The sequence below is a fragment of the Amblyomma americanum genome, chromosome 4 (assembly GCF_052857255.1).
Source record: "Amblyomma americanum isolate KBUSLIRL-KWMA chromosome 4, ASM5285725v1, whole genome shotgun sequence".
Lineage (NCBI taxonomy): Eukaryota > Metazoa > Arthropoda > Arachnida > Ixodida > Ixodidae > Amblyomma > Amblyomma americanum.
Genome location: NC_135500.1, coordinates 135446363 through 135518025, shown reverse-complemented (window position 1 = coordinate 135518025; position 71663 = coordinate 135446363). Strand labels below are relative to the sequence as shown.

At 42.8% G+C, this 71663-nt stretch overlaps 3 protein-coding genes across 7 annotated transcripts in view; 2 read left to right on the top strand and 1 right to left on the bottom strand.

The window, feature by feature from the left end:
• Nucleotides 1–11198, top strand: part of PI31 (Proteasome inhibitor 31 kDa) — an 11955-nt gene extending 757 nt beyond the window's left edge. Inside the window, exons 2-7 of one of the 2 annotated variants that reach the window (XR_013313774.1) lie at nt 100–252; nt 1946–2025; nt 4175–4345; nt 4525–4677; nt 9102–10067; nt 10173–11198. Coding sequence is in view for 1 of the 2 variants with exons in the window: in XM_077661750.1 (XP_077517876.1) it covers nt 100–252; nt 1946–2025; nt 4175–4345; nt 4525–4677; nt 9102–9185; nt 11101–11155 (696 nt within the window). In the remaining variant the exon portion in view is untranslated. The remainder of the gene's footprint in view (nt 1–99; nt 253–1945; nt 2026–4174; nt 4346–4524; nt 4678–9101; nt 10068–10172) is intronic. The other variant, XM_077661750.1, reaches the window with a different exon arrangement.
• A 1224-nt stretch (nt 11199–12422) lies between these two features.
• Nucleotides 12423–40697, bottom strand: LOC144128383 (cholinesterase-like). Of its 3 annotated transcripts, none has more exons than XM_077661747.1 (12): nt 40003–40697; nt 34611–34757; nt 33533–33680; nt 32027–32218; nt 30020–30219; nt 28116–28296; nt 27101–27291; nt 25129–25279; nt 22587–22749; nt 19683–20018; nt 17573–17641; nt 12423–16699 (listed from the first exon to the last, which is right to left on the bottom strand). In XM_077661747.1, the coding sequence occupies exons 1-12, from the start codon at nt 40495–40497 to the stop codon at nt 16615–16617; spliced, it is 2358 nt and encodes a 785-aa protein (XP_077517873.1). In that variant the 5' UTR covers nt 40498–40697; the 3' UTR covers nt 12423–16614. The 3 variants fall into 3 exon arrangements, with proteins under 3 accessions (XP_077517873.1, XP_077517874.1, XP_077517875.1); XM_077661748.1 differs by having other exon boundaries at nt 12423–16435; nt 40003–40677; XM_077661749.1 differs by lacking the exon at nt 17573–17641 and having other exon boundaries at nt 16237–16435; nt 40003–40632.
• Nucleotides 40698–44155: 3458 nt separating this feature from the next.
• Nucleotides 44156–70988, top strand: LOC144128382 (sialin-like). Of its 2 annotated transcripts, XM_077661744.1 has the most exons (10): nt 44156–44525; nt 46096–46307; nt 48052–48285; nt 52155–52338; nt 55293–55426; nt 58061–58204; nt 62940–63072; nt 64630–64785; nt 66953–67038; nt 67816–70987. In XM_077661744.1, the coding sequence occupies exons 1-10, from the start codon at nt 44477–44479 to the stop codon at nt 68026–68028; spliced, it is 1545 nt and encodes a 514-aa protein (XP_077517870.1). In that variant the 5' UTR covers nt 44156–44476; the 3' UTR covers nt 68029–70987. The 2 variants fall into 2 exon arrangements, with proteins under 2 accessions (XP_077517870.1, XP_077517871.1); XM_077661745.1 differs by lacking the exon at nt 46096–46307 and having other exon boundaries at nt 67816–70988.
• The last annotated feature ends 675 nt before the right edge of the window (nt 70989–71663 follow it).

Below are 71663 nucleotides of genomic sequence, written 5' to 3'. Positions count from 1 at the left end.
CTGTTTGGCAGAAGCTTCGCTTGTCCGTTGAGGGGAGAAGTGTGCAAGTTGTGAGCACGGAGGTGACTTAAGCTTGCCCTTTCTGGCGCCCTGTTGCAGTGGAGCAAACCACCTAAGAGCACGGAGCTCTTGCCTGCCGGTTGGAATGACAACCAGGCAGTGTACACCCTGCGCTATGCCTCCACCCAGGGCTCTGAGCGCTACGTCCTCAAGGTTATTCCGTCGGGCAGCTTTCTGCTGGTGAATGTCCTGGTAAGTGAGTGGGCTAGTGAACAGCTTGAGAGTGCTAAGGCAGTGCAGGCTGGCTAACAGTACAAATGAACAGCACAAATAAGCAGAGCCAAGTCTGAGGTCAGCATTTTGTACTGGGATGCTTCAGTAGTGGGCCATGTTATCAAGAGGTCACTGCAGGCTATTACGGGCCCACATATTGCATTGTGCACCATATATTTTCATCTTCCAACTTTGCTACCACCAATTCGCAAAAGTGGGCCAGTGCAGCCACAGGAGTAAAATACAGAATGAGGCCACGTTGTGCACCACTGAAGTGGGATCTCGAAAGCGAATAATGTAAACGTAACTAGAGCAGCACAAGAGTAGTTACTGTCAACTGTTACTGTCATATGCTTATTGAAGCGGTTAATTGTTGCCTGAAAAGGCTGCTGCTGTTTGCTGTTCATTATAGTTGCACTTTACTGTGTACTTAAGGATACTGAGGTCACAGATATTTTAGTGCAGTTGTATCATAACTTTTTTGTTTTTCATAATTAGATGTTTTGAAGACTACTTGATATTTCAGGACACTGTTGCCACGCTGACTTCATGTGTGATTTATGTTAAGGGGACAGGGCTCCAAGTGAATTGTAATTGTTAAATGCTGTCGAGTGAGGCCTTTGAGGGTATATCAAAAGGTTTTCTCTGTGCATCAGAACTTATTTCCATTTGTGAAATGCAGGAAAGCCAAGGTTTAATTCATTGGCACTCGCTAAAGCTGCTGTGTGTAATGAGAGTATGTTGACTTTTATTAGAGAGACTGGCTGTTTAGCGAAGCCAGCGTGACCAAGCTGTCCTCCAAAGTCGATCCCAAATCTCTCCCGAAAGACTTATGGTTGTAACTTGGATAATATCACCAGTTCCAGTGTGGGTACAAGAAATACAAATGGCATCATGGAGGAATGTATCTAAATAAATATGAAATGATGTGGACCTGGCCGAAACGGTGAGCACTCCAGTTTCTGGGAAAAAACTAGAACATGAAATCTTTAGTGTCCTTTTGAAGACATTCTAGACATTTTAGACATTTTTGGCAGTATTGGAAAAACCATGTTTGAAGAGGAAAAGTAACTGAAAGGCTTCAAATAGATTGAGGACAAATTGAAGTTGACCTGTACCGATAGGCTACCGCCTTCTAAGGACGGTGACTGAAAATGGACCTTTTGTGAACTGGAGAAGGTCAAAAAGTGAAATACAAGTGTTACCACTATCTTCCATTTTTGTAAGAAAACTCTAATGACATCAAGAGAGTTTTTGTGTGTGGATCCCTAAGGCCAGGTTACATCACTATTCACTCCCATACGGTGATCATGGGTTCGTTGTTCAGCCTTGATGTTATGCGTTTGAATTGACTGGTGGTGGGCAAAAATTTTTCATTATGAAATCACATTTTCTGAGCAATAAATATGTTTGCTACCAAACAGACATCAACATGTCCTGAAGAAGTGAAAGAATAAAAATTGGATGGAGTTGTCCCGAGTGCCCCCTTAAGTTCACCTGAAACTTAGTTTACATAACTGCAAACTCAACCAACATTAAAATGGAAAATTGCATTAGCATTGTTTAGCAATGCCAGGACATTTGCCTGCTGATATTTCATTACACCAGTCTTCTGTTCGTGAGGTTTACTTTGCTTATTGTTTCTGTTGTGGCTCAATCTTTTTTCTACCAGAACGTCCGCAAGGAGAGGACAGCCTCGACTAACGTCACCACAGACAAGTTCTCGACGGGCGAGTTTGAAGAATTGTCCAGGTGTGTGTAGAACAGACTCTATACTCCGTTTCATACATCACGTGCAACGCCGTGAAAGGTACGGTAGTAGTCCGGACGAAAAAATAAAGGGAGGCGTGTTACTCCGCACTTGTTCTGTGCCATAGTGATCTAAGGCACGAGAAAGGTACAACGTGACGTCAGCAGTAAGAGTCCATTTGATAAGTTCGTGACAAATGTGTCATGTAGTAAGCCTGCAGACAAAGGATTCACTATGTTTCGCTCACCACAAGAGACGCTCTACTTTTTGGTCGCGGATGCAGGCAGCGCAAACAAGTGTGTTAGCTTTGACAGCGTTGCTCATGATGTATGAAATGGAGTCCAGAGGTTGTTGCTTGCACCACTGCGAGTGCATTTGTTCTTCATAATATATCCTCCTAATGTGCCTGGCCCTAACTTCCTTACTGGGATGATTCATAGATGCCTTGTGTGCTATGCATATTGTGTGGTATGAGTGGTGTACCAGCAAGTGATTTTATGCCTTCAGAAAAATCTGCAACACAGCTGATCGGGTTGTGCATTTAGTGCCTAGGTAATATTATTGGTTCACTTGGCTCAGGAAGGTGTCCTAAAACGATTCAGCACATAAATCTGTGCAGTAGATTGGTGTATACTGTAGATTGTGCCTCCTGCCATCTTTTTTTGAAACGTATTCACATGTCTGTCAGAAATGGCTACGGTCTAACCTAGATACACCGAACTCAAAAGGGTAGTTTAATATTCTACTCATTATTTGATACATAAAAAAAATGGCAAAAGACCAGCTTATCAGTGGTGCGCTTCTTGCAGCTAGTTGCCTTTGTCTGGATTGCTGGCAGTGTTCTGCTCGCCGGGCGTTGCTACTGTTAGCCTGCTCCACTTCGAAGCTGCAGGGGATGGTGCTTTGGAACTAGCCACCACCTATCATAAGATATCTAGTCCTGTTATCAGCACACTAGAAACAGAATCACATCATCAGAATTAAGGTACTGTTGGTTTCCGCTGCGCCTTCGACATAGGAGCACAACAGGCGAGCGCTGCCTCCAAGCTTTAGTCATATCTAGTTAGGTTGGCTTCACTGCACAACAGTGGCATAGCACGGAGAATGGGTATGAGGGACATAAAGCCACCCTCAAGCATACTCTGCATTCACCTCGTCATGAGTTTTCACAGCACCAGCACTGCCAGCAGGTGCCCAAGGCTGCACAGCCAGCTCGTCTTCACACGCGAAAAGTGAACGAAGAGCACTGTTAGAAGCGCCACCTGCAGGGGCGCAGTACGCCATTTGGTATATCTGATGTTCCCCTGAGCCCGAATTCGATAAGCGTGAACAGTAGTGCTATGCTTTTTGCACGGGATTTCAAGGGTATATCCTGACCATTTGATATAAACAATATATAATTAGATTTATCTGGGTTTGGTATATCCGGGCTTGGCTGTATTGGCCAGCTTTCTTCAGACTTCACAAACAGTTGGCACCAGCACACAGATGGCTGCTAGAGAAGTTTCGGAAAAAGCAAACTACTTAGAAATGTAGAAAGGCGATAAAAAGGTGTACTGTGTCTAATTGCAAGTGTGTGGTGTTGTTGCGATTCGATGAAGACATGCATTACTTAATTAGTACCTGGTTTTAGGGGACTTGTGCACTTGCATTTGTCAGTCATGAAAATCTTCTTGTAAAGTGTGCAGGAGTCTCATTCAGGCCCCATTGGGGCCTTGAGATCTTCTCGAGATCCTGAAGGTAAGTTGCAGACAAGCCTGGTTGATCTGAAATGAAAAGATGGGATCGGTGTTACTTATCCTAACCAGCTCGATAATGTTTTGTACTGGATTAATTAGTGATGAAGGTGTCGACAAATGTGCTTGCAACGCAGCACTTGTCATCATCATCAGCTTGATTTCTTCCATTGGTAGATACATAGATTATTTCGCTCACTTGTACGCCCACCCTGCTTGGACTTAGTGTCCACAGTATTTCATAAATAAAAAAAAAAAAATAGTAGCTTCTCCCAGTCCTGTCCAATTCTCCCTGTCCCATGCTAGCCACAAGCACACTATCCCAGTAGACATTCCCCTCATTAGTACTTACGTCCGAGGACGCTTGCATAGTGCCTGTTGCAGCTTCCTTGAGACCTTTTTTGTGTTTGGGCAGGGCATACAAGAACCTGGACGACCTGGTGTCCAAGCTGAGCCAGGAGGTGGTCTCTGCTCTGGAGACAATAGACAGTTCCAGCCAGGCCTCGGCATCGCGAGAGGCCTCGCGCAATGTGTCCCAGGAGAACAATCCCCTGCACATCCCTAGCAGGCAGCCCGGCATCGAGTGGTAAGCTCGGCACTCTCTTCTCTTCGCAGTTTATTTAGGGCACATCTTCTGGCCACTGTGTTAACCTTCTGTTCTCTGTGTTCACTACTGTTATGATTGTGGGTTGATCTATATGGCCCCTGATATGAAGTGTCAGGTGAAGTTACAGGTGGAATTCATAAACATTGTTCCTTTTCCAGGACTCCACAGCAAGAGATTCCACGGCTGGGCCAGCGAGACCTGGATCCATTCTACCATGGGCCACCTGGCGGTGGTGGCATGATCATGGACCCCCGGCAGCTGCCACGCCCGCACCACTCGGACCCCGGTGTGGGCATCCCTGGCATCCCCAGGTGAGCTCACACACTGCCTGTGAGCATCCGACACTTGCTGTTGTACAGTCATGGACAAGCTGAGACGAATTGATGGAATGGCGCTGTGCAGCTGTAAAAACAGGGGCTGATAATGTGATAAGCTTTGGCATGTGGGTGCAGAGAAGCACATCCGGATGAGCATCATGGCTGTTAGGTAAACCAAGGGGCGTCTTTGTTGCATTTTGTTGTGCCATTCCCTAGGATCCATTCCTGACCACTTCCTACTATTGCAATATTTTTTGATAAGTGTTGCTTCCATTGCTTAAAGTTTCACAATGTGACTTTGCAACCATCATCTCTGCTGGGTCAATCCACTCAAAATGAGGTGAAGGCAGTACCCTCATGTAGCTTTTTATCTCATTGTGAGTCCTTGTGGTTATGTGGAGTGAACTTGGAGCTTTTTCTGAGGGTGTGCTTGAGCTAGGATTGACTCATTTGTTGCAGGCTATTTAGCAGGCTTCATTTCGAAATTGGGGTGTTTTTCTTTTTATCATAGCTAGTCAATGCAGGGAATGTTTCACGAAAAACTGAGCTTGGCAGGATGTCATTCAACATAGGTATGTAAAGATTTTTTCATATGTATTAAAGCACTTTCCTGCCCGCGGGAAAAGTGGTGCTGTTTGGGTGGTGTCACTAATATATTTTTTCTTTAACAAAACTTGCTTGATACAGGAGTGATTAGTATCAATTTGTAAAGGAGGAAATTCTCTTCGCATTGGTATAAGTTTTAATCAGCAGGTTTATTGAGTATCTGATAAAAAAAATTATCCGGAAAAAATTTGTATTCACAAAGAGAAAAAGCACAGAAACATCAGTTTCTTCACAAAAAAAAAAAAACAAAAAAAAACAGGATATACGTTTTTTACAACAGGGACTGATGCAACACTGCAGCAAATTTCAGATTTCCGTGTTATTCGCTGAGGTAGGCAAGGACACAGTAATCTACCAACTATCATGCCACCGCGCAAACAGTCCCTTGTTGCCGGGAAACAGAGGTTTTCCGCACATGTCTCACAGAAAACATTTGTCTTTTGTTCGACCTTTATTTATTCATAGCACAATTTGCAGTTTTGGTATTTTTCCATTTTTGGGGCATGTGCTGCAGCCCTTGAGGTTTCTCATCTCTTCCGGAGTGACCTCTCGCCAAGATCCATCTTTTTCGCTGTAGGACGGTTTCTTCAGAATATGCATCCACGCATACTTGTTCGTGTTCCTGCATATATCACTGTTGATTTCCGCGGTGAAAAATAGGAGGAAGAAATGACGGCTCTGAATAAGTGTAGTGCGGCACTCCGGCGCGCAGCGGCGAGGTCGACGCCTGGCTGTCTTCTAGCCGAAAACACGACTCTCTGTGCTGCTAGCAGCAAGCAATCTCACCCAAAAGACGTTGACAACCTGCAGATAAGAGTTGTGACCTTCACAACACTCTGATCTCTTCCAATCAGTGCAGCAAAAGCAGAACATTTCAGAGGAGAAAGTGAAACCTACCGGGGCACGGCTGTTGGCGTTCCGGGTCGGTTTTACACAGTTTCACTGTCCGTGCTAAAGTCTGATGAACCAAAGTCGCCTTTTCAGTCATCACTGCTGCTATTCTCATGCAAAAACGAGCTCTCAGATGCACCAATTTCCGTGGAAACGCGACGTTTTCGTGCAGCTGCGGGGCGCGACGTCGACGCCATGATTTAACCAACGAGTACCAGTCATGTGACTCCGATGGGGTTGAAAAACAGTCGCGCAACAAAAAAAAAACGACGCAAAGCAAAACTGAAAGAAAGGTTCTTTTTTTACCCACTGGATGGCAGTAGCTGTCTAGGAGCACTTCCAAAGCGAGAAAATACGAATTTGAAACCATCGATAGCGAGCTGTCGATGGGAATAGGCGCGGGCTGGAAGGTGTTAATTAAAGGTGTGGAAATAATGAAATTTTCGAATACGAATCGAATATGAAAAAAATTGGAAGTGACAATTAAACTCCTTCCTAAGGTTGTGGCAGGATAGCGTTAATGCGTTAATCTCGACATTGCATCCATAGATCCCCTGGGAGTGCGCATACCACTCCTGGCAAAGTAGTCCAGTGGTTAAGTGATGTGCCACTGCCCCGAGGTGCAGGTGCTGTCATTGCTGGGGCTTTTGCGACCCAGGTTGCTCTTCCTGAGCAACCTCTTGCAATTAATCGTTAATTTAACTGCCACCTTCCACACTGGTCAGTTTGCTGAAAAGCCGATGGGCAGGTTGTTACGATGCTACAAGGGCTTGTGACCTAAGTAGCCCATCCAGGTTGCTTCTCCAGAGATATCTTTTCATTATGAAATAAGATTTTAGACAAAGATAAATAGGCAAATGTTGTAATCTATGTTGTAATCTTTTGTCTTTTACACTATGGGATGTGGTCTTTTCAACTGCAATAAACAAATCTAGACTGACTCAGCACCATACAAAAAAAAAACATGACATGCACAGACATATATAGTGCTTGATTAGACAGCATAACAATATGCAAGCTATAATATGGTCACACATAATGAGTTTACAAGATGAAATCCATGAATTGACACGTCTGACAACCAAAGATAATATGATGGGTAGTAACACCTCACAAATTCAGAGTTCAAAGGACCAAAAGAAATGCCCAAATTATCCGAAGGTCAGGCTGTAAAATTTCTCTCTCCCCCTCTCTTGAAAAAAAAAAAAACTGCCAAAAATGGGGAAAATGCAGTCAAGCGTTGTAAGGAGGCTTCATCCTACAAACTTGGAAAAGCCTGTGACGAGTGGGCTGTATTGGCATGTTCGAAGAACAGTGCAGACTTGAGGGAATGGAACCAAGCAAATTTTGGCTGTTTTGACGAGTTTCGATGATAAACAGTGGAGGTAACTGTTTGTGCCACTCAGTGCAGCTTCTAAAATCTGCTTATAGATCTTCCGCGGTGGCTCAGTGGCTTTGGTGTTCGGCTGTTGATCCCAAGGTCGCAGATTTTGGTCCCGGCCACGGCAGCCATATTTTAATGGAGGCAAAATACAAGAAATCTGGTGTGCTATACAGTGTTAGCACACATTACAAAACCACACAGGTGGTCAGAGTTATTCCGGAGCCCTCACTGCGGCGTCCTTATAACCCGTGTGCCACTTCGGTGCTTTAACCCTTTAACCACCAAATTAATTCCCACAAAACTCGCCAAAAATTGCGAAAATATTTTGCTCATATTTGGCAGAAATGACTGTTGTCAGCCTTAAAACACAAGCTAAGGCGCAGAGTGAGTTTCATAGACTACTTCCCTCTAGCTTAGAAAAATACAGCCCGCACGATTTTCTACTGTGGCTAGTCATTGGTGGTGAGAGCACTGCAGCATTGGGCTGGATGAATGTCATTCATCATTGGCGGTATTGGTACAACCTCCCGTGAAGAGAACAGCTCGGAGGTTGGTGGTTAAAGGGTTAAACCCCACAGTTTACAATTCTTAAAGCCTACTTTTAAAAGGACACCGAGGACAAAATGAAGTCGTTGAAGTTGGCATGAATTGATAGATGTACTAAAGCAACAAACATGCTACTTTCACTTGAAAGCTTTTACAAGCTAGAAAAGGCCAATAAATGATGTAGGCACTGATATCACCTGCACAATTTGCAAATAAGCATTGTGCATTGGTTTTTTTGGATGTGGGTCCCAGAGGCTAGACTACTCCGCTACTCACTCCAAAACAGCGATTGTGCAGTTCTTTTCGGTATAGACATATCAAGTTTGAATTGAATGGTGGGAAAAAATTTAAACAATTCTCTCGGCAATAAATCTGCTTTTTGCTGCAAGACAAACATCAACATTCCTTCCCAGAAAGAGCCAGAGAATTGAGTTTTACTAATGACAAAATGGAATGGGGTTTTTCTTTGGCATTTTTTAAGCCTGACATGGTGCTTTCATTGTTGCCTACTATGCTCAACATTAAAAAAAATGCTTACATGCTTTGAATGTGAAATCATTGTCTCGTCGTGAGCTCTGGTGTGAGGTTCATTACAGATTCCCTCATTTCTAGTTGACACACCTACTGTAAGGAAACACATACACTAGGGTCACCTTTATTTGTTCAGAAGCAACACGGTTCTATGGCCTATGGGTTGCATGCTCACCTCGCAGTCTGAAGGTCCTTGGTTCAATTCCCCTCACCTTCAGAAGGGACTTTATTCTTTCTTCTTTGCTGTAGACGTCACTATCTCGCAGATTCCAGACTCTTGACATCATGCGAGAGCATAGCGACAGCACTGAGGATTTTTGTGCCATAGACGGCGAAGGATGCCGGCTTTTGTGCTAATGCTTCTGCATTAAAAAAACTTGAAGCTACTCATACCTCGGTGACCTGTTTTCCACGCCACTTGTTGAGCATACCAAGCACTTGTGTCTTGATTTGTACTCAGGGGATCCATTCCACCTGGGGCCAGGTTCGACCCCTTTGGGCCACCACGCCCAAATGTGCCAGGCCCAGCCATGCGGTTCAGTGTGTGAGTGTTGTTACAGCTTTTCCTTCTGCTGCCCTTTGTTCTTGAACAGTATCTGCTTTAGCATTTCCATGCTGTTGTGCTGCAATGGGAACCCATGAGGTTCAGTGTCATGAGAATGGACGCCAAGTATTTGGCAGCAGTAGCAAGGTGCAGCTTGCTTTACGGCGATGGCTGCATGGAAAACTCTCCAGCACAATTGGCTTTTGAGTAGTATTTTGTACCCAAAAACCTCCCTCATTAATCTCCTGGCTAATGAGATTGTTGTTCATATTCTATACCAGGACCTAGATATATCCAGGTAATGTACACACTTTTCAAATGCCACACAATTGCATAGCATGGCAAGTTTGTGTTTTTTTTTATTTCATGGTTCAAGGAAAACGCTTGTAGTGAATGTTGTCTTTAGTGTTTTTTTGAGTATTCATAATCTGCCGCTTGTCTTCCTGCTGCAATGATGGCCCTTCCAGGACACCATCTGGGCATTTCTGATTGACTGCATGCAGCTTGTGCGAGCTGTAGAGCTGGAGTGCAGTTGATACTAGAGAACAGGCAGGCTAATGACACTTGGGCCCCTTTATGGCTCATGTTGTGTTACCTGTACGATATGCTGGCTCTACATCCGACGTGCGCTTGATGCTATCGTCCCTGCTGCAAGGCCTTAGTGGTCGGAAATATGTTGTTTTTTTTGTCTCTTCAGGGGAATCAAGACTCATATGTAATAGTTTCTGCATAACTACTATTGTTGTTTTTTATCATTGTCTTTTTCATGTACTACTGCTTAGTGCATACTTCTTGCATATTGCTCTCTGCTATGCACTGATGAGATTCTACTGACTGTTCCTACAGTTGTTTATTTATCTGCTGGATTTAGGCAAACACCATGTAACAGTTGTTTATTTATCTGCTGGATTTAGGCAAACACCATGTAATGGTGTTTGCCTAAATCCAGCAGATAAATAAACAATTAACTGTAAGAACAGTCAGTAGAATCTCATCTCTGTGTGTAAAATGCCATATTTACTTGCTAATGAACCCACTTTTTTTTCCAGAAGAGTTGACATCAGTTTGCGGGGAGGATTCATTACACAGGGAGAAATGTTACGGCAGATTTTTCTTGCTAGTCAGAATTCCATATCATACGTCCGCCTGTCCATCATCAACAAAAGCACGCGGTTAGCCACGTTCGTGTCGCCGGTGTTTAGCATCGTTTGCTTCTAAGGGTGTGTGCTGTATCACGGCGGCGATCCAACAATTTTGCGATAGTTGACGGCGCTCTGAAATCGCAGCGAAATAAAGCAAACATGCTGAACACTGGCCCTGACGGCCAGGTGCGCGTTTTTAAAGCGATAAAAAAATTCGGGGCACGGTTACGAGTGTGTAACGCAAATGTTTAAGTGTGTCAACTGTGGTGCGAGAGGGGTTAGGCATTTTCGCTTCCGATCTCGAGCTTGCCAAATTTCTTGGGAAAAGGTCCTGCTCCTACATAGCATTTCTGTGTAGAGGTTGTTTTTGAGCATTCTAGTTTAAACTGCTGTGCTTCTCTCCATTGTTGGAGCTCTTGCCGACTTTCTAAGCATGCACAGGTACAGCAGGGTGCACAGAGTCTTGGTGCTCCGCCAAGTTTTCCGGGCACGCCAAGCTGGAGGAGCTCTAGTCAGAAGATAATCATGCCATGATGTTAATAGAGCGCAGCATCTTGGCACACTGCCAAGGCCTGCACTGCGTTTAAAACGTTTAGAAAACGACAAACTTGAGGAGTGGATTCATTAAACAAGTAAATACAGTATCTGGTCTATTGGAAAAGTGAATTAGACTGCCAAGGCTAACAGGAGTAATGCACGACGCTGCTCTTAGTTTGTTGTTCGTAAGCATGCTACTAATGCACAACTGTGCTTCTCTTCGTTCTCCTCAACAGCCCAAATCCGGACCACCTCCCACCACCGCCGGATTATGACGACATGTTCAGCTGAGCCAACTATAATTGTTTTCTATAAACAATTTTATGACTCTGGACTTGCCCTTGCTTATTATACAGCAAAGTGAACTGACACTAGATATAAAACACCCTAATTCCACATTGTTTCTGGTCGGCCTTGAAGCTCAAGGTCATGCTGGAATGAATCTCCACTTCAGCGAGAATATGAGGAAGACTGAGTCGTGAAGGCTTAAAGTAGCCTACTAGGAAAGCACGGACTTTGTATATTTCTGATCAGAAGTGGACAAAAACAGGATTTGGGTAGACCTTTGTTACACAGTATGGCATCAGCACCCCTTGTGGGCTCCCGTATAGGTTGCTTTGTATGGCCAATTCATCCCCAGATATTTACATGGTCACTGCACATTGCAAAGCTATTTTTATTTTTGCATACGTCACTCAGAAACTTCAAGGCAGAAAACAGTGTAAGATGTGTTTTTATTTCAAGGTACATAATCAGTGAATGTGGTCACAATCATTCAAGCTTCATGCATGTAAAAGATTGGGAAATAGACATATGGTGTGCATAAAAATTAAAATTGGACAATGTAAACACCGACACAAAACGCTTGCACATGGACGGAATTGCAGCAGTTGCCACGTAAAACAGTGGCAGATGCAAATCACACTACTAGATGAATTCCTTTTGAAAAGGTATGATTCAACAAGTCTATTTGCCTGTATATATTTACATACAGTTATAAGGTGCACAATGTGTGGCAGTGCGAAAAATAGTGGATATCAAATAGCTGCTCTGTGTGCATAAAATTTTACATCACCGGTACATCAGAAATATTCACATTCCTTACACCACGTGGTTGCAGTTCTCATAGTTCAAAACTCGCTCTTCCCAGAAAGTCCTGTTGGCCAGCAGGATACTCGTTGGTGAAAAATGCACCTTTTGTGAAAAGCCACATTTAAGATGCTAGTGCACAAGCCTTTCCTTTCTTTCATATCAAAGTGGAGTACAAAATTTGATTTCGAGCATTTCGTGCATTTTTCACAAACTTGGCACAGTAGAAGTATAAAGCTAACAGCAAAGATACAAACTCATTCAGTGAAAACAACGAAAAGCTGTGCCTGCAGCAGAACAACCACCATTTGAGTTCTGCTCTGCAGTGAGCATTGCAGACATACATGCAACATGATGTAAAAGTAGGTTTCCTAGTGAAATGGATTCAAGCAAACAGACTTGTATTGACCAATGGTGCTCTTGATGACATCCTGGGTTCCAAATGAACCAAAGACGTAGCCTTTTCCACACACACACACTTCAGACACACTGAAAGAAAAAAGGGCTCTTGCAAGGCCACTGAAGATGTGTAACATGCATGCTAACAAGCTTCAATTAAGGCAGCAGAACACCATAGTACCCTTGTATATGTGCTTTCGCTGGTTTGGACGGAATGTAGTCGTGCCTCTTACAGAAGAATGTGGAACAAATTTACAGGCACAGTCTTGATATTTTGCTACGGGTCATGAAACTTCTGCATAATATTACAGGACAGCTCAATTCAGTGCTTACAATTTGAGAGTGCAGACTTCTTTTAAGAAGAGGAATTGGCACCATTCCAAATGCAGGTAGCCTCAGAGATTGCCAACTCCATATGGGGCACAATGCATGTGAAGCATTAGGAAAGCACAGAACTTTCACCTTTCCAGAATAAAAAAATAGATGAACAAGCTGTGCTGCTCAATCTTATTCCAAGGACTCAAATTGTATCAAAGAACCCTAGTGCAGGTCACTGAGCTGGCTTGGCATTGCACTAATATATTTTGAGAGGTGTTAGCTCTATCCACTCAGCATTGCTTAACACAATCACAATACAAACACTGAGCTACCACAGACAAAAGTGTTTGCTGAAGTGTAAAACAGTGGGGCCCACTTGTAAAAAATTGCACAACCAGCAAAGATATGTTCAGTGAATGTTGAGCACATTCAGTAGTTCGATGCAACAAAATTTTTTATGGTGAAGTTCCGTTTTTAGCCTTTGTACATAACCTCCTTAGAACTTGCAACAAATAAAAACATTGCTCTGCTCACTGGTCAGAGTGCGAAGCAGTGTGGCCAGCAATTGGCGTAAGTATTAATTTAAAATTGCGCAGAGTATGTGATCACCCGGTTAAAAACGGCAGGCAGCAAAATACTTCCGCACATAGAGCCTGCAATGCAACAAACTCTATCAATGAACTACTTTCATGCGCAGGCAGCCTTTTTGTTTTGTTTTTTAGCCTCTGCTTGTTTGTCAACAACACACATGCAGAGTCCTATGGAAAACACCAACAGAAAAGGCCAAGTGGAGCGATTTTTACAGGCACAGTAAAAATAAAATGGTTTTTGGGGAAACGAAATGGTGCAGTATCTGTCTCGTATATCCTTGGAACACCTGAACAGCGCCGTAAGGGAAGGGATAAAGGAGGGACTGAGAAAAGAGAGGAAGAAAGACGTGCCCTAGTGGACGGCTCCAGAATAATTTGGACCACCTGAGGATCTTTAACCCGCACTAAAGTCACACAGCACACAGGCACCTTTTGCCTTTCGCCTCCATGGTCGGGTTCAAACCCGGGTACTCCGGATCAGTAGCCGAGCGCCCTAACCGCTAAGCCACCATGGCGGGTGCACTGTAAAATCCTAGATAAGTTTCTCCATAGCTGATATATTTGTGGAGGCTTGATAGTTTCTTCTCACCTCACAAATGGCACAAATGCCGGTAGGAACAGAAACTCTCATTTCATGTACAGTGGTACTCGGTACGAATTCAATGTATCCAATGCTCAGTTAAATAATGCACAATATTTGCTCTGATAAACTTCACAGTTTGGCTAATCAATGTGAGCATGATACATTATCTGCATTCTCTATGTGTAGGTTTCACATTAGTTCATCACCATGTAAAATTGAAGTTGCAGGTTTAAAGGTGACGGCACGAGTGAAAGTCCGATACTAAAAGTTGAAAACTTCCTTTAGGTTTTCATCACCATGTAAACTTCAAGATGTAGGTTTAAAGGTGAAGGCACGAGTGAAAGTCTGATACTAAAAATTGAAAACGTCCTTTTCGGTTTCAGGCTGGTCGATTGAAAGTTTGTTGACCTTGTGCATTTACCTTGTGTTAACACGGGAACATAGTGAAAAACAGTTGCCTCTGGCAATTGGCAGTGCTTGAACACTAGGAAAGAGTATGGGCATCCTGCATTTTCAGATGAAGCCAAGCATTATCACAATAGTGCTTTTGACAAGAGCTGCATCCATTAAAGCTGTAAAAAATGCAGGGGCTAAATGTGGCTGCAGGAAAGTTGCATGGTAATAAAAAGCTTGCTCGAAACCTTCACAATTTAAAGTGGAAAAAAAAATGCGAATGGTAAAATGGTTTTGTAAAAATACTGACTTACCACTGCCACCAAAATAACCAGCTCTGGCTTCTGTCTTCATTATGTCTAAGCACTTGCACATGCTATTTGAGTTACAGAATGTTTACTTAATGCCACACTGAGAACTCAATTCACTTGCTCCTCTATCATCAAAACATGCCACACATGATGTTTGTGAATACTTTGGGCTGAAAAAAAGGTGAGTGAAATGGGCCTAACTTGGCTTTGTGACTTGGTGCTTGGAGATCGGGGCGAGAGAAGCAGCAGCATATCTCTGGCCACCCTGAAGCAGGATACAGCTAAAGGACGATAAGATCCTTGTAGTGCAGCCCACTTTTCATTCTAGGTGGCAACCTTCAAAGTTTCTTTTTTTTTTAATAATTTAACGTCACTGTTGGTTTGGTTTTATGGGTTTAACATCCCAAAGCGACCCTGGCTATGTGTCACTGTTGGTGACATGCATCTGGCTTTTAGTGTAATGCTCCACTGTGAGTGACCAAGGAGCAGCAAAAGACAAGCTGCCAATTCGTAATTGGCATTTGTCAGCAGTGTGATGCATGCTTTCGTTACAGATGCTGTACTAGCTGTTGTTCCTGCCAGCTCATGACCTTAAACGCACATGCCGATACTACCAAATACAATGGGCTCATTAAAGGGGCTCTGAAACACCTTCGAGGCGAGCACATCAACTCGCTCAATCACTACACTGTGTTGTCATGAAAATCTGAGCCAAATAATACATTTCTACATGCAGCAGAAGACCCACAATCAAGCCCTTCCCAGTGACTTTTTCACGCTCCCACCCTCCTCCGTCGCTCGTATCTGCGTACACAAGTTGACAGGTGGCTATTGGTTAGATTCGATCATAGGTAGGGCAGCTATTGTAGCCGCGGCCAATAATGCGCAGGCGGGTGAGGAGGATCCGCTCCCGGAGGTGAAGCCGGCGGTCCTCCGCCGGCCTTCCAGTGCGCAAAAAGTGACGAGAGGAGAGGGAAAGCCGCGAAGATGCTGAAATCCAAATTTTGACTACAGATAACCCAGCTTCAACAAAGTGCATTAGAAAATTTCTTGCTAGACAATATTCATGAAGCGGCGTGCTTTAACATCCCTTGCATACCTCGACTTTATTAGTATTGATGAGCTGAGGACACGGGTCCATTCTTCCCAAGACGAGGCTCTCTAAAAACACATTCCAGGAAAATTTGGCAGGACACCGGAGTGCTTTTGGGCAGCTCCTAGGGTGAGTGTACGTAGGTCTCGACATGAGAATAACGCCACCTGTTTGCCATGATTTTGTGGGCTGCTCTCTCCTTGACTGAGCAATGGGCACCGACAATGCCACCACTTGTCAATCTACCATTCAGAGTCAAGACAGCTGAAGACAATGTCAGAGTAGACACCACTGGAGCGTTGTTTGGGTGCTTGCTAATGACAAGCAGCCAGGCAGGAACTTAAAAAAACAAAAAACAGGATGGTTATGACTATGTAACGCGAGATTCAGCAATAGCTGTTTAGGCGTTTAGTCTTGTGACCACTGGATAGTGCTCTGCACTGGCAGGTGGCTGTTCCAAACAGAGCCACCCGTAGGCTTGTGCGACCCAGGTTGACCGGCGCCAACGGCGACGAGAAAGCCAGGGACGGGCGGCTAACAGCTATCGCTGTAAAAAACATTGCGGCAAGGGGAGGGCGGAGCAAACCCACAAGCTACCTCCGACCAGGGCCGGATGGAGCGTTGTGACACTTTCACAGGCAATGTTTGGGATGCGTTAAACCACTGCTCACAATGTTCTGGTGAACTGTGCCGCATATGTGGCCATGGCAGCTCTCTCTCTTGTGCTGTCGTTCACGTTCATGTCAGAGGTTCCTTCTGACAACAGTTCTTGACTGGGTTGGCAGCTTCGCTTGGCTGTGTTCAGACGAAAGCGGCAGTCAGCTGTGGCGAGGCTCTTACCCATGGGCAAGCGGCCAAAGACTCGCGCCATCCCGATGCGATTCGCCCAGTGCACCCTAACCCACCTGCCACTGCCAGTGGACACAAGAGTTCGAAAATAAGAACGTGAATGTGCTACCCTCTGCGGGCGGCTCTCACACACTGGTGTTCTTGAGAGACTTTAACTCCCCTTGATCTTCGGACGAAGCATATTTGTTTTTGAACTCCATTCTTCTTATGCTGCAAAAGGTGTGAAACAAGTCTCGAAACGCTAGGCCCCGCCACACATTCCTCTTCTGGCATGCAACTAAACAAAATTGCTATTACCAATCGAGTATGTCCATTTTGCTGATTTTTAATGAGGTTTAAATCATACGTTTGTACTGCAACAAATCATACTGAACTAAAAAGGCGTCATTTATTATTCGTGTCCTCCACAGCCTGATGGTATTTCAAGGAGACACACTTACAAGCCCTAAATTCAAAAACAATTCTGTGGTTACTTAGCCAAGGTCAGAAGTGCATGCACATTAGCATGCAAGTTACTGCAAACAATTTCAACGTGACATTACTTAAAATGGTTGAGTCAGCCAACAAGTTAACCTTAAGAAGGCTGCCAGATTAAAACTTTGTTGGTAAAGCAGAATTTTTTTGGTTATTTATAATGATGAAGCAGATTCAATAACTTTTTCGTATCGGCCTAGAGCCAGGTTTCTAGCATATTCTAAATACTATCCTCTCCACTGAAGCAGTATGACTGCACTACACCTTGCAGCAGTATTACTTTTATCTGCATGCAAATAGTCTAAAATGAAAATGATTCAAAATCTTTCAGGCAAGCTTCAAGTTTAACTACCAGCGACAGGAAAAGCATGCTAACAAATATAGGACCAGTGGGAAACCTGCACGCACAATGCACATGCATGGCAGGCATACAAACACAGAGCTAATACTGTTGAATGCAGAGCAATACATGTTACCCGCAAACACCACAAAGACATGTACGGGACCAACCGCATCCCCATGCATGAAGATCTGATGGTTTTCTCAAAAATGCAGTGGCATACACCATGTTGTGGCACGTGCTCAACGAGAACATGTGGTGGGACTCACCTGGAGGTGCTCTCCGTCAGGGAATGCATTGAAGCATGCGGAATATCATCTTCATCGACCAGATGACGGCTGTTTCAAGAGTAATGGCACAGTGGGGTAAAGCTTTTGCCTGTCTGTCTACTCCACTCTTTGTCCCCATAAAAGCATGCATTTGCACACAAATGTAAAACTCAGAGCGACATCATTAAAAATGCCAGGCCGACCTTGCCATCATGACACCTTGAGGAGATATTCTTTGTTGTATTGTGTTATGCAGGCCAAATCTAATCAGTAAACAAAATTTGAAAATTTGTTGTGCCAAGATTCCGACTACTGCAATAGACCATTCTGCGCACAGATTTCAAAAATTCTGCATGTGCACTTCAAGCCACCATTACGCAGCCACGTTCAGAAGCAACTGAACATAGATAAAAATAAATAGCACCGCTTACATGAGCAAAGAATTTGTGACAGTTATACACAATTTTAGGCTCTTGTTGCATAGAGCAAACAGTGCAAACCTGGAGCATGGAGAGCAGACAACGATGGCCAAAACCACTTGCAGGCGCTTCTGTTTTCTTTTCTCGGTTTACCATTACACGATTCACTTTTCTAGGAGAAAGGGCATAGCTTCCACTGCCCAATAGAGATCATAAAAAGTTCTGAAATGGTGCACTGTCACACCATTTTGTAGCTGAGATCCATTCTTGCGTAGAATGCATATAGAAGTGCAATTATACTGTCTATATTGTCAATGTCCTGCTTGGACACCAACAAGGTTCTGCAGCATGTACTAAACAAAAAAAATGTTTTATAAAGAATCCAATGCTTGGGTTGTAGTGTTCTAGTGTCCAAGAGAACTACAAAGCACTCTATGGCCAGCACATGGCAGTCATTCCCAGTGAACAACATTCACTGCACTTAATGACATTTTTTTTTTTGCAAGCTGCTAATGCATTTTAAACCGTCATTTGTCATTTTGCTACACAGAAAAATATGAGCACAATACTAATGGAACATGAGTGTCATGGCTTCGGACGCATTCATATTGCCTGCCCGAACATAGCTCAGAAGGCAGAAAGAGCGTTCACACCAAAGTAGTAGCACAGTGGTGCAATGCAGTAAGCCTGATGGCAGTAAAACACTGGTAGCTTGTGCACAGACAGTGCACTCTACGGACACGAAATTAAGCATGATTATGATTAGGCAGCGATTATGAGCATGACCTCTCCACAACAGGGTGAGAACTTTAGATAGTCTACGCATTATGAGCAAACAGCATTGAAGAAACAAACAAGAACACACACACACACGAATAGGACACAGAGCTCGCCGCTTGTTTTCATGTTTCTTGTTCAACCTTGTCTGCTTCCTCACATTTTGCCCACAACCTTCCTCCCTTATCTGAAGTGATTTGGAGTGTGTGTGTGTGTGTGTGTGAGAGAGAGAGAGAGAGAAAAAAGAGTGAAAAAAAAACCCGTATGCATTGGGTGTCTCATATGCTAGGCACTAAGAACACAGGTGATAAGCGGCGTGCATTGACAGCAGATCGTTACGGTCAATAATGGCAAGGTGTGTGTTTGCGTTTATACATAGCACCAGCAACACCACGACATCACTTCGTGCAGTCACATGATAGATGCCATGGGTACTGGTGCCGCATGCCTACTTGCTGCTGGGCTGTCACATTTTGCCAAGTATGGCAGATCGACATCGCAGCTTGTTCAAAGTGATCATTGCACAAGCTCATGTGTTCAAATTACCTACTACTTCCTCTCATAGAAATACGGTACGTGCAATTTTGATCGGACTGACGCTCCAGTTAGAACGAACCTGAAGTTTGGGCTGGCTGAGCTGAAATTAATGAGACTGCATTCAACGTATAAAAAAGAAGGGTACTCAAAACTCTTGTTAATGCTGAACCACAAATGATCAAGAACTCCTCTAGACATGGAAGGCACATACACATGCAGCGAAGAGCACTGCTACAGCAGGACAGACAGAGCGAAGCAATTCATGGCAGTGCACAATCTGGCAGTAGACCGCATGCTGGGGCTGGCCACGTGCAGTGGGGGGAGGGGGCACCAAACGGCCGGTGGCAAGATGGGTGGCTCCTCAGGCCTGGGCGTACCTGGCAGCCTTGCAGTAGCAGCAACATGCCGCCACAGCGACTAAGAGGAAGAGGCAGGCGATGGCCGTGACACCCCAGAGGGAGGCAGTGACGAGGCGGTTCTCCCGCAGCAGGGGCTCCTCCCAGGGCGGCCATGTGGGAGGGGGACGCAGGGCCAGCTCGGGCAGGTAGGCGTTCCAGAACTGGCTCTCCTTCTGGCGGTAGTCGCGCAGCAGAAAGCTGGAGGAGTTGAGAGCCTCATAGTATGTGCCATTGATGCACAGGTACTGCAGTAGACCCTTCAGGGCTGGGTCCCAGCGGATGCTGCCAAACAAGGAGCTGCCCCCCGTGGGGTCTCTGCGGAGTAGAGGGAGGGGAGTGAAAGTGACTCAGTCGATACACTCACTACTGAGTGCATTCATTTCACCTCCTCACGCTGTGAGTGTGCTTGAGTGAATTTGAGTGGATCTGAGCATGAGTAAGCCACCTTTCATGATGCTGTGGAATGCATGGGGTGCATGGAAGACACAGATGACAGAGGAAAAAAACAGTGCCGACTTGGCATTCACTCAAAACTAACGCCGTATTTTACACAGTCAGTAAAGTTGTCATGAAGTCATCGAAGGAGGCAAGGTGATCATAAAAGAGAGAAGCAAAAAAATTTAGGGCCACTTAATTACATTACACGTTGAGAATGCGACGGCATCCAAGTCTGAAGTCCGCTCCACCTGCTCCTCCTCCTCAACAACTGCTGCTCGTTACATGCCTGAGCCAATACTCCACCTTCAATGGCATACTTCCATGGTCACCCTCTCCGCTTGTGGGGATTTTCCCATACAGTATACACAAGTGGCGTTAACTCTGGCTTCATTACAACCCGATATGCAGAGCTGTCTAGAAACATCTGCAACCAAGCCCACCTGCCAACTCACGCCAAGCCTGCCAGTGCACCTGCCAACCCAGCCATGTCACATGGGCTCATGATGTCACGCTCCCTCTTGACTAATCAGTGAATTTTATTACAGACAACAGATGCTGCTGGGCACTGCTGGGTTTTTCTCCGATGAGGCTTTTAATGTGATCACATTAAAAGAAAAAGCTTTATAAGAAACTTGTGCTTTAAGAAAGCCAGAAAAACAATACAAACCAGCTGTAAGTTAATTATGTGTTCTGATGCCCATTTTGCCGTCACTAGTCAGAGCTATCTGCACATGGCCTATGTGCCACCAAAATGGCCTGCGCTTCAATACTCACCGTCCAGTTGCCGGGTGGACAAAGTGACCCCAGGTGGCACATTCTTGGGAGCACCTGCTCCCCTACTCATGTGATTCCCGAGCCTCAAGAAAAAATAGCAGCATTCCTTTGGGCAGCAAATGAACATGGATGTTTTTGGCTGTGACTTGCTATGATGTCACTCAAGCTACTGAGAGCCGCTCGTACAGCTATCAATTAAATTGTGGAAATGCAGCAAGCTATGGAAAGGGAAATGAGAGGGTAACATCGAGAGACAGAAAGGGAGTTCAGATGGGTCAGGGAGCAAACACAAGTCAAGGATGTACCAGACGAAATAAAAAGAAGGAAATGGACACGGGCGGGCATGTAATGCAAAGGAAAAATAGTAGACGGTCCCTCAGGATAACACATTAGATTCTGAGAGATGACAACCGTAGCAGGGGGCAGCAGAGAGGCAAGTGGAAGTGGGCAGATGAGATTAGGAAGCTTGTTGGGACAGAATGGGTGCAACTGGCAAAGGACAGTGTCAACTGGAGAGACCTTTGTTCTGCAGTGGATGTAGCTGCGCTGCTGCAGATGATCATTACGACAGCAGCTATAAGTGTACCACTCAGTGGAAGAGTGCTGCAGCAAGAACACGACGAAACCAGAAACTTGCTGGATCCACACACTAGCTCACACAAGCAATTGCACTCGTGTGAAAAACTTTCTGCAACCATTTATTAAACCTGAAAGTATGAATGGACTTTCCGCAGTGACATTCCCTCCTCAAGGTAAATGTTGTGGACAAAAACATAAATCTGCTCTCAAAATGCACTTGGTGCTGAGCAGTTGCTTACACATGAATTTGTGTAGAGTGCATCAACATGTCTCCGATGCAGCTGCTCGCGTGACAAAGTATTCCAGGTTCACTTTAATTTGAACTTCGCGTAAGTTGCAAAAAAAAAATGTTGGTCCCCTTCAAGTTCGTTGGTTTGGTTGGTTTATGGGGGTTTAACGTCCCAAAGCAACTCAGGCTATGAGGGACACCGTAGTGAAGGGCTCCGGAAATTTCGACCACCTGGGGTTCTTTAACGTGCACTGACATCGCACAGCACACGGGCCTCTAGAACTTCGCCTCCATCCTTCAGGTTCGAATTACCCAAGCTTGACTGCTGTGACCAATTACACTGTGCACTGAAACCACATCAAGTTGATTCATTCTGCGTTGCCCTGCCATCAGCCAGCTGTCATGGTTATATTAATTAGCAGTGTGGCTGCCCCAGATAGGCAGATATCCCGGCTTCAAGCACTCGACCAAAACGAATTTTTCTTCAACTACCAAATTTCTGAGAAAGCTGTGCAACTTGCACAGTTGTATGCGTGCAGTTGTATGGGCGTTCTCAGGCAAAAGCTAATAAGTAATTGCTCCCTTGTTACGAAACCTAGTAAGCTAACATTAATGCTATGCTCTTATCTGCTAGCTTCACTTGAACTTTCTATTACTAAATGTGCATTACATCAAGTCTTTACGCTGCTGGCCTCTGGTTTGACATGCGTCCTAGGTTGCTCCTTAGAACAACTTTTACTGCCCCAAAAATGAAACGATTTTGGGCTAAGTTGAACCAGCGCCTCAAAACCAGCAGGCCAGAGCCTCCAAGCATTTCATGCTTAACAAAGTGCATGCTTCACAGGTGCCCTGTGATGACTCACCCTGTCTTGGCAAAGTTCGCCCAAGCCTGCATGAAAAGCTGGCTCATGTTGCGGTCTCCTTCGCTCCACTGTACGTTGTTCAGCTCCAGATTCTCGGGATAGAACTTGGGGTCCATGAAAGGTGCGCCAGACACCATTAGGTCCACCATACTGTGTGGTATTGCTGCAAGACATGGTGACATCAGATTGACATCAGCTGCAACACTCAGAAAACATGAAAAAGCTGCCACGCAACTGTTCATTACAAATGTTATGCTGCAGCATAGTATGTTACAACATGGTAAGGTATGAGAGATGCCGTAGTAGAGGGCTTCACGAGTGATTTTGACCACCTGAGGCTCTTTAAAACATGCATTCATACAGCAGGGCACTATGGTGAAAATGAAAAATGAAAATTGGTTTTGAGGAAAGGAAAGCACGCAGTAACTGTCTCACATATCTCCATGGACACCCAAACTGCACTGTAAGGGAAAGGATAAAGGAGGGAGCTGGAGGTCTCGGGAATAACCACAATAAACACCTGGCGATCTAATGTGCACCGACATCCCACAGCACAGGGGTGCCTTTTGCGTTCTTGCATTTTATTGTCACAGAAGCGTATCTGCTGTGGCTGGGATTCAATACTGCGACATTTGGCTCAGCAGCTGAAGCCACAGCCATGGTGTGCAGATGTTGCTACTGCACAGCATGCGCTTTCTTCTTTCATAGCAAGTCCGCATCCAGCAAGTCAGACACTTGTCCTCAATGTCACACATATTCCATCATAAAACCAGATCAGGTTTTCTTAATTACCAATTGCCAAGGAACAGGGCTTCTTTTTTACGAGGAGTTAGTGCAGAAATGCTGCAGAAGTCTCACTTGTCAAAGTGCCCTGTTCTCAAGGCATGGTAGTTAAGGTTTGACCTCAAATACCCTATTAAAACTTTTCACATTTGTTAAAAATTATGCACAACAACCAAAAGCATTAATGCAGTCAAAGCACACAACTGGCAAGGGCACTAACGAGTCCACAGATGATGCTGGTCTAATACAATAAGCTCCTTGAAACAAATTTCGTCATGTCAAATGCCACATCGCCATGAAATAAGTGGTTAGAACTTACATAACACCAGGTTCATATGACAACCAGTCCAGACATCCGAAACTAAAAAAAAAAAAAAGCTCGGTGCAGTTTGTAGCAAAATCTGGCCCGTTACCATGTTGCAAATGCATAGAGCAGGTAGAAGGATTGTTTGCCATTCATTAAGAGCTGAACTGTCCACCTGACTCTTAAGCCACCTAGTAGAAGGTAGCCAAGTTTCACCAAACTTTTGCTGAATTTCATTTCTCCTGTTAGTGCCACACACAGCACGGAACCCTTTACTAAACTGGACTCATCAGGCATTCAGTTAAAGGAGCCTCATGCAAAAATACCAGAAAATCAAGCTTTGTCCATGTGCAAGGTAATAAAAAAAAAAAACAAAGCCCATAGCTTCTGATAAGAAACAATAAAAAAGCCCCCCATTTTATTCCATACATTTTTGCCACATGAACTAAGATTATACAAAGCCCTTATCTGTCATGTGATTATGCTAGTCATCCGGAACCCTTACAAGCAGTGCAAAGTCAACAAAGTTGAAGCCGTGCAAAGGAAAGCCAATCAATTTATGCATTAACTATTGGCATAACTACGAAATCTCATTGTCATCAATGATTTCTTCATTAAACATAACTTCGCTCGCTGAACACTGGTACAGTGAACCTCTCAAATTTCTCCGTGGCATTATTCATTCATCCTGTCGCCTCTCCAAATAGCGAATATGTAACCACTGTTAAACACTCAACTAGGAGACGTTGCGAGCTTAACACCTCAACTTTTTATGCACTGCACAAGCACTTTCATACACAGTTTTTCCCTCAAACTATAGAACGTTAACATTCACTTATCAGGTACTAGCTGCTTGCTCCCTTCTGGTAAATGAATTTCTCTCTGTGCTTGCAGATTGTTAAAACTGATTTTGCTTCGTTTTGTTTATGCTGCAGAACTATTACTTGTCCAGTTTCTTAGTGTTGTATTCAATTACTATATTTATTTGTTTTCTGTTTCCTCATTCCTACTACAGCCCCATTGGGGCTGCAGTATGTGAAAATAAAATAAAAAATGCAGTGTTACTTTGCAGTCTACAGTTTGCGCCCTTGACTTGCAAATTGTTTGCATAAGCATGTATGCTACATATTGTTGTTACCTGGTGTTAAATTGTAAGCCTACACTGCACTGCCACCAATGAATAACTTGGAACCAACAAGCATACAAACACAGATACAACACATGAGATCTACACGCGTTTTTTGTCCCAAATCTCTCATCTTCGTTCACCCCCACATGTGACACAAATCCATTTTCCGCCATTTTCTAGTTGCACCACAATGACATTTCACTGCTGGCATTTCACGGCACTATGACCGCGAGCAGACACTGAGTGCACATCACTTCAATCATCAAGTCTTAAGCAGGGTGGCAACGAGACATGAAAACAAAACAGAAACAGAATTCAACACTCACCATCCCAGTCAAAGGTGTGCCTGCCGTAAGTGGGCTCAGAATAGCTCTCAAGTGTGTAGTTGACCACATAGGCATACACACGGAAGCCCTTCTCCAGCAAAAGCTTCGTAATCTTGTCATGAGGGGCCACAAAGTAAGAGTCAGAGAGCATCTGTAAGTGCCAGTGCGAAAACACTTAGTGACACTGCTGCCCAAGGGCTTCTGATTATACATTATTGCACTACTGCATTATGATGCATTATTGCACTGCAGCTATAATACATTTATTACAATCTTGCAGCAATCATAACATCTGATACCTGGCATACAGTGTCACCAGCACTGTAAGTAAAAGGAAGCTGTGTTTGAAGCCAGTCTATGCAGCTTTTAAAGGGACAGTGAAGATAAATTGAAGTTGGCCTGTATTGATAGAGTAGAAACATTTAATTACAAAGAGACCGCTCTCACAGAAATAACGTGCTTTTACAAGCTAGAAAACACCACAAAACAAAACATAGTAAGAGCTCATCAAATCGGATTTCGAGGGACTGGAAAAAATGTTCAAATTATTCAAGTTCGAATTATCAAATGCCCTCGCCCCTAAAAGAGTAACAAGAACCACGTGCATCGCAGTAAATTTATTTGATGAAGGATTCAGCAATGGGTGCCTTCTTCCGAGATAAAAATGGCGCAGCAGTGACAATTTTCCACTTTTCCATTAATGCTTACTGCATGCATACTCTCGGGAGCGTTTAAGCAAAACTGCTCCCGCATTCTTAATGATTTGACGTGGTGGAGCTCCATCGCTACCTTGTCACACCTATCATAAGTGACACCGTCGTGTATAAGCAGGCTTCACGACATAAACAGCGAACGGCATGTGTCGAGCACGCAGTTTCGGCGCACTAGAAGAACACAACCACGCAGATGGAAGCCAAGGAAATGGTGCCAAAGCAGCAAGAAAAAAAAAAGGGGAGGAGCTACACACCAGCGGGGGGAACGAAGCTCAGAATAGAGAAACCGAAGCTAAACGGTCAAACTATACTGAAAGACAGGGCCATCCATTTTTCGTCACACCTGTTGTCTCACGCATGTCGGAGGTGCGCGAGTGGCTCTGCAGCATGGAACGCGTTTTGAGTTAGGTTATTTCAACGACATCTTGTCACACCAGTCATATGTGGCAAGGCATCCTTTCAGGAGCCCGTTCGAATTGATCGATGCAAGACCCGTAGCGTCCAAATTAGCAAGTGTCCAACGCCGTAGACTTCCATGGGCGTTGGCCAGGACTGAGTGGGCAGTTCGAATTATCCGGATTTCAGGATTAACGGGAGTCAAATCAATGAACATTTACTGTACAGGTTTTGCCATCACTGGCCACTTTCACAACTAAAATGCGTGCATTGACTCCCATTTCGTGGCATGGATCTCAGAGGCTGCACTACATCGCCATCCACTTCAAAGCAGTGGCAACCTTTACTTGTCATAAGTTTGACTCGACTGGCGAGAAGACTTTTAAATATAATTTTCCTGCCACTAAAAGCGTCTTTTTGCAGCAAGACAAATGTCAACATACTCAGAAAGTGCCTGAGGAAGCCAGGCGCCAGGCCGGGAGTGGCTTGTACTTATTTTTACCGGTGGGTGTCTGGCGGTGGGCTTCGAACCAACCACCTCCCACAGCCGAAGCGGACTCTTAGACCACTTACACCCTGTATACACAGTGAGTTAAATGGAGCCCAAATATATATAATGACATCAAATTTTAAAATTACAATCATATCTTTAATGCGTCAAAAGTGTTTCAATGGATCCCGAATGTTCTCTTCTCTTCAATATTTTTTCTTTCTCTCTTATGACAACAAGCATGCAATCTTGCCAAGCATTCTTTGGCTACAATGTTTGCTGCGGCTGAAGAACATGTTACCAGCAGCTCATTTTCAATTGATTGCTTTCTTTCTGCTCATGACTAATCTCCAAAGAGAAACAGAGAACTCACGTCTACATATCCCCTCATCAGGAGGGTCTGATTGTCCTGGTCGCTCCACGGAGTGTACATGAAGGACAAGGCACTGATGACAGCTTCTTCATTAAGTGTGTAGTTGAACTGGCGGGCGTAGCGCTTCAGGTACATTCTGAACATATCAGGTGTAATCCTGTAGTAGCGGTTCTTGAGCTCTTTGTCTCGTTCTGAAAAATAGTAAGATGCTGTAAGGAAATCCTCCAGCAACACATGAATGCTCTTATCATCCCATGCTGGTACAGGTCAGGTAAGTTGAAATGCAAAATACAGAAGTGAACACGGGCACAAAGCTTCAAACGTTAACATCCACCAGTGATGGGACTCGTGGCAAACAAGTGACAATGTACAAGGTATGCTGTCAATCAGCTATGTCACCTTAGATATTGATTTGCTCTAATACTATACAAAGAGAAACTAGTAGGGACAAAAAAATATAAAGGTGAACTTTCAATGTCAAGCTACTTAGTGCTGTGTTATGAATTTCATTAACTATACTACTGTTTACGATCAAAATTTTCACCAAATGGTGCACACTAGCAGTGAATTAAAATAGTTAAACTGCTGCAAAAATTTTAAGGCAAAGAGACGAAAACATGCACAAGGCAATGAAGGCCTTCCAAGTCAACAGAAGTGAACAGCAAGCACGCTTAGGCATCCCTCAATTAACTTGCCCGAAATAAATTGCCGCACATAGCTCAAGAATACCATTGCAGAAGCTGCAGAAGGGTTTTTCATGTGGTAAATTAAAGTTGTTAGACAATGCTCATTATGTTTTCTTTTGCCATCCTTACCTTGCAAATTGCTCTATGTATCCAGATGAAATAGTTTGGATGCATGCACCAAAACCATGGACAGCTACTTTTTGCTAAGCAACAACAAATTTTAAATAACAGCTTAAAGAATGATTCATCAGCATGTGCACTGCAGACAACACAAATGCATGGGTTGAGGAATGATAATTTTGTGCTTCATTTTATCGCACATCACTCACTGACTATGTAGGATGCTTCATCACGAGTTACACCAGTCATGTATGCAACTCTGCTCCGGAAGAGGTGGGCCTCCTCTGGTGCAAGGTCTCGGAAGTAGTCTTCCGGAGATATGGGTACAATGCTTTCACGACGTGTGTGTCGATCCAGAACAGGCCCCCAGGGCAGACGCCCCACAGTTGGCTGTGTGGAGGAACACAAGAAATTCTCACAACCTACGCTTAGGTTCAGCACTGGGATGCTTTTTACATGCTGCGATAAGGTAATATAATGCTAGTACATTGCTATACATGCTTGTTTAAAGCACTTAAGCAGTACACTTGCAACGCTGCCACTGTACCCCGGGCTGGAAGTGCTTTTTCAAGCCACGAGATGTAAGCCATGATCCATAAAAAAAGTTTGCGCATAACCGAATGTTATTTTCAGCTTAAGGAGACTCATAAATAATGCCAGCATAGCCCACAGTGCACTGTTCACACACTCTAATCAAGTATGTGAACAACTGTGCTAGTGTCAGGCTACCAACAGCAATATATAGAGAACAGCTGTCTGGCTCTGAAAAATGCACCACTGACTAAGTGAATACGTATCCATCATAACCTTGCTCTGCACTTTTAAACCTTTGACTTCTCATCGTTCATGATATGGTCTATAGTTGGATACAACTCAAGAACGTAGCGGCTTTTCCCCGTCAAAGGACCCCCTTCCAGCCAGTGGCGTCGGCCGATTCTCATGACCCTGATAGCATGGCGATGCAGTGAGGAGCGCCACAGTGGAGAGAGGTGTCTACCCCCGACCAAAGAGGGAAGGGATTACCCCCTTTCATCTACCACTCCCTGCTTTCTCACGCTAGCAGGGTCATTAGAATCGGCCGACGCCATTGGCTGGACGCCATTGGACTATAGTATTTTGTAACTGAACAAGTGAAATGTGAGTTGAAAGTTCTGGCTTATTGGAACAGTCGCCCTTGACTGAGTTCGACATATAGTTGCAGAGACAAGTAATCGTTTTCATAAAATAGCCTACAATGCACTAGTAAAACTGCTCTTAATGAACAACAGTGAAAAGCACCTTTTGTACATGCAATGTGCCTAATCAAATAACATCTTTTCTTTGAACTCCTGAAAATACTATGAGCTTTACTTGTTATAAAGCCATTTAGTTCATTTTTCGAAATATTGGTACGCTTAAATTAACTATGTCAATGATAAAAAAAGATAGGCCTCAATAAAATCACATATGACTTGAGTTAGCAACGTGGAACAATAACTGTGTTGCATTATATAGGCTCCTTCCATCAATACTAAAAAGAGGACGATAAGCAGAATTAAATGTAATAACATGTGAGAAACCTCATGATTTTACTGCCTTCATAAAAAGGAAGCTTGGCAAAGCAGCTAATCCACCTTGTATGGCCGTTTCCAGCCATCATATACACCTCAATTGTGAACAGCTTGCCTCACACACAACAAAAGACATTTTCAACCTGGCATTAAGCACACATCTATGGTGACAGTAGTTGTCACCATTAAAGATGCTTGAAAGAAAAGGAACAGAAAATGAGTATCTCTTTGGAACGGCATTTTTCATGTTTGTATGGCTAGTGCAGGTGTAACTGTTCTCATCTGTCACTACTAAGGATACACACTGCTCATACATCCACCCATTCTTGCAAGCTCTTCACATTCAGAACAATTGGACCCAATAATTACTTCATCACACAGTAAATTCAAACATTGCATACCACCCAGATATGCTACCACACCTTAGGAAAACCTCGTGCCTGACAAACAGTCAGCTAATGTCAGCAGCGTAAAAACACTATCAACCACGAGAGCAAGAGGCCCACAGGGCGACATCCTGCGCTACGTTCCCAGGAATCACAGCAGCTCGCAAGTGTGCCCACCTCGACGGTGGCCAGAGTGAACTCCGTGCTGCTGTTTCCCTTGCTGCGCAGGCAGTCCATGAGGCGCCAGGTGCTGTCGCCAAAGCAGCCCACCATCTCCCCGTACAGCCAGCTCATGTTACGCATGCGCACAGGGTCCTGGTCCAGGGCCCACTCGGCCACAGGAGACCCGCCGGCAGCGATCACCCGCTGGAAGGCCACTGCACACACATTCATTGCCACCGAACTCAGTCAGCAGTGCCACCATGCTTACAAAGGCATACAGGCATGAAATTTCTAATAAAGGATAAGATTTATTTTCTCAGGACATAGGGATGCCTCCACAATCATCATCATCAGCCTAATTACACGCCCACTGCAGAACAATGGCCTCTTTCATATCTGTCTAATTAACCCAGTCCAGTTCCAGCTGCAGCCACCTTATCATAGCAAACCTTCCTGACATCAACCGCCTACTCAACTCCCTGCCACCTCATGCTATGTTGGCCTTCCCTTACCATTCACTCCGTTACTCAAAGGGACATGGCTATCGCCTCTTCGCATTACATGCCCCATCCATGTCCATGCCTTCCTGCAAATTTCAGTTGCAGGCATTGAGTGGAATGTAGGTTACTGTGGTTTTCGATATTTCCTCTAAAAAGGTTTGGCGTTTCCATCTGACAGAAACCTACATTGAAGAATATGCTGTCTAATCAGGACAAAAGTTGTGACATCTCCATATCTGTCTGTACAATCGGTGATGACATGGAATCTGAGAGGCTTGTGCTGATGAACTATCAGAAGTTTCTGAGCCCACGTGCTACAGCAGGTAGAATGTGACGTCACACAGAGCCGCACATTGGTACCAACAGAAACAAAAACTAGGTAAACATATGAAAGCTGCTTGTGATTAATTTAGTCATGCTGTACTCTTACTTTCTGCATTCATTTTCATGGTTATTACGCCTGTAGTTACTTTGCAATGCAAAAACACTGATATGCAAAAAAAATACCAGTAAAGAATGCAGCTCAAGAACCCTACCAATCTCCTAAGAATTTACATGACAGCGGTAAATCAGCAAAAGATTCTATTCAGCACTTAATACTGAAGGATCAAAATTGGCATGTGACAATTTTCTTGCAGGACTCTTGCAGCAACCCTTGTGACAATGACATCACCGCTAAAATGCTACCAAAAACATCACTGCATGTGCTATTTAAGACAACTGAAACCTTGCAATATATAATATACACAACAAACATGTTACAGCATTGATTGATGAGAACGGCTATATGAACCAGGAGCAATGTCTGAAATAACTGCTACAGGCAATAATGCTGTTAAGGCCTGCACGAACAGAGCTGCAAAACAAAGATGCCATGACTTTTTGGTGCACACGTGGCCTAAAACTTTACACAAACGATGCACAAATCTCCTCCAAAACCTCTGCACAGATAAATAAGAGAAACATGTTCCTTGCATAACTACTGTCATGTACACAGTTTCTGACACTACAAAAGAGACTTCACACTACTGGCTCATACAATGAACTTGTGATTATTTAATTTCCAGTCCAATTTTATCAATGAGACCACTGAAATATAATGCTAAACTTTTAAATGCTAACGAAAATTACATCACTCAGCCAAGAACAAGTCAAATCTAATCAGAGAACTTTGTAAGCTGGACTGGGCAGAAGAAACAGGACACTCACTGCTATCACTTCCTTTTTCCACCCTTTACTATGGCACATTTTCATGCAAAAACCATTTGGTAAGTCATAGATACAAATTCTTCCTGTTCGCTAACTGCATGTTTCCTTTTTGTACAAAAACTTGCCTTGGGGGCAATCATAGACAGTGCACAAAACAGCAACAGTGCTACTATGTATATCTTGCAATTCAGCCTTCATGTGCCACCAGCACCTGAGAACTTTCAGGGCTGATTAAATTAAGAGCCTCATTAGATCAAGACTGACTAGATTAGATTAGAGGAATGATTAGTGCCTGCTGCCAGCAGTCACTCACAGTTGCGCCTTTTCATCTGGTGGACCAAGTGGAGGCCAGCACTGGCTGCTCCAGCACCCGGGCCGAACAGGGTGATCTTCTCTGGATCACCAGAGAAGCCTGTGATGTAGTCTCGAACCCACTGGATAGCAGCTGCTTGATCCAGCAAACCGTAGTTGCCCGGCGAAGCATCGTCTCCAGTTGCAAGGAAGCCTGCACATGAATGCACCTGGCTGAATCTTCACCCTCTGCCCTTGACCACGTCTCATCACTTTGAACGAATGAGCGTAAACGAGTGAGGTATGCAGCCTACTCACTCACAATAACGTGGACCAAAATGTTGTTGCTCAAAGCATACAAGCAGCTCACAAAACTGCAACCGGAAAAGAACCTTTCCATACAGAGAAACAATAAAATCATAAGAGCATCACTGTGACACAGCTTGCTGCATGTACACACCTAGGCACGGATTTTTTTGCCCCCCTTGCCAAGGAGGCACACATCATGAAAACAGTTCTGATCTGGTAGCAAGTCTGTTTCTACAAGCACGAGGTAGTCCTGAGTAGCAAAAGCACTGAGCACAGCTAGCACGTTCAAAGCATGAGCAGTGAAAGTGGTCGCACAATTGTCTTAGCAGTAAGAGCCTTTATCAAGACAAGTATATGATGAGGTGGCGAGTTGTTATCATGAGCGAGGCTAGCATTATGATTTCATTCACTTCTTTGTGCTCCTTCATTGCAAGTTCAAGCAAAGCAACACCCTCACTATCACCGAGATAGGCCACTTGGAGCACCCGATGATAAGGATGGAGTAGGCCTGTTATACAGGCCCTGAACTACATTGAATGCCTTCATGCTGCTGCTTACAAGAAGGGAGGTAAAAGGAACCAATGTATGAGAACAAAAATTATAGTCAACCAACCAGATGTGTAAGCAGCCCTTCGAAAATAGTTGCTGGGAAAGTAGCTCATTATTCTGGGTTTTCACCTCTCCATGTAACTTTAAATCGGTAATTATCTTTGAAGACATGCCTGGCTGCTGAAATTGATGGCCACAGCTAAATATAAAAGGGAAGAGCTTTATAAACTGAAATTCGAGTGACCATAAGTGCCAAACATTTCATATTTGTTCTCAATGTAAACAAAGTGACAGATACATGATTTATGGTTCACATAACACTGAAATAAAAAAACAAGAAATGTATTTGCATTTTTCTCATTTGACCACTGCGCAATTGCCTTCACCATCCACAACACTGATTTTACTGCAAAGTTCCGCTGAAAAGTATGTTGACTGTCTATCACTCCATTTGCATGGGAAGCACCTGTCTCTAGTTCATTAGCTGACAGCTTAATAAACAAGGTGTTCAGCTAATAAAAGCCAGTCACTATTGTGAAGACAGCAAAAGTCCTTCATGTAACCTGAGAATAAGCACAACTCTACCTAGCCTCACCATAAAAGCAAGCCTCTTTTTAGCCATCACATTGGTTAAGTCCCCTTCCATGTCATGAAAATCACCAGGGCTCACCCAGAGCACCGAGGCGGTAGTTGAAGGTAACCACAATCACTTCTTGTGAGGCAGCCAGCATGTGACCAGGAAACAAATTGCCAGAACCATGGTCAAACTCGCCACCGTGGATGTGAATCATGACTGCAAAACGTCTATTATCGTCCACCTGAAAAAAAGATGGCATGTGTGATGAATAAACATGCTAGCATACCTAACATGCTTGAAGGAATGCGAGTACACCACCTTACAGCCTAACAGCTACCGAGTTCACTGAAGATGTCTCAAGCAAGCTGAATGAATAGAATTAATATCTAGTTCAAAGGATGTATACAAAAAGATTTCAACAAATTTGCATTCCAAAGTTTTTTGCACAAGAATTACTCTTGCCATCAATCAAGCTAAAGGATACATAAAGTGCTTTCACCAGATAGGGCCAATTGCTATGATATCAAATTTACTTGTGGCAACAAGTCTCAAGTAATTTGATGGCCACCTGGCACATTATATAGGTAGCATGCCGACAAAGCTGCAGACTGATGATTACAAGTCTCTCACTTCGCATGCTGTCAGTGCTTCCATAAACAGTATCAATGCAAGCCAGCAAATTCAAACAGGCTACATCACACCATTAACTGACCACTCCAACTCACTGTATAAATATTTGACTACCAAGCCTCATGCATAATACATGCCGCCCATTTGAAGTTAAATTCACGTGAACATATAGTATATGCTACCAGCACCAAAACTTTCCCTGAGAGAGAAGCCAGGAAAAACAATTTCCACACATCCTGTAAAAGCAGCCATATTTTTTTTTCCTGTCACTATGAAATCTGAAAAAAAAAAAAAAAAATTCTAATTCATGACCTAGAATTTCGACTAGTGCTAAAACTTCAATTTTACTCATCACTACAACAAATCAATGACTGCAAAAGAAAAGACATTCTCAAATATGATGCAGTAATAGGAAGCAGTCCAAGAGTCGGAGTTAAAGAGAAAAGCCAGAGCTAGAATCGATGCAGCGATACGACTCGCACCAGTCTTTTGCTCAAGCTTCAAACTCCAAATGCAGTAGTTACATGGAAAGTTTACTTACATTAGGCGTGTAAATGTTTAGGTAGAGGCAGTCCTCGCTTGTAGAAGGCACACCCATGTGCTGGCCCTTGTAATCTATGTGTTGGATGCACGAGTCCCTGAAGTTGAGCGCTTGCACATTTCCCAAAGGACCATGAGCTTGGGGTTCCTGATGGTGAAACACATCTTTTTTTTGTTGAAGCAATAGTAAGGTGAGTTCAGCAATTAGCTAGTATTGCATCATTCTAATCTTAACAGCACTCGGTCCTGTATTTTCCTCTCAAATCATTCTTGCTCACGTCTTGCACATCTTAAGCTTAGAACAATTTTTTTCTAATCCTACAGGATATGTGTCACATAAAATGAGGGGTGACAACAGGTGGAGCACATATCACTGGAGAGGTTTGTGTTGTTCACTGTTCACTTTTTCAGTCAGTCTTATTTCACTTATCAGTACAGATGCATGGTTTTATCACTTCCTGATCCACATATGGGTCCACTTACATATTTTATTTAATGTAACTGATATGTTCTTAAAAGAATGTGATCACACATGGTGTTCAAGACTGTTTGAGATTATGTATGAAACGTATCTGAAAAGTTCTGCGTTACGGCTAAATACAGTGTAGATGGCAGGAGTGATCTAACCGGCAGCTGCTGCCTCGGCACACCTTTGCTGTCAATGCTGAATTGCCGAGCTCCTTTAGTGAACACAGGCTCATCAAATAAAGAATGCGTTTTTCTATGTGCCTGCTTGCTAGGCTGCTGTCATCATCTCGTGATGGTCATATACAGATTCAGAATGTGTACAATGCAATGCAGTACACAAAAAAGAAGAGAAAAAATTTAGGGGCAATCAATGGGATTGATGGGAAGGAAACGCGATGGCATTTTTTATTTCACTCGTCAATCTATTCTAAACATATTCCAATTCTGATTTTATTCCAATTCCGACCACACAACTACAAAAAATGTGTCACAGTGACAGACCGCGGCAAGTCCTCATACAACTACCGGTGCAGTGGCGCAGTGGTCAAGCGATGCACCAATGCACCGGCAAGTGGCAGTTTCAAACACAGTCACCGATGGGGCTTGTGAGACTCAGGTTGCTCTTCCTGAGCAATGCGAGAGGGAATAGCTCCCACCAGCCTCACTTCTACACAGACAGTTCTTTGGAAGGTTGCCTATTTTGCACGTAGGCCTGTTGGTGTCAGAGTCATTTTCTTTGTCATTTTTGTTTTTGCTGAGTCATTATTAATCTGCGTCTTGCTACTCTCCCCTACAAGTGGAGAGGGGAGGATGGGGGCTGTTTGACAGCTGGAGAAACAAAAATCCCCCTTCACACAGACGCCGCTGCCGGACAGTTTTCGCCTTCATGGCCCACCTAATGCTATCAATTAAAAACCTTTAATTGTGACTAATACAAGCTATAATGATGAGCTGAATGCCAAAGTGGGAATCAAGAAAGGTTAGCTTTTTAGACTGAGCTACCTTGCAGTGAGCCTCACACAACCTGCAAACTGCAATAATTCTCTTGCCAGAAGCTTGCAGAATGTGCACATATCAACGATACTGCACTGCATGCAAACAAACATAAGCATATTTCTTCAGCCAACACAGCCTGCACTATATTTAAACAAACAAGAAAAACGTTCCCTGTTACATTTTTCCTTCTAAGAAGGCAAGAAAAAAAAAGACCTTAAAAACTCGAGTTCAATTTAAGAATGCCAATGCCTTCCTAGTAGTTCCAGTCATGGCATCTTACAGATGGGCAAAACGTATGCAATATGCAGCAGTGTCTTTTGAGGGGTCTGCACATTACAAAGAACTTCAATAAAGGAACTGCCTCAAAGAAATAAAACAACAAAGTTTGTGAGAGAAATGGAGAAAATGCCCTTAGCATAAAGCAAATGATGAGTACAAAGGGGCTTTCAAGACTGCTGGCTTCCAGGTCAGTGCAATATTTTTTTAATCTTCTAAAGCATTCGACCGTGTTCCTCACCAGAGGCACCTATGAAAACACATTTTGATATTCACCCTGATGTTCACACAAGGATAAAGGTCTTGTTCTCATTTAGAATTCAGGTCACCTCAGTAAAAAACTATTTCTGATGTTCATGTCACATCTGGTGTACGTCAAGATAGTATGCTAAGTCCCTTGCTCTTTCTAATCAACAGTAATGATCTACTTAGGTGCGCAACATCTTGAGTTCGATTATTTGCAAACAGCTGTATAAAGAACTGTAAGATTACTAATTAGGCTGACCAACTATTTCTTCACTCAGACCTGGACACAGTAAACTCAAGGTGTTTATCCTGGTTAATGATATTATTACACACCTCTGAAACAGAACTTATATCATTTACTCGAAACCAATCTCGCATTCCAACCACTTATATTAATAACAGCACTGTTGAACTTACGACTACATATAAGTACCTTGGGGTGCACTTTCACTCTGACCTAACATGGCATCACCATATTAATATTACCCTAGCGTCTGCTAACCGTGCACTCGGTTTTCTCAAATGCAACCCAAAGCATATGCCCATGCACATTAAAAAACTCGCCTACGCCACTCTAATCTGGCCTAACCCCGAATACGCCGTAGCCATCTGGGACCCTGAAAAAGTCTACCTCATCATTAACATTGAATCCTTGCAGAGCTGTGCTGTTCGATTCACCTTCTCAGAGTACTCATGCTTTAGTAGTGTCAAAGCTCTGAACAAATGTGCCCATTGAAAAATTTATCACATGATCATAAATGTGCTTGTTTAAAACATTTACATACTTAATCACCATCCATCATTTCAAGATAATTTTTTCAGCCACCGATGTCATCCTTCCACAACTTGATCATTCTTTTAATGTTAAAAGCGTAACCTGCCAATCATCTCTTTATGCCAACTCATTCACTCCCCGCAGTATGAATGAATGGAGCAGCCTGCTGCCAGAGATTGCCACACAAATGGAGAGAAAAAAATTTCGAAAGCTCCTCCCTTGCAACATAAATATGTAATGAAGTCGGTCAATGCTCTTTGACTTAGTTTCTGCATCTAGACTTGATCCTTTTTTTGTCTTTATATTCTATGGTAACTACCCATACCAAACATTGTCAGTTTAAAGTATTTCAAATACAGAATTACTTGCATAAGGCTTTCATTGAAAAATTAGATTCCACTATTTTGTTTGTCCAAATACAATTTTTTCCTATAATCCCATGCAATGGACCCTTCAAAATTTTGTACACATTTCTTGCCATGAATAGTAAGTTCATGGTGCAAGTAAATACAGTATTTAGTAATGACACTAAAGGTGGCATCTGTGTGAATAATCTGATTTTGACAGCCATATCATGCAGAAGAAGAAAGGTCAGGTAATCAGTATGAGGTGCAACAGTTACTGTGCCTCCCTTTTCTCACAAAACATTATTTTTTTCCAGGCTTGATTAGCATAAAAACAATAAATATATTGACTGAGTGATCTGTAATGAAGCTGCTAAACTGTGCAACAATTGCTGTGCCTTCCTTTTCTCAGAAAACATTTTTTAATTTTTTTCTAGGCTTGATTACCTAAAAACCATGACTGAGTGATCTTTAATGAAGCTGCTAAACTGTGCAAATCAAACCTGCTGATTTATTACATAAAAAAAAAACCTCCCATAGTATAGTAATCTGGAATTGTCCGGAAAACTGACTCAGGGTTGTTTCAACACTTGCAGTTTTCTCGCTCAACAAAGCACCTGTTTAGATGAAATTCCACATTTCACATACTTGAAAGACATCAACCTAGACTCACCTCACAGTGATGCTAGTGGCTGTCAACACAACATTTACCAAGACAAAAACGTTCAGAACCATTGATTAACACCTCTATTACCAGTAACAGCCAACCCATAAGATGAATACTGCTCAAATGCCAGCAGATAGTGAAAAAGACACATCATTCAAGTCAAATAGTTGAACAGGTGAGCTGCTCCAAGAGCTCAATTTCTACAGTGAAAATGTCGCTTTAGAGCGTGCTTTTGCAAACAGGAATTGTCATGTTCGCCTGTTTACTTGTAGAAATGATCCCAAGCTCAATAAAATCTTGCACACACAATGAACACACTTATCTTCATCACGCCGTGTGATCAGACACTGCAAACCTTGATGGAATGAACTTTATAAAGCAACCACAATGCATGCCTTGCAAACTATCTAAATATGCTTTCAGCAGTGAAATAAACAAAACTTGTGAAAGTCTTTTTAGACAGGTGGCAGCATAGGAGGTTACAGTGGAGGAGGCAACAGACTGGAGCTGTTGTGAAGGGTGAATACTGCATATTTAGTAAATATGATACTTTCCGCAGCTGTCCCTGGCCATGAAGAAGACAATATGCACAAGAACTAATAAGCCACACTTTATACCCATTGAAGGGATGCAAAAATATGGCCTATATCCATGCATGGTAAAGAGTCCATATCCATCATGGTTTAGTTTAATTGGTAACAAATGTCAGGTGCGTGCGAACATGTCGTTATGCAAACCCAACAGCCACTACATGCAGGGCAGCCCTCTGTTTTTAAGGACTGCCTTTTTAGTCTATAATTTCTATGCCTGAAATTAGACGATAACAGTTGTCACTCTGCAGCTTTGACATGGCACAGGACAGATGATAGACTGAAAGCACCAGTGCTCTGTTTTTCTCGCAGGATCAGATTGCTGTTGCAAGGGTTGCAAAAGCTTTCATTTTGCTGGTTTCAAAGTATGTGTCACCAGCTTTGTGTCGCCCTTGTGTAAAACCTGAGTGAGAAGTTCATATCAGAACAGGAAATGACGCATAAAGGAATGCTCCGGGAAACTTGGAAGATGGACTGGAAAGTCACGAAACTTCGTTGCCACCCATTATAAGAACAAAAGCGAGAGTCGCATCTTATCAAAGGTCGCGGTCGGTCATCGTTCTTTCTCATGCCTTTAGCAAGCCCATTACGCGTAAACTGCACGCCCGTTCTTTCTGCAATTCGATGCTCAAGAACGCGCATTACGCGCGCTCGCCAACACACGAAGAATGTGCCGTTTTGTTCAGTTAGGTATTTTCTCTTGTCTTTTTTATTTTCATTCCTTTTAATAATTCACATGGGACGCGGCACACCCCACGATGTCGACCACTTCCCAAAGACTGGTCCGATCGAATCCCGAACTGAAGCAACACACGCGATCGCATGGAACATGTGGGCACTGATAGAAGTGGCGCACACGCGCGGTAACGCGATCGCCTCGATGCAACCCCGGAAGCCGGACGAAGTCATCGTCACGACAAACGCCAAAGCCGTCCGCAAAACACGCTCGCAACGATGGACGATGGCAACGTACGAGATGTTTGTTCGATCGCCAGTGGCGCGCGCCGCGCGGACATCGTGCATTGACTCACCCTAAACCTGTTGTGTCCGAGCGGCGGCTGGGCGTAGGGGATACCCAGGTAGGCCACAGCGCTGGAAGGGTACTGCAGCCTATCGTTGGTGTGGTCGATGCCGCCCTGCGACACTGGCCGCTGGTCACTGCGTGTAAACTCGGGGAGATCGCAGAGGTAGATGATCCTCCCTGTAAACACACCGGCCGGAGTCTTGGCCGTTTTGTATATGGTCGGTGCCGTGGTCGGTCGAATGGAGCAGCGTCCATCGCTGTACTTATGAAATTGGTCCGTGCGCTCGTAAAATCCGGACAGCCCGATGTCCGCACGGTACAATGTGGGTCCCGGAGGGGCTCGGTTCCGCGGCAGGTAGTCGGGCGTCGCCGAATCAGGGTACCTTCCAGCTGGGTTGTTCCGCCACTGCTGCCCATGGCTCGCCGACCACGGCCCGACCACGGACAGCAGGAAAAGCGCTACGGACTGAGCGGCGGCACCACCACAGCTGCCGCGCCGCATCGTACGGTCTCAGTAGAGTGTGCCCAGCCGATTCATAACCGCGCGCCTGCTGCTAAGGTGGCATACCAATGCTGACACACAGGAAGGGCCGCCGCGCCCGCGACAACGTGAACCACGCCTTAGCGTACGCTAGAGTTTTTGAACTTTGAGCCAGCCCGTCGGCCCTCTTGGGACGGTAAACAACTTTTAGTTCACTACCTGCCCGACGAACGGCACAGTCGTCGACAGCGCTGAAGCAGAGGGCGGTCGGTGGCGACAGTGGCGCAGCCAGCGCGGCGGCGCCGAGGCGCGGCTGTGGTAGCTGTGGTGGCTGCGTCAGTATGCGCGGCAGGCCTCGTCGCCCGAGTAATGAACGTCGACGGCGGCATAATGGATGCGTTTTTGGACTTAGTACCACTCAGTGATGCGACTGCCAGCTCTCTCTACACTAGCCTGAAGGCAGTGTTCAGTGCTGCGGAAATTCCGTACGACAAAAATTTGATTGGTTTTGCGGCCGACGGAGCGAACGTGATGATGGGTGCACATCATTCCGTCGCGTCGCTGCTACAGGCAGAAATTCCAGGCCTCTTCATTATGAAGTGCGTTTGTCATTCGTTCCATCTGTGCGCCTCGTATGCATGTAAAACACTTCCGAGAGGAGTTGAGGATCTGGCACGCGATGTTTTCAACCACTTTTTGTCGCCGAAGCAGACATCTGCCTTCCAGGAATTCCAGAAGCTTACAGAGGTGAATCCACACAAGCTGTTGCACCCAAGCCAAACAAGGTGGCTGTCTCTACAAGTTGTTGTGACACGCTTACTTTTTCAAAAAAGCCGCCACTGACGACCGCCTGCTTGCTGCAGAAGCCATTCTGGAAAAACTGATTGACCCGTCAACGAAACTCTACCTCGAGTTCCTTGAGTATGGCCTGCCTTTTTTCACTAACCTAAATAAGGAAATGCAGTCGGAAGAAGCCAGAATCCACTTGCTCCATGAAAAAGTTTCGGCCAAGCTGAAATGCATACTTGAATGCTACATCAAGCGGGACTACTTGGAGGCCACAGCGTTGTCCGATGTGCGGTACAAAGACCCAGCCAAGTTCCTGCCATTGGAAGAAATTTACCTCGGAGCAAAGCCAACTGCCGCACTAGCCGGTAACACCCACGGCTTAAACGATAATCAGGTTCACAACTTTCGGCTGCGGTGTTTAGAGTTTTTATTGAGGCAGCTCCTCAGATCTACCTACGGTTCCCCCTAAAAAGTGAACAGATGAAAAACCTTCGAGTCATAGACCCGAAAGTTGTCCTGGGAAAGACAGTGCCATCAATCGCGTCGCTTGCGGTCTCCTCCTCTGATAGTGAATGAACTGGACAGGGAATGGCGACTTTTCCGCAACATGGAGCTGAGCGACTACGCTGACTTGACTGCGAGCCAATTCTGGCACAAAGTGTCTCAAATGAAAAAAGGAGACGGTTCACAATAGTACCCCCTGCTGTCAAGTTTTATGAAGAACCTTTTGTGCCTGCCACACTCCAGCGCCGCTGTCGAACGCGTGTTTTCGCAAGTCAACTTGCTGAAAACAAAGCAGCTAGAGAAACAGATTGTCAACAGAAGCGTTGTGCAGTTTGCTGCACGCAAAAAGAGCCTTGATGGACAGCTGCTGATATAAGTTCAAGATCGCTTCTTCTAATTTGAAGAGTATGAACAAAGATATATGTACGATGATAAAGACTTTAAGATTGTGTGCGCGTCTAATATTCCTTGTTTGTGTGCCATATTATAATAGTTCTAGAGAGTTAAGAAAGATATATCTTAAAGCGTCAGCATCGACACTGCACGAGCGTTTACGTGATTTCTGAATACAGTATCATTTGCATCGTGCATGTTTTTATGTTATTGAAGAAAGTGCTTCGATCTGTGCAGCTTTTTTTTTTTAAATAATGTTATGAAGACGAAGAAGAGTGCAGTGGCGCGGGACGGAGTGCTCGCGCTAGGCCCTGAGCCATGAAATATCTTCATTCTGTCATCATGTCGTGCTTTCCTTGGCTTGCCACCACGTAACATTTGGTGGAGGTGCTGGGTACTCATCGTCATCCTAGTCCCCGGAGCATCGCCGCCTTCTGCTCGCCTTCGTCGTCGGCCGAGGGGACCTGGGCTCCGCCGCCCGGCCCAACCCCAGCTCGAACTGATCAGAACCGACCAGCCTCTTTCCCCCACCCCGTCCCCAGCCCCGAACACAAGACACGACGACCAGGACCTGACGTACGATGACCCGACTACGACCCGAACCAAGACGGCACCCCCGCCCAGGCTGTGCGGCGATCCCTCAACCCTTGACCTTCGGCTGTGGGTGACCGACCGCTGGACCTGAAGCTCCGGGGGCAACCGTCCACCAGATCATCTCCTTCATCTTGGTGGCAAGCCTTTCATCTCTATCCTTCCTGATCATCCTCATCGTCACATCACCATTCGTAATTCAAGCAATCGATCGGGACGGTCGCTCTGAGGACCGGGGTCATGTTATGAAGACGAAGAGTGCAGTGGCGCTGGACGGAGTGCTCGCGCTAGGCCCTGAGCCATTAAATCATATCTTCATTCTGTCATCATGTCGTGCTTTCCTTGGCTTGCCACCACGTAACAATAAAATCATTCTCCACGTTTGCTTGACCGCTTCGTTTCAACGTGCTGCTCAATTCCAAAACAACATATGTATTCTCAGTTTTAAGGAACCATTTTCTGATTTTGTAGTTACCAACTCTACGTCTGAATCACTGCTGTATAACTAGCAAGACTACATTTTTGAGGATGTTAAGTTCTCGTGATGTCATAATTCTTAGTCGCTCCAACTACTGTTTGACGATCTTTGATTGAAACTTTGATAAATAAAGTACTGGGCGGTGAGGCACGCCATTTCACCGCTTCTGAGTGTTCTGTTTGAGGCGAGAAGGGGACTTTCACTAAGTCAAACGTGTTCGTCTTTCTGTCTGCATTTTAAAAAGACTGTTAATGTTGTCTGAACAAAATACTTTGATGCGTTAAGGGGGCTTAGCAGGCAATGCCAGCTCTTTCAACTTGGGATCAACTCCATTCTTTTTACAAAGAGCTGCAAGGGTTCTTTGCGCGTAAAGATGAGCCTGCTGAAGGAGCAGCTCAAAAGGCGGTGCGATGAAACAGGAGTCGTCTGCTCGAATTTTACTTCACATACAGGGGGAGTCAGGAGAGCGTCGTTGCTTTATCTGGTGGTGCCATCTGTGGACCCTCTATGCATGGTAACTCTACAAAAATTAAGAAAAAAGCTACACTTGCGGCTAACACACATTTATTTATCTCTGATAAAATGTACAAGACATGGAATAAAGCGTGAACTGCGTTGAGACTTTGTTAAAGCTGTAATCGCCACATTAACAAGTAAAGAACTAAAAGCTAGGGATTTTTCTTCAATCTAGAGATATTTGGGGGTTCATTTTAGGGATAACAAAACAGATAAGGTTTAAGGATAGTGAAGGGAAAGTAGATTTTAAGCGGGTAGAAGTAACCAAGCGAAGGTGATTAAAGCAAGACAGGAGTAAGATTTCACAAGTCATGGCTAGGTGGCTTGAGCCACCGCCCGATTTAAAGGGTTCAGCCGTATTCATCCATCCATCGATGTACTAGATTGCTAGGCCGCGCGTCGATTGCGCGCGTGCTTGCACCCGCGCTTGCGCCAGCTCCGAGTCTCGAGCGCTGCCAACTGCTCACAGGATTGGCGCAATTCTTCACGTGACGTTGGCGTTAGGCGTTAGCAAGACTAAAGAGAAAGGAAGCGCGCACACCGCGCCTCTTCAGCAATGCTCTAGCTGCTCGCTGGATCACGGAACAACTTAACGCGCGCGCCGCAGGATACGCGCGATAACGTAGCACTCCGCGAGGAGCAGAAATCCGCACAAAGGCGAACAAAAGTTGTGGAGAAGTGTGACTGTCGTCATTGATCGCAGTTCTACGGTGTAAATGCCTGTTAGGTATGGAAACGACAAGAGGAAATTCGGCTCCAGCGACCGAACATCGCAAAAGTAAGGTTACGCTTCCTGCTTGCGCTCGTGCTCACAGCCTGTTTTAAATTCAGTTTTATAATTGTAGCAAAAGCTGGAAGAACAGCAGATTATTGTGCAAATTCGGTTCGTATTTAGTGTAGGTTTTAGCAATGCACTTAATTTCACTTACCTTTCAGCGTGGGCGAAGCAAAAGTTGTCTTAAAAAGTGGTGAAGAGAACGCATGCATGCGAATTTTGCTGTCATTTAAAAACGCCACACGAAGCGCACGATCACATTTTATTTTCAGTAAAATGGAAACGTGGCTAGTTGAGAAGCGTTGGCCATGACTCAAACAGCGCGAAAAGGCGACAAAATTTAGTCTTTTTTCGCGCAACTTTTCGAATTGTGGTAATTTGCAGTCACAATTTAATTATCCTGCGTTTATATATATATATATATATATATATATATATATATATATATATATATATATATATATATATATATATATATATATATATATATATATATATATATATATATACATGTGTGTGTCTGTTTCCAGGATGCATGATAAGATGGCGATGAAATTAAATTTTCTGTGGTGTGATATATATGGCAAGAGCAAAATCTGTCAAGCAGGAAAAATCAATCATGAATGCCTTTCATAACATCATTGAAATAAAGAAGTGCATGTTGTGATTTTGATATATTCTCATTCTTTTTTAAATTATGCACACATCTTTATTTGAAATCACCGTTGTTGTTGCAACCTAGAGACGGGCACAGCAAATTGTGTACTGCAGGTGCATTTTAAGCTGTCTTAAGCAACAGACAAAGAAAAATGTGTGGGGGGACTTTAACTGAGGAGGCATACCTTCTGTATGTCATATATAAACATCAAGAGCTCACGCGTCTCGTGAGATTCCGTTTCGTTCTAGAAGTTGGCAGTGGATTGCAAGATTGGTGTCTGAAATTTATGTAGGCCTATTGTTGGTCTAGTGTTCTTTTTTTTTACAAGCTTATAAACATAAACACACTACATTAACATTCCTCGCCCTTTCATTGCATATATGCCTTATCTCTGAGGTGCATCTAGGAGCATGATGCCACATTCCATATCTGTCAAACATTAATCTCTGACAGTTCCAAACCAGGTGTTTGCAGGCGGGATAATTTGCAGGAAACAAATTTATTCTGCAAGATTTCTGGACCTAACCAACCAGCCCGATTTCTACATCGGGAGTTCTGTGAAGATTATGATCTGGTGCTCTTTACTAGCTCCTATTTGTCTTTTGCTCGTGCCTTGCATGCCTTAATTCTTGAGAGTGCATTGTAATTGTACATATGTAAAGGCAATTATTGTGATTGATTATTCATTGATATTGTTTTAATTAATCAGGTGTACAGTGATTTGTTCATCATGTATAAAAGTTAAGGTTTAAGGAGCTCATATAATGAATCGACGGTTTGCAAGCAAATGAAACTTTAGTTTCATTTTAGGTAGAAGAGCATAGGCTCATGTTTATGCAGCAGTTAGTATCTTAATCTTGTGAATGCTTTTCACTTCTGCATTTGATATGTATACTAGTGTTTCTTTGAATGCAGCATGTCGGCTTCAAGTCCGCTACCTTATGAGCTTCATGATGTCCCTGGGCCTCTTTCTGGTGTACTCAATGAGAGTGAATCTGAGTGTAACCATCATTGCAATGGTGAACACAACAGCTGTCAATGGCAACTCAAGTACAGTAAATCGAAGCTCCAGCTGCCCTGCTTCCTACTCAAACACCTCAGCAGCAAGCGGAGGGGATGAGTCAGATGTATGTACTCTTTGGAGCATTATTCTTTTATACCGGCCCCCACTTGGCGTCTTTCATATATCTCTCCCAGCAGGCCTACTTTTTGTTTCGTGAGTTTTTTTTTTTTTCAGCCCATAGAGCACAGGCCACATATTGTGTCTATATATTTGGGCTGTCCTTCATACCTTTCATACTTCTTAGCCTGGATGAGGTTTTTCCACTTCGGTTTAAAAGGACGGAAGACGTAGCATGTAGGTGATGCTTCTTATTCAGTTCCTTCATTTTATAATAGCCTGTATGTCATCAACAAGCTCACTTCTGATGGCATGTATAAATAATCACGTTAGCATTACACCATTGTTTTTTCATACCTTGAGAAGGCAAATTGAAAGCTAAAAATAGCTGTTCTGTATAGGCACCTTATTGCTACAGCATTGTAATATCAAGGCCCTGCGCCAGTCTTGCTGTTTGTACTGTTTTCATCCAACTGTATATGAATAGTGAGTCCAGAGTGCTAGACAGCCTTTTAGGGATTTCAGTTGTGCAGAGTTCATCAGAAGCTTTGGTAAAAGAAATAGGAGATTGACTAAATAACATACTTTATGGCTCAGCAGCTGTTTAGAACTTGTTGCATTTTTTCAGAACAGCTGTTCGTGCCAAGAAGAATGTGAAGGTAATTACGGGAAGCTGATTTGAGTATTCAAATGTTCACAAGCTGAGTTTTGGTCCTTTTCTTGAAGGAACCTTATGACCTTGTTTTTTTTGTGTGCTATTTAACATATTATTATTATTATTATTGTTATTATTATTATTTATGAAATACTGCAGACACTAAGTCCAAGCAGGGTGGGCGTACAAGTGAGCGAAATAAGAAAGAAATAACACTGGAAAATAGACAGAAATAGCACTAATTGGTTAGACCTCATGGGGCAATGGTTGGTTTCTTTGATTCCAATCTATTATAGTTCGTGGGAAAAATGAAAACTTGTAGGTGTCTGTTTTGGCGAATATAGGGGTTAGAAAACTAGGGTGGTAATGTCGAGTTTGTCTGGCAGATAACGGCTTTAAGTATAATGAGGGGTCCAGACCAAATTTGTTCTCTAATAAAAGCGCAAGAAACTCTAACCTGATCTTTTTTCTTCGGAGTTCAAGTCGTTCAATTTGGTTAATTTCCATCAAAGTGGTGGGGGAGTCAGTCTTTGCATATTTATTAAAGATGAATCTAACAGCCTTTCTCTGTATTCGTTCCAAATAGCACTTTATTACTGTAGTATTGGGAATCGCTCTCTTACGAATCTGAGGTAAAGAATCCAAAAAGTGGTCGCATTCAGTCATATAAACAAGGTTTCCAACTGTGGTGTTTCAATTGTTTCCAGCATCAAGATCTTAAATGACCTTTTCTTTTAGAGTCACTTGTGAATCAAGTAGTTTTTTCCAGCATATGATACAGGAATTGTGAAAAATAATGAAGGCACCTTACCTCCCAAGGAAATTTGTAAGCTGCTTGTAGGCAGAACAGTGCTAAATATAATTCTCTTAGTGTTGTATGCAGCAGTATCTGAACTGCTCCTGCATGCTAGCACATTTTCTTGCCTGAATGTACGCAGGACGGAGAGTTCTTCTGGGACCCAGTGATACAGGGTTATGTGATTTGTAAGCTGCTTGTAGGTAGAACAGTGATAAATATAATTTTCTTAGTGTTGCATGCAGCAGTATCTGAATTGCTCCTGCATGCTAGCACATTTTCTTGCCTGAATGTATGCAGGACGGAGAGTTCTTCTGGGACCCAGTGATGCAGGGTTACGTGCTAAATGCTTTCTTCTACGGGTACATCATAACACAAATCCCAGCTGGATGGCTCGCAGAGGTCATCAATCCTGCGTGGATCTTTGCAGCTGGCATCGGTGTCACCTCGCTTCTCACTCTCACCACTGCAGTGGTGGCTAGAGCAAACTTCATCGCATTCCTGGTGCTGCGGGTTTTCGAAGGCATCTCTGAGGTAACTAACTTCATTAGAAATTGAAGCTATATGGTGGCATGATTTTCGAATTTTCTAAAAGCACTCCAAAACTAAAAAAAATGAAGAAACAATTGTTACTTGCCCCCACTTGGGCTCCTAGTATAGAAGTTTGTTATTTTAATATCTGTCACATTTTGTCAAGGATATTGATATATGGATGACTGCAAGAGCTTTTTGTATTAATGTATTATGCCTATGGCTGTGCTGCTATCATTTGAGAAAGTCATATGTCCTGTTGCCATAAAACACCAAGAGCTTCTTCCACAAATCAACTTGCAAGACAGTAAGCTTGAAGAGAAGTACCAGCAGGTATTAGATTTAAGGACGAGTACAGGAATGTACTTTAAGGGCAAGTAGGAATCAGCCCTGGAAAATAGCAAGAGATTTTAAAGAGAGGGAGTGCTGTCCACTAGTAAGGGACTTTACAACCTAGCAGAATTAATGGAAAATGTTATTTGCTTGCAGCCTCAAGATAGCTAATGTGCAAAGAAGCATGCACCATGAAAGAGAAGCATTCTTTGATCTGGCTTTTGATCACCAGCATCTTTATAAACTGAGGACTTTGCTTTTTAATTTTTTTTTCACAGACCGCAGAAAACTACTGTGATGAAGGGACATTGATGAAACTAGTCATATGCAAGCTGCAGTGTTCCTGTGGCATGTGACGTGCAGTTGCTGTATCTTTATATCGAGGCCGATAGCATTCTTAGCGAGGCAAGTAGCTGCAGAGTGCAGCAGATAGGTTATCTGATAATGAAAGAATACGCACTTGTGGCTTTCTGAGCATGGTCCTTCCTGGTACTTGTGCTATCACATGATTTAGCACACCTCCTGGTGTCTTTGGCATCATTAGAGCGTGCAGGTCAGGCTGTGTGCAACATCAGGGATGGCTGCAGGTGTAGCGTGGGGAAACCAGCGGGAAGGACCACAGCATGAGGATCGAGGAGGTGTGGGACAGGCGAGAAAAGGGAGTGGCGTGCTGGGTCTCCGCAATTCTGCTATCTCCGTAGTGGGGATCTCTGTTGCTCACTGTGGGAAAAAATAATATATATTAATTGTTGCTTTAGATGACAAGATATTCTACATATATGAAATTCTTACTGCAACTACACTGACAATTTCAGCATTGGAAGTTAGTTATAATTTTACTTTTCTCTTTTAATGCACAAGGAAGAAAAAGTAACTTGAAACAATTATATTTTTTAGCCTAATATTAACCGCATTTTCTGAACACTGGTGCAGTGCATATTGGCATACACGAACTGTCTGTGGACAACAAGATCTGTGCAGTTGTCATGCAGTGTATCATTATAAGGATTCCAGAATCAGTCTGTTATCTTTCTTTTTCTTGTGGCCTGTATGCATTTTAGATAGGAGGTGTCAAGGAACAATAGCTACTGTTTCCTGGTTTGGATACATGTACTGATAAGGGACAGTGCTTCATTGTTGAACATATCTCAATCAGATCTGCTATCCCTTGACCAAAAATTATGTAGACACAGCTTCATTTATGTTAATCACAGTAATGATCCTTAATGGAGGATGTGATTTTATGTAATAAAATAATATAGATCTTTTTTTTTTGCATATTGTGGTCTTACTCATCACGTCGCATGCCGTATGTCTAAATGAATATTGATTGTCTGCTCTGTTTTGTTTTTTTTTTTTTGCTTTGTATGCAGTGGTTGATCAGCTTGTGAGAGTAAAATTTTGCTTGCCAGCCGTATTGGATAATGGTATACAGTAGCATTTAAGGACCAGACACCAATGAAAACATTACTTTTACTGCAGTAGTAGATTACAGGAATGCAAAATTTATTTTCTGGCAGCTGACAGATTTTTTTTTATGCTTGACATCTTTAGCTAATGAAACTAAAGGTTAGAGCAGTATGGTTCGCACCCTTTTTGTAGGCAGTGTACAGTGGTAACTATCCGAGGCTTAACGTAACATACCATTGGCTTGTCATCCATAATGCTAGAAAAATAAAAGTACATGATTTAGTATTTGTCTTGCCTAGTTGCAATTCTCACCTATATTCTATCTGGGAATTTCTAGTCACCTTTCACCTGGTTTAATTCCTCTGTCTACCTTGATCCTAACTAGGATGATATTCATGAAGAGCAGCATTGCTTTTCTCTGCATCATTGCATCGTTGGTTATCTGCTGCATCAATAAGCTTAAGTTAGTGTCTGCTCTGAAATTAATTGTGATAGCTGCTTAAGTCAAGAGCCACAGTGAAGTGACCGTTTCATACAAGCACTGCTCTATACAGCAAATGGAATTCCATGATAGAACTTGGACATTATCACTTAATTCAGCTGTTCATCACGTGACCAAGCTTCAGCAACCTTCAACAATGGCCAATGTGGCATGCATAGTGCATTCATTATCTATCTCAGAGATAGAATGAGTGGGATCAGATATGTGAGACAGTGGGTTTCACGATTCTCCCACCCAAGGATAAAGCTTTGTATGGTAGGTGGCCTTTATATTTTCGTAGACTATGATTGCTTGGTGCTGTCTGAACGCTGCAGAAATGGAGGTAGGCTGGCTGTTCCATTTTGTTGCCTAAAAAAATCCAACCAGAGGCAAGAGCCAGCAAGGGAGCAGTTAGGTGCATGAAGAGAGCAGTTGCAGAATGGCTGCACTGTTCTTGTTGCAATTATTCATTTCCTGCATTATTGCAATATGGCAGGGGGAACATTTCTGATGCAGAGGAAAAGAATGCACATGCGCCAAAGCCATAGTGTCAGCTTCACGCTTTACTCAGATGCTTGCTGTACATATGCTTTACTTGTGACATTGCTCAAAAATTCTATGATAACTGGAATGTTTGGGCAGCTGTCCTATGCAGCTGTTCATGTCTTTTGTATCCCTAGCTGCAGCTGCAAAAGCATGGGCACTGTCATGCTCATATCTTTGTGCGACAGTGAGTAATGGGAGAGAGGGGGAGATACCAGAGAGCAGCTGGTAACCTCCGATTCCAAGATAAGCTTGTCTGTTAGTTATGAGCTAGGAATTTAATAATAATAACAGTCTATATTTAAGCCAAAAGTATACTTCTTGGACCATTCAGGCTTTCCTGATATTCCATAATTGACTCTTCCTGTTCTGTTCAGTCTTTTCTTTTATTTGGTACACATTGCATACCTATTTCTATAACTGGTTATGGTACCTGTTTGTTATATTCAGTGCTGCTGTAAAAGGTAAATGGGCAATATTTCTGAATTTATCCATTAGGGCTGTTTCCTTGCATCCATTTTTGCTATACAGAATTGATGTGGCAGACATAGGGGCTTATTTGTGCTGCTTATACTTAATTTTAGGGATACTACAGGTGTACCTTTCTCTTCTCATAAAACAAAAACTTAGGACAGATGAATTTCTCCATTAGAAATTGTCAGCTCGCATAATTTCTTATCCTGCTATCTTGATTGTGGCAATATTTGCTAAAAAAAAGTCAATATCCTTTCCTGTTAATTACCTAGCATCTGTCATTTCTAACAATTGTAAGCCAGCATGAAAGTTAATCACCTGTCATTTCCAATAACTGGAAGCCAGCATGAAAATTAATTATCTGTCATTCAATGCTACTTTGCATGCATGTTTTCTACTGTAAATATGGCCTATTCCCACTTTTTTCTTCTTTACATCCTTTTCTTGCACTCTTAGTGATTCAAGGCCCTCTGTACAACCTTTGTATGTGCATTTGTGTTTATTTAATTTGGTGCTGTTATGTTCACCTCTGGGCACTTTTCCTCTTGAGCGCTTTAGCATGGTCATGCTTGTGACCTTTCTTGTGGACACAGAGATAAACATTTCTCAGTGCAAGGGATGGTGCATGCAGGGTGTGACATTTCCAGCAACGTATGCCATTGTGGCCCGGTGGGCGCCAGTGCAAGAACGCAGCTTCCTTCTCGCCATTAGCACCTTGGGCAGCGTCATGGGTACCGTCGTAACACTACCTGTTTCGGCACTCTTATGCCAGTATGGTTTTGCTGGTGGTTGGCCCTCGGTGTTCTACATCACAGGTGTGTACATCACACAGTGCCCCGTGGTTGCTTTGACTGTGATAAAAACTGGACTTTTCACAAGTAAAAGGCTGCCAGTTTTGAAAAAGCAGGGCCAGTTGTTTTTCTCAGAGAACGCTCACAAACTACTCATACTGGTGTGCCTGTCTATATAAACCTTTCCGTTCTTTGCGTGCACAAATCAAAACATCTGCACTTCAGGTCATTACAAACACGTGCAGAATGCTAAAATTAATACTTTCTTTGTGCTTGTGCCATGTGCACCTAACAGTCCAGTGAGAAACATGTCAATGAGTGGGGAGAACTTGTTCGTCTATGCGAATTTTCAGATTGGAGCAGTGGTTACATTTCACACTTGTTAAATTTCCTCGCATGGGTATTTGAAGGTATGTTGTATATTCCATTTCATGGTATTTATCTGATAGATGGGACCACATTTTGTGTTGCTGCTTATTCATTTGGTACCTTCTGTGGCACCTAGTTTAGTTCCTATTTTAGTCAGTAGCCTTTGCGAACAGTTTTTGTTGGCATTATATCCTTTTTGTAGTCAGTGCTTACTGATACAAAGAGAAATTCTGTGAACGGCAGTCTATTTGAGTGCCCCTCAATGGTGCATCTGGGTTTAATGCGGCTTGTCTTACTTTTTGCGAGAATTTCTGAATAATAAGACACCTGGGAAAATGGTCATAATAGATAATAATAAATGTTTATAAATAGATGTATATGTACACATTATAGCTGTGTATGATTAAATTAGTAAAAAGTTAACACTCAGTTCTCACTTTTTGTGAGAAATTCTGAGTATAATAAGATACCTAGGAAAATGTTGAGAAATAGAAGCTTCTGCATTTAGCATTTGAACCTGACTCTTGACTGTATATGTATAGATTATAGCTATGTATGGTTACGTTTGTAAAAGTTAACATTCGATTCTCACCTTCATGTACTGAATCCATGCAATTGAAAGGATACTTCCAAAGGAAGTCATGGGAGCAGTTCTTAGATGCTTGTTAATACTTGTGTTATTGCAAAAACAAATGCCATTAGCAAGCCAGCAGTATTATTTTGCATGCCTCGATCATTACGACCATTTGTTATCATTTTCATCTGACCTTTCCCTAGTAAACCAAAAAGAAAACGTGCTAGTTATGATGACATTAAGATAGCGAATGCAAACAGTTAGAACAGCGTTTAACATGGCTGATTGCTACAAGTACGAGCAATACGAAAGGGAATGATCACAGTCAGGAACCAGATTAATTTTTTCTTCTGTGCCAAACTTGACAAGACATCAAAAAATTGTGTGTCTTCAGGAAAACTGCTTAAAAAGCAGAAGGCATAGCTTTCTTTCATACTAAGGCCAGGAATATCGTTGAGTGCATGCTGTTATGTGCCCATCGTCATATTGCTTTAACCTGTATGCTTCTAAAAAAAATGCAAAGGACTGAGCAGAAAGACACGGATGGACACAATGCCATATGTGTGTGCGACTGTCTGCCCCATTTTTTCGTGCTGTTTCTGCTTTTGAACTCAAATGGCGACAGCCTAAATAAAGACTATTGACAGCTGGCATGCATTGATGGATCCGGTTCAGTGGGTCGCTAGCATCTTATCACTGTGGCACAGTTGACAAAAATGCAGCATGGGAGCGGCAGCGGCCTCTTAGAGCTCTGCATATAGACAGATTATCTTTTCACACGTGGAGGAGCAGGCACAATGGAATCGGTGCTGTCTGGAGCATGCATTCATGGCCTGTCATCATAACCAGAAGGTTATCTCAAGTAAACATGAACCACACCTTGTGGCCAGACTGTCCCTTAGTAGAACAAGGTTCTTTGCAAGCAAAGAGGATAAAATGTCAGTTTTCTGCACGTTTTTTTTTTTTTTCGGAATTTTCAATTTAGATACTGAAAGATACATGGGGGTGGATTTCAGCAAGCAAGAGAAGAATGTTCACAGCACACAAATGTAAAAGAGATTATTGAAACATGAGAAATAAGTCATGTTTTGGAGGGCAGGTACTGTTTTAACAGTGATAATGAGTGAAAATTTGTCAGAACAATGCTGGTACAAGCAGGTGTTTACTGAGTGCAGAACGGGGAGACTGTTGTTGTTGTTTGTCTCACAACATGGCGCATACCCACAAGGGGGATTGGCCACAACCAGGCGGTGACTATTTGCATTGCAGATTGCATGCGGCAAGCATAAGTAGACCTAAAAAATTGGGCAACTCGGTTTCCGTGACAGAGGTGGTTGCAGGTGGTTAAGGGGTCTAACAAGCTTAAATTTAGGCAATGGAGGGAGTGCAAGAAAAAAGGAAGGAAAAAGAAAAAATGTAGGAATTGCAAAAAGGAATTACCCAAATACGAGAGCATATGATGGTATGGGCAGTATGAAAGCTTATGATGGTAGGCGGTTTGTTTCTAGAAGAAAATTTTGAACAGCAGAGCCCACGAAACAGTGTAATGAAAAAAAAAAGGTGTGCTTGCATTTATTTCTTATAGTGTGTGTCTGTACTGCTGAAGCTTAACGACCTTTCAGTTTCAGAGAGCAGGGTCAGTTTAATGTACAAACACTGCTCATAATGACATTGGCGTGCAGTGTGACTAAGGAAAGTGCATGAATAGAAACTTTTCTCATACTGTGTTGCAGTGACACAGCACTGCAGTATGAGCACCATACTACATTAAGGCATTTCTCCATTATGTATTCTTAATTATGTACTGAAAAACGCAGAGGGAACTGTATTTTTCCGCATAACCACAATGAACAATGCTTTTCTTTTCTTTAACTTTGTTCTGCTAGCAGTGATGTAGTTGCAAAAGCAGAGACTGTGGTGCTTAAGCGCATAACAAGTCATCCAAATGAAAAATTGTTTTAGTGTATCAGAAGGCTTCAGAGAAAATCTTCGGCTGTATACTGCAAATTCGCGCATGTGTTGACTTGCATCCCAGGTCTCCTTGGCTGTGCATGGTTTGTCATCTGGATACTTGTGGCGTCTGACATGCCAGAAAAGCACCACTTCATATCACAGGAGGAGAAGAAGTACATTGCTGAATCACGTGATGCCAAGTTTGCAGCGCGCAAAGTAAGTCCTCTTTGTGCATTGCTCTTTGGTCTTAGTTTGGGTTCTAGTAATAGGTTGTCGTGCTGCACTGTGTTCTGAAAAAAAAAAAGGAGTAGCCATTTAAAGCTCTGGATGATGTTCTTATTCCCCTTGCACGCTCACTGCAAGCTGTGTGAATTGCTGCAGCCATGGATAGATTTGCACTCCTCTGAAATTAGGTTAAAAGGAAAGGGAAGAAATGTGGAAAGCAGAATTGAAGAAGAGAAGTACAGCTATATAAGCATCCGTAGTGCAGAGTACAGCAGCTTTATGAAGTGTGTTTCTCATTTGAAAAATATTGCACCCAGACACAGGCTGCATCACACTGCATTGCCTTGATATTGCTAGCCTCGTGGCTGGAGAGGCTGATGAATAGAAGGTTGTATTTAAACATGTGTTTGCTGACGTACCATTCGTTTCTGTTGTCAATGTGCCACAAGTCCTATTATGGGTGCATGCCTGCTTTTTGTTACCCATTAGATAACGTATTACATGTACCAGAATGCAGGATTTTTTGATGGGACCTAGCATCGTTGCAGTGTGCAAGCGACAACCGTGGCTCATTGAATTGCTTACTGTAGGTTCTGTGGGAAAGATGTAGGTTTGGGAGGATGCGTTACTTGCCTTTGTCATTCATATGCCCGGCCACATGTCATAACTGTATGAACTTGATGTCTATTGTCTCTTACATAATTCTGTATGCTGCAATATATGTGCTAGAGTTACTTATGGCAATCATTATTTTCCTGCATTATTGCAATATGGCAGGTGGAACATTTCTGATGCAGAGGGTTGTATTGAAGGTTGTATTGAAACATGTGTTTGCTGACGTACCATTCGTTTCTGTTGTTAATGTGCCACAAGTCCTATTATGGGTGCATGCCTGCTTTTTGTTACCCATTAGATAACGTATTACATGTACCAGAATGCAGGATTTTTTTTATGGGACGTAGCATCGTTGCAGCGTGCAAGCGACAACCGTGGCTCATTGAAATGGTTACTGTAGGTTCTGTGGGAAAGATGTAGGTTTGGGAGGATGCGTTACTTGCCTTTGTCATTCATATGCCTTGCCACATGTCATAGCTGTATGAACTTGATGTCTATTGTCTCTTACATAATTCTGTATGCTGCAATATATGTTCTAGAGTTACTTATGACAATCATTATTTTCGTGGCTGATTTTCTCTCAAGTGACTGATAGCTCTCAGCAGATGTTTTATTTCCCATTCATCGTGAGGGCAGTGTGCTGCTATTACCTGCACCACATTCGCGGAGCTGAGCGCTCTTGATGAAATAAACTCAATTTTTGGCCATTATAGTTCTTATGACCAACTTTGCTGGTAAAATACAGTAGAATCGTAATGATGCGATCACAGTTGACACGAATTTCGCGATGATGCAAATTAGTAAAATTCCTTGGCCTTAGTGCATCAGTGTACAATGAGCAAATTTTCGGATCTTCCGAACAATCTCTCACGACACTATGGATCATGCAAATGTGCAAGCCGCGACCATACCCTACCATGCAGCAGTGCAGGCCATAAATAAATTTCGTCAGCCGTAAGAAGATCTGCTGCATGAACGTGTTTCCCCTGACACTGCATGCAGAATTTGTTCATTTTGGATGATACAAATATTTTATGCAACCCGGCGACATTAGTATCATTGAGATTTTACTGTAATGCGCTAGCTAGGACAATATAAGCAAAACTCTGCTGAAGTGCTTACAAGTTGCATTCTTAAACTGCATTTTTCCTTGGCTTGTGCTGAGCTAAGCGTTCATTTTTAAGTATACAGTGATTGTTCTCTGCTTCAATGCAGCACATTTGTGAGAAGTGCATTATTGTGATAGAAATCCCCTGAAAGAAAGCAAATAAAGTACAATTTCATTCAAATGTGTCAAAATATATTCTATGCTAGACCACATGCCATAAATTGCGCACAAAACTGTAATTTGCTGATGCTGTTGGTGTAGCTGTACTGGACAGCAGCTATTTTTGCAGGAGTTTACCTCTTGACACGGAGGGCTAGGAGCACTGTGCAGATGTGATTTCATGCAAGTTGATCATTTAGCCACACACTTATTACTTTCCGAACTTTCATTTTTTTTTTCTGAAAACACAAAGACAGGGATAGCATGTGTTCTGAATGCCTCTATGCTTGGCATTTGTGTAGAACTGAATTTTGAGGTGCACACATTGATCTTGCCTTTTTGAAGTAGCACAAGGACCATTGCTGTAGTGATTTTAAATTGTCATAGAAACGTATTTGCCAATGTTTTGTGGCACCAGAAGGTTAAGAAATAGTGGCAGTTTTGCAAGTGCATTTGTTTCACCCCACATTCCACAGAAAAAAAATGAAAGGCCTGCACTATGTAGTTTCAGTCAGTAGAAAATGTCTGTATACTAAGGAGGTTCCAGATTCTGTTTTGTAAGTGCCCATGTGTGCAGAGTGTGATTGACTTGGGGTAAACATATGCATATGTCATGTGTTCTACTTAGCTTTGTAAAAAAAGAATGCTTTTTCTCCTGCGAGAACACACGTGAAAGAAACTTTTTGGCCTTCAGGTTTATCATGTTTTTCTTCTTTATTTGTGTGCATTTGTGCACTTTCCAGTCAGTGCCATGGGCGAGCATATTGACATCACGAGCTGTCTGGATCATTGCCTTTATCAAGTTTTGTGGAGCATGGAGCTTCTATACCCTACTCACAGAACTGCCAAGCTATCTAGCTGACGTGCTGCATTTTGACATTCAGAAGGTATGTAGCCATCTTATGTTACTCGCCATGAATATAATGGATCGCTGGAAATCCAAGTCCTGTGCACGTGATAGAACCATGGCATTAAGTTAGCATTTGAGTTGCAGGGATGTGGATATCATATAGTGAGTGTTCTGCTATGCCAGGTGTTTCATGCAAGACTAAGTAATTTTTAAAAATAAGTTTTTTAAAGTAAATATATGGCTTTTTCAGCATAGTTTATTACATGTGTTGGCGGATGCCAGAAAACCGGTGAATCAGCTTTAGTAATCTGGTTAACTAATTTTAATAATTAACTTTTTGACTATTAAAGTTAGGCATCTAGTTGCAATTAGAGACTTGTAGCCGGTCAATAGTAATAATAATAATAATAATTGGTTTTGGGGGAAAGGAAATGGCGCAGTATCTGTCTCATATATCTTGGACACCTGAACCGCACCCCACCGCCGGGTGCCGTAAGGGAAGGGATAAGGGAGGGAGTGAAAGAAGAAAGGAAGAAAGAGGTGCCGTAGTGGAGGGCTCCGGAATAATTTGACATCGCACAGCACACGGGCGCCTTAGCGTTTTTCCTCCATAAAAACGCAGCCGCCGCGGTCGGGTTCGAACCCGGGAACTCCGTATCAGTTGTCGAGTGCCCTAACCACTGAGCCACCGCGGCGGGTAATTAGTAATAGCCATATCAGTTTTTAGAATTTTGAAAACACGATTATATCCTTAGCGCTGTGGCTCGACAAAATTTGGCTTTTTAAACCAGTTTTGTGTACTTGAAAGGTTGCTTTCCCTGCATGCTTTCCGAAAGCGCATTTATTTCGGCACAATGTAGCCAAAATTTGTTGGTCCACAGCGCTGAAGATTATCGCGCTTTTAAATTTCTAAAAACTGATATGGCTATTACTAACAACAGACTACAAATCTCTAACTGCAGCCAGTTGCCTAGCTTTGATAGTTAAAAAGTTAATTATCAGAAATTAGTTAACCAACTTACTTCTTGAGACGATTCACTGGTTTTTCTGGTGTCTGCAATAACACTGGTAATACTCTGCCACAAAAGCCGTATTTTTACCCTGCAAAACCCTATTTTTGAAAATTGCTTAGTCTTCCCTGAAACACTTGGTATGTGCCCTGCTCCTCTTCAGACAATGACGGACACATTTAGTATTTTCAAAGACATGCCATCATAAAATGTCAGTGCTCATAATGTTTTGCATTATGCGTCTATCTTCGTATTATCAGTTACGGGGAGATTTTCGCTATGCGTCAAGTCTTCCTAGCCCCAAGCAGGTAAAAATAAGAATCTTTCATTATCAAATGCTTTCTTGTTGCAATTCCCTGCATGCCTCACTCAGAACTATCTGAGCCATTTGAGATGCATGAACCCTAAGTCTTTTGCTGCAGGGAGGCCTTGTTGACTTCATTCTCGGGCAACTTCATCAGGAAAGGCTACAGAATGTTACCCTTGTTACCTTCAGCATTTTATGGGCTAGAAAAAGTAATTAAGTAAAAAACAGCCATCATTTATAATGGGCCTGCATGAAAATATAGCCCAGGTGTTAACTTTTTGGCCATTTGTTGGCCACTTTTGGAACATTCAGAGATGTATTCCACACCATATGCCAGAGTTGCTTGTTTTTAATGCCCCGACAAATGGGAACGTGCCACCTCCGTGAAGAAGGCGTTATAGTAAACTACCTGCCCTTTATGCGTAAAAAAAATACAAAAGCCTTGTTGGTTATAGAACTGGAGCAATACTGACATTTGAGCTAATTGGTACAGCATCTTGGGGAAAAACGGCACAAAAAGATGACGGACATAGAAAGAACAGACTTCAGGCACATGCAGGGCTAGGGGATGTGCAGTGAATCTTATTATCTGATACGTCACTTCTGAAAAGCAGTGGTCTACAAAATTCGACTCTCCTGTGGTAGTACATGTATCGTGCGAACTGGCTGGTGCTTAAATGTACGGTTGCAGGAGCTTAACCTATCTTTGAAGAAACCGCCGTCTTCAAATCTAGCGAAGCACTGTTGTGAATGCCGTGGGTGTGAGCCTTTTCTTTATCGAACCACAGTTTTGTTTCAGCATCCTAATCAGTTAGCAAGGGATGTGTCAGAGTTGTCATATCTGGACGGGGCTCATTGATTTCTTCTCTTTTGTTGTTTTATACTTATTCTGCATTTTGTGAATAAAGGATCAGTTGCGAGTCAGTGTTTGTGGTATCTGTTCTTTCTACATCTGTCATCTTTTAGTAATGTTTTTCTACAAGATTACAGAACACATTTGTCAGCAGAATAAATTTTTAAACAAAAGCCTTCATCCTGGTAGTTATTTCAGCTCAGCCCCATTTGAGTTTTATCCGCTCAGTGCTGTAGTATCTTACAACACATTCAGACTCTGGGCACTAGTACTGTTAAATGAAGTCTTCAAGAATACAGTTTGGCTTGTTATTCGGTATGCAAGAAAGAGCTATAAATGCATCAAACTTTTCTTGTCGAAGCTATGCCATCTCGTCTTGTTAAAATTAGGTAGCGAGTTCCACGCAGCGGTCTTTGTTAGAGACGCAGTGGCTTCTTATCTGCATATGTTGCTGTGATGGTTTTTTAAATGGCCTTTGTTAGCAGTAACAAGGTAACCATGTGTGCTAGTTGGTGTACTTCAGACATAACTTCACCAGCGAAAGTATGAGACACCAGGAGAAGAAGAACACAGGACAACGCTGGTCCTGCTGGTCCTTTGCTCCCAGCGTTGTCCTGTTTTGTTCTTCTTTTGGTGTCTCATACTTTCGCTGGTGAAGTTATGTCTGTTAGTAGTAAGATTTGAAAACAAAACCTTGTTGATAATATTGCCTGTTTGTTCTCTCTCTCTGTCTCACATTGCTCAAATTGTTCTTGAATCTTTAAAAAGAACATACTTATTAGTTGAACCCCAAAGACGAGTCTTCCACAGGGTCATTGCAGCTATTTACTCGCATAGTGAGCGCACTTTGTTTTCCTATACTTCATGCACTATGGCTCACCTTTTTTTTTTCAAGAAAAAAAGAACACTCTTCAGTATGGCTCCCAAGCTCGAGAACGTAGTCAACAACCTTTATCTTAAACCCAATCATATAACTCGTGTAATGGCCCATAATGCTATCTAAAGAGAGCACAATTAGAGTTCCCTCCAGCACAACTCACAGCATCCAGCCACAATGAGTTGCTACATTCTTTGGTATGGCGGTACAGAGAACCTTTAATGACCAAGCATAGTTTCTATTGCTTCTCAGATTCCGTACAGACATTCTTATTGGTTCCTTTTCACCTAAGGGTGAGGTATGTAGGTACAGTAATATAGTCTTTACACTCAACAAATAGCTCTTACACTGTGTGCCAAAATACTGTATGCGTTCATTACTTGAGGGAAGAAAAAAAGTGCACTTTTTGGCTGCCACAACAGGGGGTGCATTCATTATGCAAGCACTTTCATTACATGAGTAAATATAGTAATACAGGTTTTTCAAGGGAAATAGGTGGCACCTATGTAAGTCAGATTTATTATAGGCATGTGACACCTTAATCTACTTTTGCAGCTCCCTTGAAAAGGTTGGTGATTGGCTTTCCCCCCTTTTTTTTTCACTCATCTGATGTGACAAGGCAAACTGTAGCACCTGACATTGCATATGGTAACTATATAGGCTTTGCAAGATCGAACGCTAGGGTTGGCGCCATCAGCCTTCACTGTTGGCATGTCCAGCCACCAGTTATAATTTCCTAGATAAAACACCCAGTCTCATCTCTTTTTTTTTACTTATCAGAAGCACCGTACTGAATTTTTAAGTGAGTGCAGCACCTGCTATCAGATATAATTTTAAATCTATTTTTGCTTGATGAGAAAGCTATAGGAGCTAGCTAGCTTAAAATTTTTTCACTGCAAGTTGGTTAGCAGTGCAAACTGCACAGAAATAGTGTTTTCAAAGCTTGTTGTAATCACCTGGTATTCCTTTTTTGTCATAACAGCTAGATAAAAAACATGATTAAGCCTTAATGATTGAATATGATATTCTTTTTCTTGCATTTCATTGCAACACATTTTTGAAACCAAAGTGAACTTTGCTGTGAGCTTCAATATTTGTTCATTTCTAAAGCTATGGAAAGTCATGAAAGAAAGTTGTAAGCATCAGTGTCAAGCTGGCGGGTTGTGAGGTAGATATTCTACTTGCAGAAAGTTGAGGCATAGTAAAAGAGAGTACATGGAAGAACTTTTATGAGAGTAGAGCAGACATGCCATGCATCTAATTTTCTTTTAGTGTCATGGGACGGTAGTTACTTAGCTACCCCCCTAAAACATCTAATGGCCGCTGTGGCGGTTTGGTGGTTATGGTGCTTAGCTGCTAACCCAAAAGGTGCGGGTTTGATCCCGGCCATGGTGGTCACGTTTTGATGGAGGCCAAGTGCTTGAGGCCCATGTGCTATATGATGTCAGTGAACATTTAAAAAACCATAGGTGGTCGAAAATATCCGGAGCACTCCACTGCGGTGCCCCTCACAGCCAGAGTCCCTTTGGGACGTTAAACCCCATAAAACATATCTGGCTTGGCAGTGCACCACTCACCGCACTTAAACATACCTTACTGATATTCTGTCTTGTCGTAACCAATGACCTAAAGTTCTCCACCTTCATGGCGTTGTTATGATGGTATATTTTGTAATGAATAGTATGCCTTTGTAGTGTGGTCACTTTTTTTTCTCTTAATTTTCAGAGTGGTTTTCTCAACGCAAGTGTATACCTGAGCCAATTGATTGTGGGCCTTGGCAGCAGCTACTTGTCTGATTTTCTGCGGGCAAAAAACATTCTGGGCATAACGAATGTGAGAAAGCTCTTCGAACTGATTGGTATGTTCTTTGCACGGTCGTGACCTATACAGCACACAGCTAGGCACCTAGGCCGTAGAGAGACCATGAGCTGCTGGTCCTTTCTTCTTTATTGCACAGGGAAGCTTTTTATGCGTAGGGAACAGAAAACTAGTATTTAAGTGCGCTGGAACAAGCAGTCCATGGTGTTACGTGGTTTATACCCATTTGAATTGTCCGTTAGAGCAATACTAGTTGTATGCACATGTTCAAGAGGCATGACCTGAAAGCTAAACATCCTTTCGGTACCTACGAAAGATATTTGAAATGGTTAGCATTTTGTAATGTCTCCTGGAGTTGTATCATTGATAGCAACACTAGGATTAGCATTAAGTGAGACAAGAGCCAGCTAAAAGTGATCACTTGAAAGATCCAGAGACCTAATTGGGATGAAGTAAAATTAAGATGTTAATTAAGTGAGTTGTGACTTCAAGTTGTGTGTTTGGATGTTTCAGTTAGTTTTTACTGCCAACCAAATGGTGAACCTGATTACAGCTTAAAACTAATTTGCTTTCTTTTGCAAAAAAATCATCTTCCTTCTTTTTCTCTGTCTTTGCTTTATCAGAGACAGCAACCAGCTTTGTCCGAGACCCATTCTAAATGGGACAAGCTAAGGCCAAACTGTTCTCACTATTGCCCGATCTGGCTGGTTTAACTAGAACCATTCTCTCCGGGTATTGTGCTATAATGTTCTTTGACCCCCCTAACGCACCTTTTTTTTTTTTTTAAATGGCACTAAAATGGTTATTTAATGCCCGTACTGCCATCTTTCGGCAAACCAAAAAAAAATGGTTTGGACTATCCCTGATCACTTTAAACTGGACACGAAGTGCCAGAAAACACACGACGAGCTGGACTCATCGGGAGACACAATTGACAGTCAGCTTATGATGAGCCTGGCTCATCGAAGTCCGCTAGAAGATTAACTTGGACCATTGCATTTCCAGCTTTATATTTTAATTTTAAGGGATAGCTTCATTATGAAGTGTGTTTTAAAGAATGTGCCTTCGGTTTGAGCACACTTGCCGTGGGAATCTCTACTGGAGTTCTGAAAGAGCTGTAATTTTACTTCCTGTTTCTGTTCACTGAAAAGGCATTGGTCAAGTAGTAATGTGCCTTATGCTGCTGGATCAGCATGGTTTCATTTATATCCGAAGCATAGTTGAATACATGCACTTTATCCTGAGTAAACGAGCTACCTTTCGTTCTGGGTGACCAGTGCTTTCTGAATCATATGGACTGGCAATTTCTCTAGATGTGCTAAAATTTTATGGTGTAGCAGCTATGGTGGTATCTATCACTGTCGCATTATCATATTTGAACGTTTCCCAGTCCTTTTCCTTTCCCTGCTGCTTTGATAAATGCTATGAGGCTTTACTCGCACTGATCTGATTATCTTCTTCATACACATTTTACTTGATTGAACAGCTTCATCAAAGGGGAAGATATGTGACTGTTCCTGGTCGTGTGGTAAAAAGGCAGTTTTGTTTCTTTTACGTGATCATGACAGTTGCCCTGTTTGTGTTCTCTTGCATTCAGGACTTCTTGGGCAAACTGCTGGCTTGATTGGTGCCACGTTTGCTGGCTGTGACTGGAAGCTGGCTTATGCCATGCTCATGGTTGCCTCCGCATCTGGAGGAGCACTGTATGGTAGCGAAAGTGTGCTGCCAGTAGACATCGCTGCTGAATATGCTGGTGAGTCATGGCCGTTTTATCGCCTTGCATCTCCATTTGCCTCTGGTTGTTGGCTTTGCGATTGTATCATCATGGCATCACGCGGAGAACTACATAAAATGGGTCTGTGAAGGAAAGGGGGATTGGGGGGGTGATGCATCGACTTATATTTGGAGTCGATATTTTTTTGTCCAGCAATGGGTGCAAGTGTAGGGTTGACTTATACGTGACAATATGCCGTGCACATTGCACGTTATGATCTTTGTAGAGTGCTTTAGAATGTGTTCGTGAAATCTCCGTGTAATTTGCACATTCCCTTTTAAAGCCTTAATTTTAGGGAAAAAATTAACGCAAATTAAACGAGTAAATACAGTATTATAACAGTTGTATTCTGCCATTATACTCACCTTAAGGGCTGAGACATGGAGACTGACAAAATGACTTGAAATTTTATTGAGGAAAGCGCAGCATGGCATGCTAAGAAATTGATAGAAGTAATTATTTAGTAACAGAAAGAGTGCAACGTGGATTAGAGACCAAATTCAAGTTACTGATATTTTAGTGGAAATAAATTGAGACAAAGTGTATCTGGCAAAACATGTAACACTGCTAACAGACGACTGATGGTCTTTTGTAGTAACAGCATGAATTCCAGGGAAGGAAAGTATAGGATGGGGCAGCCAAAAGTCGAGTTGAATGATGAGATATGCAATTTTCTGGAATGGCGTGTGGTTGCAGCCAGCACGAGACAGAGATAATTGAGGACCATTATTTATTTGTTTATTTATTTATTGCTCGTCGAAGCTCGGTCAACACGGGCTATAACGAAAGCACGGCTATAACGAAATCTATACGAGAAGTGACACAAGGGAGCAGTGATGGCTCTTAGTAGTGGTTATTGCCTCCTTTGTCACTGTTGTCTTTGTGACGCACAAGTTATAAGAAAGCCTTGTATTCAGTTTAAATTGTATGTCATTAAAGAAAAACACTTCCGAGCTCGCAAATATAAGAGAGAAGAGAAGACTTGTTTTGATGCTGTTTTACTTACCGTATTTTTTGGTGTGCAAGCCATGTTTTTTTTTTTTCGAACTTTTTCCTTCAGGGTATCTTACACATTTGGGTGACATATATACAGTTACAAACGACGCGCCCCCGCGCATTATCTTTTGCTGTTCCTAGAAACTATGTTTGCAAATAAAATTGATATGTAAAATAGGGAAAAATGAGGTTATTTCGAAAATGGTATCTTGTGGTAGAATCACACATCCAAACAGAATTCAGTGGCCGCCGCATCCAGTCCAGCCATGTTCTCGAAAGTTTCGATTTTGGCATCAGTTCTTTCGGTGTCTCTTCCATTTGACTTTGCATGCCTTGTGCGCTGTTCTTGCTCGACCTGACGCAGCCTGCAAGTTAGAGATGCAATGCAAAATTCAAGAATATGCCCTGAAGAATGGGAATTAAGCAGCAGGAAGGTAGTTCGATGTTCGCAGCAATAGCTCTGGTCGATGAAGCCCACAAAAAAAGGCAGATCACGCAAGAAGGCAAGCTGTCAGAGCACGAGGACCGCCTGCACATGGCAGCTGCTGCACCCATGTATTTTCGTCTCACTGTCTAACAAAATAATCCTCAGCGCGTGCTTATAGCATTTACTGAATGAACAAATGTGCCTTATACACCAATGAAACTTAAGCATGAATTTTTTCGCAGAAACTGCTCTTTCCGGGGGTTTCGGCTTATACACAGTTGTGACTTATGCACCAGAAATATGATATGTGAATAATAAACACTTTTCTTGAAGGTAATTGCAGTGAATAGAACTGTGTTATTCAAGATAATGTGGCAGTCAGTTCTTTAAGAAACTGTTCAAATGAAATTGCATAACTTTTTGTGGCTGGCCTAATGACCAGATAGATTTGTAATGATGGAGAAAATATTAATGAAAAGCAATATCTCCTTTCATAGACACATTGCGCCTGTGCTTTTGAAAGTACCTGTTGATATAAAAGCAAAGGAGGGCGTAAGTCGCACGTTTCCTGAATTGAAACCTGTAATAGGAGGCCAAAGCACACTAGAAAACTTTGGTGTAAGCATTTATCAGGTAACATTGAATATCGTAATGCAAAAATTAGCTGTATTGCATCTCACTTAACCACTTATTTTATCTTGTTGTTGTTTAATCACTATTTAGGTGCTGTCATGGGTCTGACCAACTGCATTTCAAATAGTGCTGGAATTTTTACACCCTTAGTTGTTGGCTACCTCACAGAGAGCAGTGTAAGTAGATATTTCTGTCTTATAGAGATTGAACAAACTTGGTGATTTTTGGCCTCTTCTGGGGCGATGAAGTGATAGCAACAGCTCATATGTGCCCTTTGCAATTCATATATGTAGCTCATGTGCTCCAAAGCAGATATGGGCGAGGCCCACATGGATACATGACTACACAGGGCACGTTCTTGAAAGACCGCACCTCTAGCCAAACCTCAACAACATTCTCGCTAACCAGCTGGAGTTTTTAAGTTGCAGTGTTCAAAACTGATGCTCACTGGCTGCAGCGTCGACAATTTGATGAAGGCAAAATACAAAAGCACCTGTTTACTGTGCGATGTTAGCAAAGAACCCCAGGCGGTTTAAATCAATCCAGAGCCCTCTACTATGACATCCCTCATAGCCTATGTGTTGCTTCAGATGTTAAATCCCACAGTTTACATTGTTTTTTCTTTATTTTTAAGCTCGTTGAAAACTAAGAAAGAAAAAAAGAAACCGAGAACTTGTAGATTTACACTGTGAAAAGGCTTGCAAATCTCAGCTTGCAACATGCATGAAATATGTGTTCCTTGTGGCACTCTAAGCTTAGCTATGCTGAGAAACTGCTGTGTGCACGCAAGCCAAGCTTGTAATGCATGAATCTGCTTAATGGATTCAGAGTTATGTATCCTTGTTTATAACTAGAGGCAAAACCTATGCAACATTTTTTGTTATGTATCTGAATTCTCAAGAAGTACGAGTGAACCCTGCTAGCAGACTAAAAAGTGGGCATAAACAATGCAGGAAAGCATCGAACAGTGGAACAAAGTGTTCTTCACGTCTGCCGGTGTGGTCATCGCGGGCGCACTGGCATTCCTCCTATTTGGCACAGCTGAAGTGCAGCCCTGGGCACGTCCACCATGTGGGTCCATCAACGATTCATGCTCACTTCTGGTGCCTGCTGATGAGACAGCAGACGACAGCAAGTCTACTTCAGCAACTGCTGTGATAACGTGACAGAGACATTTCCTTTCTTTTTTTAAAAAAAGAAGAAATTATGTTAGCTGGCCATGCTGCATGGTTTGTGGCCTTACCTTATGAAAGGTGCAGCAACTGCTCTGGACAGACGGTGGCACCCACATCAGGCCTTAGACCGGCATGAATGCCACCTGCCAGTGGTGGCAGGTAGCGTGTGAAGAGCTGCGCTCAAATTTCACATTACCAATTGTATTGTAATCGTCTGTCAATTTTTTCTAAACTGCGAAGTTTCTGAGTAAGCTACTATGCAGCTTTCCTTTGTGGCGGTACAACTGCACTTGGGGAGATACGTAGTATCTGTGATTACTCCCCTAATTGAAATCTACTCCACCTTGAGAATTTTCCTAAATACATTGGACTGACTTCTTACCAAAGGTAGCAGCACCTAACTTTGAATGGACACTTAGAATCGTGTATCACAGGAAATAACTATTTCTAGCATGAATGGGAACAAAATAAGTAGCTCGTATTGCTAGGATAGACAGGTAATGCCGCACTAGCAAGAACACTCAGTGTCGTTTTGCATTTGGCGTATGGTGCTGTAGTGTTGATGCCTTATGCTTCTAAAATTTATGGACTCTGGATGCCATTTTAACATTATGGACTCCGTTTTTAACTCTTTTTGATTTGTTTCCAATGTAACAAACAGTGAATGCTTTGCTGTCTGTGAAGATGTGTTCTGGCTTGTGCCTGCCATGTCAGAATGTTATGGGAGAAAATTATTCCAGCGAAGTTCTATTATCGTGTCCATGGTTGTGTTCCCACTATGCCACAGATCTGCAGGAAGGGGTTGCCTCTTATCTATATTAGCTTCACCACGCAGTCTGATTGTCACCGGTTGCAACCAATATATATCTGTTATCCAGGGAACACAACCAAGATGAAACAAAGATGTATCATGAAAAACATTGGAGCGATCAGACAGACACCCACAAAACAAATTAATGAGTCCTGTGCTAGATCAAGACGTAATCGAATTAGTGCCAAACAAATGTTAAAGCTTAACCGAGGTTCCTTCCTTCCCTTTCATAACATCTTCTGCTACTTAATTCTTGCGATGTTTCAGGCATTCATTTTTTTTATGTCGAGGCCTTCTTTCATCTTAGACAGAAGTGTTTCTCACTGACCCATATGTACAGTGTGCATAGACAAGTCAAGACACAGGTGAAGAAAGCAACAATATACACTACTTTCTTTGCACATATGGCCATTTTCACATGCTGTGTATATGTATCATGACTAGCTAGTCCAATGAAAGGTCCTACTGATCACTGCGATATTTGCAAACACTTGTTCAAATTTACTAGTTGAACATAACATACAAAGGTGTGTTAACCTTCATTGTACCACTGACACATCAACTGACACTTTTTTTCAAAGTCCTTGGGTATTTATGGCATTGTCAAAGTTGTGCCTAGCACCAATGATGTACTGTGAAAATGCAAGGTCCGTAATGGATTTTTTCATGCCAGATACTGTTAGCCTGGTTTCTTTTAAGCTTTTTATTTCAGTGACGCACCAGAATTCTTTTATTGAGTGAAATGAATTTAAATGAAAGTTGAATTTGAAATGACTTTGTTGCAAGACAATTCATCCAATGACAGTGGAATTTCACAATTTTCTGCAGGCAGACTGGATGAGTGCTGTTTTAGATAAACCACGCATACATATATATATATACACACACACACACTACTACTACTGATATCTTTATTATTTAACCACTACAGCTGCATTACAGTAAGAATGAAGTATAGAAACTATGGAACAACGATGCGTATATCATTTTGGAAAACATTAAGGGGCAAGCTTCTGTAGTTTTTGACTGACTGTCAACATTTTACTACACTGCTCAATTTTCTGCACATATCTGTGTATGTATCTGTGTCAGGCTACAACATATATACTATGGTTTTTATCAGTAGAATCAGTATATGCTTTTTGCATGTTGCACCTGTCGCACAGTTTTGTGGCCAAATAACTTGTGGTTGGAGTGCGGTGACACATGTATTCAGCAAAATGGCTTCATAGATATATTTACACAAGCTAATGAATGATGCTGCAATTCTTACTTAGCATCTTCAGTAGCAAGACCAATGAATGGCAGGGATCATTTCACTGTCGCCTGGCCATGCACGCACTATTGCCACAGGTGCTTTGACCTGAAAACTTTTGTGACTCTTAGTGTATCGCTTAACCTTGCAATTGCCTCAGGAGGAGGATTGCGTCGTCGTTGAATCTTGATTTCTTATAACTGTGATACTTTTGCAGGCTGTCATTTGAGCATGCCATAGTAGCAAGTAGGCATAGTGTTATTTGTGGAGCCAGTGAACATTTTTGAACACGAACATTGTTTAATGACTATAGCCAAAAGCTGGTGCTTTCAGCAGTATCATCACCATCAGCAGCCTGACTACACCCACTGCAGGGCAAAGGCCTCTCCCATATCTCTCCAATTAACCCTATCCTTGGCCAACTGCAGCCACGCTATCCCTGCAAACTTCTTAATTTCATTTGCCCTTCTAATTTTCTGCTACAGCCTGCTAGGCTTGTGTTCTCTTGAAATCCACCCCGTATCGACTTTGGAGTTTGCCGACACATCAGTACCAATTTCTTCAGTCAATCGACCCACATCTTAGATCAAGACTCTCACCTAGAATTCCTCGACAACTCGAAACACTTTATCACCGACTTCGTCTGAATGCTGCATATACAAATGGCCTGCGATACCGTTTTGGACAAATGAACAGTCCACATTGTGACAACTGTGCTTCGATAGAAACTGTGGAACATATCCTGCTTGAGTGCCCTGCGTATGCTAACGAGCGTGCGTACTATGAACATTACATGCAGAAGCTCTGCCCAGTGCCCCTAACAATGGACAAAGTTTTAGGCCCCTTAGCCTGCTTCAGGCCACAGAGACTTGCAATGAACTTCCTTTTTACATATTTAAAAGACATTGGACATCTCGATAAGCTCTAAATTCACTTGCAGGTTACCTTCATGCATTCTTCTTGCAGTGAACTTCGTCAGCTCATTCGTCGGACTATGCACTCCATCATTCCATAGGTTACATCAATACTCGCCACTGCATCCTTAGTACCCATTTCATGGCTGCATTTTATCTTCGTTTTTTTTCCACCTCTTCCACGCTGCTCTCCTTCAGTCTTTATCTCCCAAATTCCCCTCCCTACGCAGAGTAGCATGCCAGCGATATTGAAACGCCGGCTAAATTCTCTGTTTCTTCATTAAAGAGTCTCTCTCTCTCTCTCTCACCCCGTTACCCTTAAGGACCAGCAGTTATCTTGCTTTCGCATTACATGCCCTGCCCAAGCCGATTTCTTCAGGATGTCATTAACCTGCGTTTGTTCCCTCGCCCACTCTGCCCGCTTCTGGTCCCTTAACATTGCACCTATCATTTTTCTTTCCATAGCTTGCTCCATAGTATATGCATATCTCATTTTTATGTATATCAGCATTTCAACGCTTGTGAGCTTTGTGTGTGCATTGTACTTTCTCTGGATAAACTTACTTTTTACATTTCTTCTCCAGCTATGAATAACTGACATGACACAGGCTGCTTGATCATTATATCAGTTGATCAGTTGATTTCA

Coding starts and splice junctions, on each gene's coding strand:
- LOC144128382 (XM_077661744.1), top strand. CDS start 44,477: ATGGAAACGACAAGAGGAAATTCGGCTCCAGCGACCGAACATCGCAAA. Junction 44,526..46,095: donor AGCGACCGAACATCGCAAAA/GTAAGGTTACGC, acceptor CTTTGAATGCAG/CATGTCGGCTTCAAGTCCGC. Junction 55,427..58,060: donor CCAAGTTTGCAGCGCGCAAA/GTAAGTCCTCTT, acceptor TGCACTTTCCAG/TCAGTGCCATGGGCGAGCAT.
- LOC144128383 (XM_077661747.1), bottom strand. CDS start 40,497: ATGCGGCGCGGCAGCTGTGGTGGTGCCGCCGCTCAGTCCGTAGCGCTT. Junction 22,750..25,128: donor GCACACCTTTGACTGGGATG/GTGAGTGTTGAA, acceptor CATGTCTTGCAG/CAATACCACACAGTATGGTG. Junction 16,700..17,572: donor CTGACGGAGAGCACCTCCAG/GTGAGTCCCACC, acceptor CACCTTTTGCAG/CATAAGAAGAATGGAGTTCA.